This window comes from Prunus avium, chromosome 8 (genome assembly GCF_965620075.1).
Source record: "Prunus avium chromosome 8, drPruAviu1.hap1.1, whole genome shotgun sequence".
NCBI classification, from domain to species: Eukaryota; Viridiplantae; Streptophyta; class Magnoliopsida; order Rosales; family Rosaceae; genus Prunus; species Prunus avium.
Genome location: NC_142291.1, coordinates 37947999 through 38015370, shown reverse-complemented (window position 1 = coordinate 38015370; position 67372 = coordinate 37947999). Strand labels below are relative to the sequence as shown.

At 36.5% G+C, this 67372-nt stretch overlaps 11 protein-coding genes and 2 non-coding genes across 20 annotated transcripts in view; 8 read left to right on the top strand and 5 right to left on the bottom strand.

The window, feature by feature from the left end:
• The window catches only part of LOC110757470 (Galactose oxidase/kelch repeat superfamily protein), a 3249-nt gene extending 2178 nt beyond the window's left edge, over window positions 1-1071 (bottom strand). Inside the window, exon 1 of the mRNA XM_021959082.2 lies at window positions 1-1071. This exon is cut by the window's left edge and continues 35 nt beyond it. Within this exon, the coding sequence (XP_021814774.2) occupies window positions 1-960 (960 nt within the window). The 5' untranslated portion in view covers window positions 961-1071.
• An 821-nt stretch (window positions 1072-1892) lies between these two features.
• On the top strand, window positions 1893-13140 carry XIJ (P-loop containing nucleoside triphosphate hydrolases superfamily protein). 5 transcript variants are annotated; one of them, XM_021959075.2, is made up of 29 exons: window positions 1895-2047; window positions 2159-2202; window positions 2690-2818; window positions 3541-3684; window positions 3798-3943; window positions 4024-4180; window positions 4401-4459; window positions 4663-4822; window positions 4905-5054; window positions 5211-5347; window positions 5442-5588; window positions 5686-5787; window positions 6097-6154; window positions 6237-6338; window positions 6848-6885; window positions 7389-7515; window positions 7611-7781; window positions 7952-8083; window positions 8163-8272; window positions 8405-8465; window positions 8879-9056; window positions 9319-9518; window positions 9649-9717; window positions 9835-9909; window positions 10219-10281; window positions 10568-10660; window positions 10789-10928; window positions 11759-12015; window positions 12420-13140. In XM_021959075.2, exons 2-29 carry the CDS (start codon window positions 2200-2202, stop codon window positions 12467-12469), a joined length of 3258 nt encoding a protein of 1085 aa, XP_021814767.2. In that variant the 5' UTR covers window positions 1895-2047; window positions 2159-2199; the 3' UTR covers window positions 12470-13140. The 5 variants fall into 5 exon arrangements, 4 of the variants coding, with proteins under 4 accessions (XP_021814767.2, XP_021814770.2, XP_088101564.1 ...); XM_021959078.2 differs by lacking the exon at window positions 2159-2202; XM_021959074.2 differs by having other exon boundaries at window positions 1897-2202.
• A 900-nt stretch (window positions 13141-14040) lies between these two features.
• Window positions 14041-15194, top strand: LOC110757471 (uncharacterized). The gene is made up of 2 exons (XM_021959083.2): window positions 14041-14125; window positions 14235-15194. The coding sequence occupies exon 2, from the start codon at window positions 14320-14322 to the stop codon at window positions 14929-14931; it is 612 nt and encodes a 203-aa protein (XP_021814775.2). The 5' UTR covers window positions 14041-14125; window positions 14235-14319; the 3' UTR covers window positions 14932-15194.
• Window positions 15195-21065: 5871 nt separating this feature from the next.
• LOC110757486 (putative transcriptional regulator RABBIT EARS) lies at window positions 21066-23872 on the top strand. Its single transcript, XM_021959109.2, has 2 exons — window positions 21066-22593; window positions 23645-23872. The coding sequence occupies exon 1, from the start codon at window positions 21334-21336 to the stop codon at window positions 21979-21981; it is 648 nt and encodes a 215-aa protein (XP_021814801.1). The 5' UTR covers window positions 21066-21333; the 3' UTR covers window positions 21982-22593; window positions 23645-23872.
• Window positions 23873-24569: 697 nt separating this feature from the next.
• BS14A (BET1P/SFT1P-like protein 14A) lies at window positions 24570-26817 on the bottom strand. Of its 2 annotated transcripts, none has more exons than XM_021959111.2 (6): window positions 26688-26817; window positions 26485-26596; window positions 25696-25843; window positions 25117-25173; window positions 24944-25003; window positions 24570-24806 (listed from the first exon to the last, which is right to left on the bottom strand). In XM_021959111.2, exons 2-6 carry the CDS (start codon window positions 26496-26498, stop codon window positions 24717-24719), a joined length of 369 nt encoding a protein of 122 aa, XP_021814803.1. In that variant the 5' UTR covers window positions 26499-26596; window positions 26688-26817; the 3' UTR covers window positions 24570-24716. The 2 variants fall into 2 exon arrangements, with proteins under 2 accessions (XP_021814803.1, XP_021814802.1); XM_021959110.2 differs by having other exon boundaries at window positions 26485-26562.
• Window positions 26818-28462: 1645 nt separating this feature from the next.
• On the top strand, window positions 28463-31101 carry LOC110757485 (ARM repeat superfamily protein). Its single transcript, XM_021959108.2, has 7 exons — window positions 28463-28752; window positions 29272-29405; window positions 29519-29745; window positions 29831-29969; window positions 30198-30324; window positions 30558-30676; window positions 30764-31101. The coding sequence occupies exons 1-7, from the start codon at window positions 28578-28580 to the stop codon at window positions 30794-30796; spliced, it is 954 nt and encodes a 317-aa protein (XP_021814800.1). The 5' UTR covers window positions 28463-28577; the 3' UTR covers window positions 30797-31101.
• A 324-nt stretch (window positions 31102-31425) lies between these two features.
• On the top strand, window positions 31426-38926 carry PARP1 (poly(ADP-ribose) polymerase 2). Of its 2 annotated transcripts, none has more exons than XM_021959107.2 (20): window positions 31426-31698; window positions 32371-32420; window positions 32510-32705; window positions 33184-33367; window positions 33482-33797; window positions 34192-34387; window positions 34472-34636; window positions 34746-34806; window positions 34926-34989; window positions 35070-35321; window positions 35814-36051; window positions 36180-36292; window positions 36399-36475; window positions 36627-36787; window positions 37163-37354; window positions 37484-37592; window positions 37750-37832; window positions 37978-38115; window positions 38377-38559; window positions 38668-38926. In XM_021959107.2, the coding sequence occupies exons 1-20, from the start codon at window positions 31549-31551 to the stop codon at window positions 38713-38715; spliced, it is 2976 nt and encodes a 991-aa protein (XP_021814799.1). In that variant the 5' UTR covers window positions 31426-31548; the 3' UTR covers window positions 38716-38926. The 2 variants fall into 2 exon arrangements, with proteins under 2 accessions (XP_021814799.1, XP_021814798.1); XM_021959106.2 differs by having other exon boundaries at window positions 33184-33370.
• A 2132-nt stretch (window positions 38927-41058) lies between these two features.
• On the top strand, window positions 41059-42454 carry LBD16 (lateral organ boundaries-domain 16). The gene is made up of 2 exons (XM_021959144.2): window positions 41059-41646; window positions 41874-42454. The coding sequence occupies exons 1-2, from the start codon at window positions 41344-41346 to the stop codon at window positions 42201-42203; spliced, it is 633 nt and encodes a 210-aa protein (XP_021814836.1). The 5' UTR covers window positions 41059-41343; the 3' UTR covers window positions 42204-42454.
• Window positions 42455-47998: 5544 nt separating this feature from the next.
• Window positions 47999-49164, bottom strand: LOC110757515 (LOB domain-containing protein 29-like). The gene is made up of 2 exons (XM_021959145.2): window positions 48844-49164; window positions 47999-48719 (listed from the first exon to the last, which is right to left on the bottom strand). Exons 1-2 carry the CDS (start codon window positions 49120-49122, stop codon window positions 48279-48281), a joined length of 720 nt encoding a protein of 239 aa, XP_021814837.2. The 5' UTR covers window positions 49123-49164; the 3' UTR covers window positions 47999-48278.
• Window positions 49165-57261: 8097 nt separating this feature from the next.
• On the bottom strand, window positions 57262-58321 carry LOC110757436 (LOB domain-containing protein 29-like). Its single transcript, XM_021959032.2, has 2 exons — window positions 57946-58321; window positions 57262-57835 (listed from the first exon to the last, which is right to left on the bottom strand). The coding sequence occupies exons 1-2, from the start codon at window positions 58222-58224 to the stop codon at window positions 57479-57481; spliced, it is 636 nt and encodes a 211-aa protein (XP_021814724.1). The 5' UTR covers window positions 58225-58321; the 3' UTR covers window positions 57262-57478.
• A 3845-nt stretch (window positions 58322-62166) lies between these two features.
• LOC110757533 (alpha/beta-Hydrolases superfamily protein) lies at window positions 62167-66777 on the bottom strand. 2 transcript variants are annotated; one of them, XM_021959172.2, is made up of 8 exons: window positions 66068-66777; window positions 65664-65966; window positions 65346-65560; window positions 64843-65193; window positions 64521-64721; window positions 64316-64386; window positions 63525-63664; window positions 62167-62781 (listed from the first exon to the last, which is right to left on the bottom strand). In XM_021959172.2, exons 1-8 carry the CDS (start codon window positions 66111-66113, stop codon window positions 62426-62428), a joined length of 1683 nt encoding a protein of 560 aa, XP_021814864.1. In that variant the 5' UTR covers window positions 66114-66777; the 3' UTR covers window positions 62167-62425. The 2 variants fall into 2 exon arrangements, with proteins under 2 accessions (XP_021814864.1, XP_021814865.1); XM_021959173.2 differs by having other exon boundaries at window positions 65346-65545; window positions 66068-66775.
• LOC148292689 (small nucleolar RNA Z102/R77) lies at window positions 66504-66591 on the top strand. The gene has a single exon (XR_015827267.1). It is a non-coding gene; the product is annotated as a small nucleolar RNA Z102/R77 (small nucleolar RNA).
• Window positions 66742-66827, top strand: LOC148292688 (small nucleolar RNA Z102/R77). The gene has a single exon (XR_015827266.1). It is a non-coding gene; the product is annotated as a small nucleolar RNA Z102/R77 (small nucleolar RNA).
• The last annotated feature ends 545 nt before the right edge of the window (window positions 66828-67372 follow it).

The following is a 67372-nucleotide window of genomic DNA, read 5'->3' as shown; positions in this document are numbered from 1 at the left end:
AGGGCGTCCACGATCATCACCATCTTCGATTACGACAATTTTCCCGAGCCTCACCCTTTCCCCTTCTTCCCACATATCCCCAAGCTCCCTCCACCTGCCACCACCATCCCCATTCTTCAATTCCATCACCACGGCGTCTCTGTAATACTCGTCTATTGGAAAAACTCCTGATATCGTCCTAGACTCGCCGTACCCACCCATCACCCAGAACTCCCTCTCCTCCCCTTCCCCAACAAAGAACCCCGCGCACCCGGCCCGAAAACCCGGCAACCCGTCCATGGCAACCCATTCATTTCTACCGATGTCATATCGCTCCACCGAGGTCATTCGGCTTCCAGCAGCGCTGAACAGCGTGTGACGAGAGCCACCGCCAGCGACGAGAATCTCGCCGGAGCTCGGAACCGCGGCGCAGGCGAAGCTGCCACGTGGCGTGAGCATCGGGGCGAGGAAGTCCCACGAGGAAGTGTTGAAATCGAATCGGAAGACAGCGGAGGACGGCGAGGGACGGTCGATCGGGAACGAGCGAGTGTCGAAGAGCGAACCGCCGATGACGTAGAGGTGGGGGCCAATGGAGAGGGATGTGAAGTTGCAGAGGCCATAGACGTGGGGGTTACAAGGCATGGGGGGAAGGGGGCACCAGGCTAGGTTTTGGGGGTCGAAGAGATAAGGAGAGGCTACAGAGGGGTCTTGGGGGAAGATACAGAGGAGGTGAGAGAGGTTACGGTGGGTTTGGCGGAGAGCGATTAGGGTTTTGGAGGAGAGGAAGAGCTTCCATGATTTGCAGGTTGGTTTGAGGCGAGCTTGGTGGGAGTAGGGGATGAAGGAGAGAATGAGTGATGCGACGTCGTTTGGGAGACCAGGAATTAGGGTTACGGTTTCGTCGATCTGCATCAATTGTGGTGAAGATGGCGATGAAGAAGATGAAGATGAAGAAGGAGATGAAGGTGTGGGTTGGGTCATTTCTTCTTCTTCTTCTTATTCTTCTTCACGTCTATAAAGTCTCTGCCTCTCTCACTCTCATATTCTTTCATTCTGGATTGGCGTTGAGAAGTTTAATCTATTTTGTTTTTTTATTTCTTTTCTCTTACACACTTTCGTGAATGTCCAGAAGGCTACAGTTTTCTCACACGTGGATTGGCGGTTGATTAATCCGTTTCGTTTTTCGGTAACAATAATCCAGGACACCAAATTTATACACTAAATTTGAGTCCCAAAAAAACAAAATTCATCGGGTAGATTAAAGAACAAAATTTTCACTATCATATTCTTTCATTCTGAATGGGCGTTGACAATTTTAGAGTTCGTTTGGTATCCTATTAAAAATATAAACTAAAAATAATAATTTCTTTTAAAAACATGAATTTCCAAATACTTAATTTACGATATAAAAACTTTTTTGGTATGAAACTTCAAAATAGGAGAAGTAATTTGAGTTGGTATGTTGTGTGAGATTGATACACAAATGTTTAAAAGTAATTGAGTTTGAGGAAAAATGACACGTTTATATATTTTGCCAAATTTTATTTAGAAACACAAATCTAACATGATTAGATCAATTTACTAATCAATTAAAATTAGATATATTTTTATGAGAATGTTGACCCGATTAAGATTGACTTTGTAACCAATTTAATTAATACAAGTTGTATTATACAACTAGAGTTTGACGGTTGGATTAGGGCCCACATTGAGTAGGTAGTGTTGGGCTAAAAGTCACTTTACGGCTTTGTTTGGACCCAAAGAAATAAGAGGCTTTTTTTATATATTAGAAATGAGCCCAAAAAATCAGTTAACGAGACGTTAAAATAACGCGAAAACAAACGCGTTGGAGTTACGTTAATTCAAACAGCGCCTTAACTCCCTTTGTGTAAATAAACGTTTAACAGTCGTCTCTTTCTTCTCAATAGTGTGAGAGTAAGGCGCGAAGAGAGTGAGAGAGAGCCACAAGAATGGCGAAATTGTGGGGCGTGCGAAGACTGCCACTTCCACAAACCAAAGGACACGAAGGCAGTGCTAAACGAACAAAGAAAAAGAAACAAAAGAAAGAGTATGCAACTTCTGCAAGCTTTGGTTTTCCATTCTAAATCTCTCATTTTTTATGAGAAATGGGAACCAAGATCGTTAAAAGCTTAATGAGTTTTTGATTTGTATTCAGCAGAGTAGCTACGTTTCTGGGTTTCTCTCTGAGAATCGATCAGAATGGTAAACTTAGTTTACATTTCTCGTTTATATATGTGAATTTTCCATGAAGATGCAGTCAAGGCAAATGCTGCTCCTGATGTGATTTTTTCACAGAAAAATAGAGAATTAGGTGCCTTAGATTGAGAAAAAGAGACTACAGATGGAGGTTTGCATCTAAGAAATTTGGTAGAAAGTTATGTTTCCAAGTAATTGTTCAAACTTTTAGTACACATTCAGAAATAGGCTACATGGACACACATATATAGTCATTAAGAAGACTGCCTGAGTGGTTTTTATATTGATAACTTTGGGGCTAAATTATGAGATCCCATGAGTTTTTTTTTTCTTGGTACCTACTGAACATGTATAGCTTACTATTTGTGGTACATATTATGAAAGCGAAAGAGATTTAAGCTACTTTTACTAACATTCCAGCTTTTCACTGCTTACTGAAAGGGAAAAGAAGGCATTGAACTGATTATGTAGTAAATTTTTTCAACTGCTGCAGGGCAAGCCAGTGACCATTGTTGTTGGTTCTCAAATTTGGGTTGAAAATCCAGAATTAGTTTGGATTGACGGAGAAGTAATAAATATTAAGGGAGAGGATGCTGAGATTCAAATTAGTAATGGGAATAAGGTACAGAGTTGTTTTATCTTTTTTTATGATTGGAAGAGTTGTTATTATTTAAATCTGAATCTTTTGGTCTTATTCATTTGTCTTTAAATCCAACATTTTTCCAATCTATTTATCTGGTTTCGGTTTGAAGAAGTTTGGGTGCATTATCTTCGTTGGAATTTGTTTGATTAGTACATGTTTGGATCATAGGATAAAAAGTAGCAGTTTTGAGGCCAAATTTTGTGTTTCAAGCTTGTGATTCTTAACAATTACAGAACATGTCGACCAAAAAAAAAAACAATTACAGAAAATGGCCTTAAACTACTCTTTAAACAAGCTTCTGCATGAGTTTTCTGCATGATTCTTGTTTCTGCTTAGAAATTTAAAGATGTTATTTAAGAAGAAAACGTACCTGCTGTTTAGTGTTGAATGTGTCTGCATCAATGTGGCTTTCCCCTTTTTCCATCAGTTTTCCTTCTCCTCCTCCTCTCCTTCTTCTATATGATTTTTTATATTCTCCTGATCCTGAAAGATTACATAAGCATATGATCCTTGTCATATTTTTGTTTTTCTGCACCAATTTATGCAGTTCTGTTACCCCTTTGGGAGTGACAGAAAATCTCTTCTTCTTGTATAAAAAAAAGGACTCCCTTAAGTCAAGTGCCAAAATTCATTTCATATGCGGCTTTATTGAAATACCAGTTTGTCTATTTCTTAAACTGACCTACTTTCATATTGGTCAGGTCGTTGCAAAGGTGTCAAAAATATATCCAAAGGATATGGAAATGCCTGCTGGTGGAGTTGATGACATGACTAAGCTATCATACTTGCATGAACCTGGAGTTCTTTGTAATTTGGCAACTAGATATGAGAGCAATGAAATTTATGTAAGATTTCTCTTATCTTTAGTTTTGATCAATTAATGTACACCCTGGTGAAGAAAATGATTAATCACTGCAGCTTTGGGCATCTCTGTTATAATACTTTGACATCATGGCAGACTTACACTGGAAACATTCTCATCGCCATCAATCCATTCCAAAGTCTCTCACATCTGTATGATACTGTTATGATGGAACGGTATAATGGAGTGCCATTTGGAGAACTGGGTCCTCATGTTTTTGCAATAGCTGATGCTGCATACAGGTGACCTGTGTTTCTTTTGCATCCTACTTTTTCCTCCTTAAAAGATCAGTTACTTTACTGAATTTTCCAAATCTAACCAGGGAAATGATTAATGAGGGTAAAAGCAACTCTATTCTGGTTAGTGGGGAAAGCGGAGCTGGTAAGACTGAAACAACTAAAATGCTTATGCGCTACCTTGCCTATTTGGGCGGAAATGCTGCAGCTGAAGGACGGACTGTTGAACAACAAGTTTTAGAAGTAAGCTGATTAGCTGAAACCATATTACTGTAGCTAACGTTTTTTAATGGTAGAATGAGATCTGAAGCCTTGCATAAATATCCTTTCCCATCACTAAAGAAAATGATGTTAAGTGCCAATCTTTTAATTAATTAATTTTTTCTGAATTGTGTAATATTTCTTTTATTGTTTTAACTTGTACCCTTCTAAAAAATTTGTTGTTGTAACTGACATGGTGCAGTCAAATCCAGTTCTTGAAGCCTTTGGTAACGCTAAAACTGTTAAGAATAACAATTCCAGGTGAGAAATTGTTAAATGGTTTGAGATTTTTTTTTTGGTGCTGTTTTTGCTGTTGGTACTGTTTTGTTTAATATATTTTGAAAAAAATACGCTTGGCATGTCTTTGGATCTACATGATCTATTTCTAAATCTTTATACCAGACAATGAAATTTCCTAAATAGTTTCTGTACCTACTGTTGTTCTCTTAAATATATTGGTGCAGCCGCTTTGGGAAATTTGTCGAGATTCAATTTGATAAACGTGGTAGAATATCGGGGGCAGCCATCAGAACTTATCTCTTAGAGAGATCTCGTGTTTGCCAAATTTCTGATTTAGAGCGTAACTATCACTGTTTTTATCTCCTTTGTGCTGCTCCGGAACAGGTACATAGCTCAGTTTTCTACTTCAGTGAATATTTTTTATATTTCACAAAATTTCTGGTTGACAGATTTCAAGTGTTATCAGGAAAAAGAGAAGTATAAGTTGGGAGATCCTAAGTCATATCACTATCTTAATCAATCAAATTGCTATCAACTGGATGGTATAAGTGATGAACATAATTATCTCTCCACAAGGAGAGCCATGGATGTTGTTGGAATAAGTGTAGCAGAACAGGTATATTATATTGATTTAAATCTGCATTTGTTTAATGCTAAGTTAAGCATCATTATACAGAAAATCTGGGAATAACTCACTCTGTCTCTCTGTCTCTCTCTGTCTCTCTGTCTCTCTGTCTCTCTCTCTGTCTCTCTGTCTCTCTCTCTCTCTCAGGAGGCTATTTTCAGTGTTGTTGCTGCAATTCTTCATCTTGGTAATATTGATTTTGCCAATGGGGAAGATAATGATTCATCTGTTCTGAAAAATGACGAATCCCTTTTTCATCTTCAAATGACAGCAGAACTTCTAATGTGCGACGCAAGCTTTGCTCTAGACAAAATTCATACTCTTTTTTTTTTTCTGTCAATCACTGTGCAGTTTGCATCTGTCTTATTCGTATATCAGGTGTAATCCTCGTGCACTGGAAGATGCACTGTGTAAGCGTGTAATGGTTACTCCAGAAGAAATTATTAAAAGAAGTCTTGATCCCCATGGCGCAACAGTTAGCAGAGATGGTTTGGCCAAGACCATATACTCTCGTTTGTTTGACTGGTAAGATGCTAGCTTCTGAATCATTTTTACTAAACTGCTTACTGTGGAAATGAAGCATTTAACAATATTGGTTTTTCTATTTGTTTTTTATGTCCAGGTTGGTGGACAAAATCAATGTCTCAATTGGACAAGACCCTAGCTCAAAATGTCTGATTGGGGTCCTTGATATATATGGTTTTGAGAGCTTTAAAACTAACAGGTAATGATTGATTGCCGAAAATGTAGAATGCATAGATATGTTTGGGCCAGGTTCTGTGTTTTATGCATTTAGCATAAACAAAAATACATTCTCATCTATATTTGGTATGCATAAGAAGACCTAATACTACCTAGCATCAGGTGGCGTGAACTTCTGACCTGCACTAAGGTACTTGGGGAATCCTCGGGATATTGCTGAATCCGAATTTACTCAGCTACAAATAATTAGAAAGGAGGATCCCATATTAAATTTAGCTTGAATCCCACTACGTTATTCTTAGTCCTAACTTGATATGTTCCATTAATGCAGTTTTGAGCAGTTCTGTATTAATTACACTAATGAAAAGCTGCAACAACATTTCAACAAGGTATGAGGTTAGTCATACTTGAAAACTTGAGTTTTTAGTCATTCTTTTCAATGTACCATCTAAGTGTTATGATGTGATTCAGCATGTATTCAAGTCGGAACAAGAGGAGTACACTAGAGAGGAAATTGATTGGAGCTACATAGAATTTGTTGATAATAAAGATGTCCTGGATCTCATTGAACAGGTCTTCTTACTCTCTCTCTCTCTCTCTCTCTCTCTCTCTCTCTCTCTCTCTCCCCATCTTTCCCCATCCCCCTCCCTCCCTCTAATGTTTTCTCATGTGAACTGGTAAACAGAAAAGCACTTACATAGCTCGTAAACTCTTATAAGTCCTGTCCCCATTGGAGGTGACGCAAGCCAAAACTTTAAAATATTCTAAAAGCAGTGACTTGTCCCTTTTCCTTTGATGCATCATGCCCCACTCATGATGTTAGTCCTTATGAATGATCATATATATGGGACTTCATGTTTGCTGATTTGTATCCCCTATTCTGGAGCCAGAATGTCTTTCAAGCAATGCTAATAATTGGTGAAACTCTGCATGTGTTTCCAAATGTTTCATTTAATCTACTGTCGTGGTTTCATTTTTGTGTATTGCTGATCTGTTCATTCAGCAGTTAAACTACGAGAAAGTAATACTGAATCATCTATATCCACACATCACAATTTAACTAATTGATTCCGCTTCTGCAGAAAAAAGGTGGAATTATTGCTCTGCTTGATGAAGCTTGGTATGAACATCTCTTCATTCTTGGCTGCAATCACACACACACACACACACACACACACACACAAAGAAGCTCCTGCTCAGATGCTTCATTAGGTGAAGTTGGGATGGTAAAATCTCCATGTTCTTGACTGAAATTACACACACACACACACATTCACACAGAGGTTCCTGCTCAGGTACTTCGTATTAAATGAATGGTATATCTCCAGATTTGTATGAAATCCAGAAACTGCTCTATATTTTATCCATTAACTGTTGTTTTCAGTGTAAATTTATAATCCAAGAATGGATTCCACCGTTACATTAAATGTTCTGGCCCTGCTTTTCATGCCCACCACGTTAATCAATTAGATATTTTATGGATGGCCATCTAATCCTTTGAATATCCTTTATGAAACGTTTTTATAAAACTTTAATTCTTTGCACAATTAGATGGAAAAAGGACACATCCAACCATTGTCTAATCAGAATTTTTTTTGGAGGGATAACTTTGTCTCTTTACAGCATGTTTCCAAAATCAACTCATGACACATTTTCACAAAAGCTGTATCAGACATTCAAAGATAACAAACGCTTCATCAAGCCAAAACTGACCCGCTCAGATTTCACCATTGTTCATTATGCAGGAGAAGTGAGCTTGGTTCTTGTATTTTGTTCTGAAATTCATCATCTGTACTGTGGTTTCCACTGAAGTATCCTCACTTATTTTTGCTTTTTATTTTTTAGGTACAATATCAGTCTGATCAATTTCTAGACAAAAATAAAGACTATATTGTTCCAGAGCATCGAGATTTGTTGAGTGCTTCAAAATGCTCTTTTGTAGCAGGCCTTTTCCCTTCACTTACTGAGGAGGCGGCCAAATCTTCCAAGTTCTCATCTATCAGTTCTCGTTTTAAGGTATCTTCTAGTCTGGCTATCTTCTTGTCTACAATTCTGGTATCAGAAAGAAAGAAAATTGCTTACAATTGTTTTGGATTTTGCCCAAGAAATTATTATAAAATTATTCCATGTGTCAAAATGATTTACTGCAGAAAGGTGAAACTTAATTTGTGACCTTATTGATGCAGCTACAACTCCAACACTTGATGGAAACACTAAATGCTACAGAACCCCATTACATTAGATGTATAAAGCCAAATAATGTCCTAAAGCCTGCAATATTTGAGAATATCAATGTCGTGCAACAACTACATTCTGGTGTAAGTACAACGGGAACTGTGTGTACAGTACTATTACTTATTATCAATTAGTGGCATTTATACTTTGTTATTTGTGTAGGGTGTTTTAGAGGCAGTCCGAATAAAATGTGCAGGATACCCTACTTACAGGAGTTTTTTTGAATTTTTAACTCGATTTCGTATCCTGGCCCCTGAGGTTCTAAAAATGGAGTAAGTGCCACCTTATGCTTTCACTTTTAATGTTGTCACATTGTTATCTTCCATATTGTTGTTGGCTTTTCTACTTATTCATGGATGTTTTGGTTATGTTCCCATTTCTGAACTTAATGCCTATATTATCAGCTTTCCTGAAAACGAAGCCTGCGAAAAGATTCTGGAGAAGATGGGGCTTAAAGGTTATCAGGTAATAAGAACCATTACTTCGTATCAATCACTCTTATGTTGACAAACACAAGATTCACAACAGAAATTTCTGGAACTCCTACTTGGCTTTGCCTTGGTGGTAAACCACAATTGCAAAGCAAGCTCCTAACCTATGACTATTGTTGACTGAAATAGCTATGATACGGAACCCAATGAAAATAACAAAAAGAAGAGGGAAAGATAGAAACTCAAGACCGAAAATTCTTTTGTAATTCAATAATGGAGTTTCCTCAAAACAGCTGCTTCATGGCCTATTTATAGGGCCAGTCTGAAAAATCACATCAAAATCAAATATTATGTCTTTAACTTGCAAGATATCTTTTCTTTTTTTTTGGGGTGTTTTTAACAAGACATCATATATATTCAACTAAGTTGTAAATAGTTTTTTTTCAGATAGGGAAAACAAAGGTTTTCCTAAGAGCTGGTCAGATGGCTGAGCTAGATGCAAAGAGAGCACTCATGCTTGGCGACTCAGCTAAGGTGATTCAAAGGCGAGGCCGAACTCATATTACTCGTAGAAAGTATGTTTCTATACAGGAGGCTTCTATTTGTGTACAATCATTTTGCAGAGGTGAGTGCAAAAAAGAAGAGGAAGCCTATTTGCCTCTCTTTTTCAAAGGCAAAATCCTGAAATTTTTCAGCTGATTGAATGTATTTTGAAGGATTTGGTTACAGTGTGATCCCCGTCCCCCTTATTCATTTATGTAATTTTCCATTACCCTATCAGTTAGTGCTCTTGTCAGCTATGTATACTAACTACCTTTATAATTGGCTGCATATACTAGCTAATTTTATATATGCTATTTCACAAGTATTTCGTTGTTATGATTCAGGAGAATTGGTTCGCAAGTTATATAAGCTCAAGAAGCGGGTGAATGCTGTAGTTAAAATTCAGAAGACTGCACGTAAACGCCTGGCGAGAAAAGACTATATCAAAATCTTGTTCTCTTCAGTTGTCTTACAGACTAGTTTACGGGCAATGGTTGCTCGTGATGAACTTAGATATAGGGTTAAGGTTGCAATTATTATTCAGGTGATTACCCAGCTTCTTGTGTTGCTAACTTGATATATACATAGTTTGTTGCTTTTTGGATTTCCCAAGAACTTGTGTTAATGCCTGGCGAGAAAAGACTCAAATTCATGATCTCTTAACTGTCTTGCAGACAGGTTTACGGGCAATGGCTGCTCGTGATGCTTTTAGATATAGAGTTAATGCGGCAGTTATTATTCAGGTGATCCTGCTTCCTTTTCGCTATAATACATAGTTTGTCGCTTTTCACATTCTCAAAGAATTTGCGGATATACCGACAAGAAAATCTCAAAACCGAGTTCTCTTCAATTGTCTACAGACAGGTTTACGAGCAATGGCTGCTCGTGATGCTTTTAGATGTAGAGTGCAATCTAAGCCGAGAGTTATTGTTCAGGTAATTACCTAGCTTCCTCTGTGGTTTTTTTTTTTTTTTTTTTTTTTTTTTTTTCATATCCTCAAAATATGACCAAAAGAAACATGCAGGAAAATTCGCTTCAACATAGTTCTGGGCAAAAATGAATCTTGTATTTCGTTAATTAGTTGAGTGAATGCAACTCAATATATATGTATATATACATACATATATATAGTGTTCTCAAAATGAGAGTACAGACTACTATCATACTATCTACAAGATCAGAAGCATCATGCTAGGTAATCCCTTTCAAGTTCTTTTACTGAAAATTTTAGATAATTTGTGCAGACTGACTTGGAAAAAGCAGAAGGAGAAGAGGCAACAAAGTTGGAGTCCTCTGTGCAAGCTAATGTAAGCAAAGTTAATGAAACAAATGTGTTGTTTGAATGTCTCGTTACAAAGGTAGAAACTGAAGAAGTATGCCCTATTCTCAAAGAATTCCTATGTCATGATCCAAATGCTGAAATCAATGGCCCAACCATAATGTTGCACCAAATATCTCTGCTTTTAAATTCTCGTAAAGAAATCAATGACAAATGACTATTATACTTCATACAAAATCAGAAGAATCATGCTAGGTAATCCCTTTCAAGTCTTTGGTGAAATAGACGTGTCATCTAAAATTCTGGTTTCACAGATAGAAATTGAAGATATTACCAAAGAAATCCCAAGTCCTGAAAAAAATGCTGAAAAGATCAAAATTCTTACTGCAGAAGTTGAAAATCTGAAGGTAATGATTATTGACCCAATAGCTTAGAAATTGCCATTCTTCTAGATTTGTTCCATTATTTTTCTCATCGTAAACTGGTTTAGGAATTATAGCACCTACAAATTAATGATCCATCTCTTTTCACATAGGCCATGCTGCAAGCAGAAAAACAAAGAGCCAATGAGTGTGAAAGGAGATACGTAGAAGCCCGGGTATCAAGTGAGGAAGGACGTAAGAAGTTAGAGGAAACTGAAAGAATAGTACATCAACTTCAGGACTCTTTGAACAGGTAGTACTCGTTGATGCGCTTACGAATTATACTCTTATAATTTTTTCATTTCTCCCTTTCATCTTGTGCATGGATTACATAGAACTGAATATGGTATTTACTCATCAAGTTGACTTTCCATTGGGTCAAAGAGGCTCGATTGTGAACCTGACAAACTTGGAATCTATGATGTAATTTGCAAATGAAATATATGACTAGTTCTAAGTGCTTGTATTAGGATTTAAGTATATAGTTTTTATATGTTAGGAATAGAAAGAAAATATATATTTTGAAGCGTCTTATAGGTTTTTAAAAAAAAATTTCAATTCGCAGTCATTGAAATGAGTTTCCCAGTCTAAATTACTTTCGACTATCAAATAAGATACTTTTTCTCTGGGTACATAGGTCAAATTATTAGCAATATGATTTTGGTTTTGTTATGGGCAACTCAAAGCCTTGTAATTGCATATAGCGAAAAAAATTTGAAGGCCCTCTTCATATGGCAATAATGAGATTATTTTATATGAATTTGGTTATATAGCTTGATTTGGTGCGTCTTACCTGCTGAAAAAAAAAAACACAATTTCCTACTTGCTCGTGTGCCCCATCAGTTTAACCCATTTTGTTTGTTTGAAGTATTTCCTGCAATATATAGTTTATAAGTGAAAATCATTTTGAGAAAACGAATGACATGAGAATACCAGAGAGAGGCAGCATTTCAATGATGCAAACATTACTTCTAACTTATTTAGATTTCTACATATATGAAAAGTTACAATTATTCTGATGATGTTTGTAAAGCTGCTCATAAATCAGTTGACTAATTTTAGATATGATCTAGTGTGTTTCAGGATGATATATTGCATGTCAAACCAAGTTTCGGAACTGAAAACAATCTTATCTACCGCATCCAAATCAAGTTCAACAACTGCAGGACCTTTTGTTAGACACGAAGGGTTCGATAGCATTTCCAGTAACTCTGAATGTTCATCCACTGACTCAGATTTTACTTTTTCAGCTCCAACTCCGACCTCAGCTAACTTTTCTTCCCCCTGCACCAATTCTCTCAAGCTCGTAGTTCAGGACATTTCAGCCGGAGATGTTTCAGGTTAGTTAGCTGTGTGTATTTTGATTTTCTGGCTATATGTACTTTATAATCCAGAACGAGCATCAATTTTCTAAGTGAGTGTGCAACTGATCCCACTATGTAACTGATTGTACCAAAGACAATGATCCTATCATACATAATATGTGTAGTGTTCCTATGGTGAAATTACTTCGCTGCAATTAAGCGCAATCTAGATCAGCTTGTTGCCACCTCTTTTTATGTGAGAAAAGCACTGATTTTGTCAGAATATTTTCAATTTCTAAAAGATACCCTCATTCAGAAATCATTTCCTTGCACATCATGTTATCTCCTTTTAACTTTGATAAAAATGGTTTATGTTTATAACTTATAAGTTATGTTTCTTTGTTTTATGTTTTCCTTTCCCTCGATGATACTTTTTGCAGGATCTGAAAGTGAGAAGGAGGAGGGGGGGGCTTTTGACGACTTCTTCTGACGGAGCCTGTTCTAATTATTTTTCTTCTTTCTTGCTTAGATATGGGTCTCTCATAAAACGTCAGACTTTTGGCACTGTATATAGGACACCAGACTTGAACATATCGTCCCGTATGCTTCATACAGGATCATAGATCGACAAATTTCTCTCAGGAAGCTGTAGATCATTTAGTCAGGTAGTGTTAGCAAAGGGGTCAAATGTAGTAAATTTTAGAGTAGTATGTAGTTTGACCTCATCCACTAACATACTTTGTGATTTCACTTTGCCCTGATAACTGGCCATGGGCTTATCGTGCGTAAATGTTGATCATAAAACTCTCTTGAGTAAGTTCATTTTCTTCTGCGTTGTCTTTGTAGACTTTACTTTTTATCCTGTTCAAATGTAATGGGACCTCCATCTCAACTTGAGAAGACAAAAGACCACTTAACAAGAAGCAGCAAGCTAATGAGGAGTTCGCCATCAATGTATAGCCCAAGGGCAGAAGTATTTGCTGCCTTAGTTTTTTGTTTTTTGTTTTTGTTTTTTTTTGTCTTTCTTACTTTAGCATTTTAGTCATGAATCAGACAACATGGCCTTTAGCTAATTGGCCGTCAGTGTAATTAACTTTAATTATGAGTTAACGTGTTGATTTTAGGGGTTGAGCATATATAGTAGTGCTTGGCGTTTACAAACAGAGTGTGTTGTGTGTGTGTGTAATATTCAGATCAAGCCAAATCTAGTGCCAAAATGTTTTGCTTTTCTAATTTTTTTTTCTTTCTAAATAACCTGCATTGTTGGTTTACATTTGGCCGGAAGAATGTAAGTGATCGAAGCCATTTGCATTCCTAATATATTAACCATTAAAAAAACGACTTTATTTTTTTCTTGTAAAAATTTCGGAGGAGAGGCAAAAAATGAGGGGAAACCACCTAAATTTCAGTAAAACTACCCCGAAACATCGATCTACTAGGCTTTCCTTTGTTCCAAACTGCGGTATATGCATATACATAAGAGGCTTCCTATATGTTATAGCTTGGATATCAAATTGTGAACTTTAAATGCATTTAAAATAAAAAAGAAAATGTTTCAAATGAATCAAATTCTTTTATTATTGAGACATACACCTTTATAAATAAGACATTGTAATATAAAAAGTTAAATTTGACAACAAAAAATTCTAAAAAGTCAAATGTTGTTTCGAAACTAAATTGCAGGAAAACATCTAATTGTGATTTTTTTTTCTTTCACTTTTTCCATTTTAACTCCAAATATATATGTAAATAAATTCTTATGCATACAAACTCCTATCTTTGTACAGTCTTCATACGAATTGGCGCACCCACCCAACCCTCAAGTACGTAGAGAGCTTTTATATATTTCATGCTTTTACATATATTCCCATATTCCTATTTCCCACTGATCACAAGCCCCTAGCTTAGCTAAGCTAGTTTCCCATCTCATCATGTATATATGTCTGCAGGTATAAGGCAAATTTTTGTCGATGTCACCCTAGAATTGGCAAAAAGTTAAAACACTGACTTTTTAAGTTTCTACACTTTCATTGCTAAGTAACATCCAGATATAGTAGCAGCATTTTGCACATCAACCACACTACACATCAAATAGGATCTGAGCATTTTCTGCTTCTTGTTTCAGTCTTAGCCCACTGAAATATCAGTGAGTCTCTCTCTCTCTCTCTCTCTCTCTCTCTCTCAAGCTGTGAAACTAAAAGATGGGTTTTACCATTTTACATGGATAACGTGTTAATTTGTTTTGATGTTTGTAGCTAGGGTGGAGGACTGGACTTAATAGTGTCATATGGAAATGCCCATTTGAGTTCAAGATCGATCAAAGAGGAGGAAGAAAGAAAAATGGACTGTATCAACTTCAGCTTCGAAGGAGAAAATTTATGTGATATTTCGTGGGCTGCAAAAAATTATGCATGCAGCTTTTGCAAGAGAGAGTTCAGGTCTGCTCAAGCTCTTGGGGGTCATATGAATGTCCACAGGAGAGACAGAGCTAGGTTGAGACTCCTCCCTCCAGGCCTTTCTTCAGAAATATGTCCGCATAACCCTAACCCTAGCTCTTATTTTTCTCCCTCTTCATCATCATCATCCTCTCTTTCATCCTCTAAGGGCTTACCACACAATTACTCATCATGTCACTCCTTGCTTTCTCCTTCTTTGAGGGCTTTGATGTCTGCAACTTCATCTACAGATGGAAACAAGAAACCGAAATTCAAGTACAACTTTCCTCAAAATCATGTTCCTAATTTGATTCCCAAGAAAGGCAAGAGAGGTGCTGTGGATCATGAGGCTGGAGAAATATTGAAGGGTTTTGCACAAAAAGATCTGGATGATGAGTTCAACAAGGTTGATGATCTGAAGAAAGAGAGTAATATTATTAGGCTGGACTTGGACATGGGGTTCTTCAAAGATCACAAGGAGGAAGTGGATTTGGAACTTCGACTTGGGCATCTGTAGGTGCAAAACTTCGCCTACTTGTGTGGGAGTTTAGATTTGATTTTATGCTGCACTTTATTTTTAAAATGAAATTTTATTTTCCCCTTTCTTCTTAATTAGCTACCCAACAATGAAATCAGAGATGCTTTGAGAAGGTTAATTTTTGTATGGATCTAATATGACTATGCAAACCCTTCTTTTTTGCTGTTTCCTTTGTCAGTTCGTTTGTTGATTTAAGCAGTTTCTAGTTTAATTAATCTTGAAATTTTCAGTTTTTATTGTTCTAATTCCTCTAGTAGTAAAGTGGGGTTACCGGTCCTTTTTCTGGTGAGCGTGCAATAGAGTTGAATGATCTGCAGCTGTCTCATATGTTTGAAATACCATTATCATTCGTTGTTTCAAAGAAAAAGGATGGTTGCATAGTTGATGTTCTCTTGTGATTGTTCTCTGGGAAATGCAAACCTGCATATCTTGGGAACAATCTCATTTTTTGAGCTTCTCTCTCTCTCTCTCTCTCTCTCTCTCTCTCTTCTTTGTCCCTTTACTTTCTTGGAAACAGCAAACTAGAAAGCAAAGATGTATAGCATATCGAAAGAAGATCCTTTTTTTTTCATAAATTTTATGGGCCAGAAAAGCTTTGATTCAGAAGAATTATTTCAATAGTTTCTGCAAGCTTATAACCTTGGAGCTCTATCCTACGTGAACAAATAGTGGTGAGGAGCACAAGTTTGATGATATAAAAACTGCATACTGTGTCAAAACTTGTGTCAAATTTGTGGTGCCACGGATTCGCCATATATATATATATTTGTTTTATGGGTTTACTTAGTTGGTTATTAATATTCAATTATTCCAAGGTTTAGTTAGCAAAGTTGGATATGCATATCAAAGAAAAAGTCAATATAATTACAATCAGAATTTCAGAAATGGGGCACTATCTATCAAACGAAAGCTTGAACTTGAAGGTGCTGAAGATTTTTTAAGGCTACGCATACAGAAGAAGAAGCTGAACTCATCTGGCTTTAACCTTTTTTTGTAGTTTACAAAGAGAAACTTGAAGTGATCATAAATATGAGAGCTGGACCTGCAGACTTCACTAAATTCAAATGTTTTCATGAAAACATACAAAGAAGAAATTAAAGTTTTCACAGTAAAGATATTATATGTATGGCAGCAAGATGTCATGCATGACTTGTCAGGACTCAGGCAGGAGGGAACATTAACATGTAATATCTGTATCATGATTTGATGCCTAGCTACGTCAAACATATCGATCACAATATTGTCAAAATTAATGTAAAAGGAAAGACATTAATTAATTCATAGATTTTGATTGCAGCGCATATCAAATATATTGACCTCACTCTTGCAATATACTGTCATGTGTTTGCCTCTCTCTCTCTCTCTCTCTCTCTCTCTCTCTCTGCTGCAGAGAAGATGAGGGAGATGTTTGACCCAAAAAAAAAAGGGGAGATAGATATCAAGATCATCATTTCGTCTCAGATATCAGATATTTCATTTTCACAACTTCTGATCTGTTCGCATGTTCCCCAAACCCTGGTCTCAGTAAAGACATGATGGCCTTTCCTTATTTAGAAGCACATAATTTGGTCACTCCAAGCAAAACAAGGTAAAAAATAAAAAAATAAAAAAAAATCAATGGGGTTTTTTTATTTTGGGTGGTGAAAAGGCAATAAATAAATTAAAGACTGACTGTGAATTGTGGTGATGGGGGAAGTTGGAGATTGAAATAAGGCCAGTAAAAAGGTGTGTAGAGAAGAAGAAGGTAAAGAAAATGGACATGTGGGTGTGAAGGACAGAACCTACCAAAGTGTATGTTTTTGTGAAAGATGAGGGCATGGGATAAAGTAATAAGGCTAGTCGGCGCACGTCACCATCCCCACCCATTCAATTTCATGCCCACCCCTTGTTTCTTTCACTCAACTTAAAGCCTCCTCCTGCCTCTTGCCTCTTTCTTTCTCCATTCATTATATTTTTTCAAAAAATAAAAATTACTTTTCTTTTTCATAAAAGGTTTCTTATGGGATAGCTAGATATTGGGTTGGGTTGGGCTGGTCTAGGACCAGATTGCAATATTGAGCAACTTGTCAGCAAGAGAGAGTTGGGCTGGTCTGGCACCATATTGCAATATTGGGAGTGGCAAAGCGAACCTCTTTGTAATTTGGAAAATCTCTACGAAAGGAATCAAATGCGGAATTGTGTGCTCCATTGACACTGAAAATGGACTGCAACAGGATATATGCTATTTTATTTAGAACAGCAGCTAAGGAGCTTCATTAGAATGAACTCACACAGAGAGAGAGAGAGAGAGAGAGAGAGAGAGAGAGAGAGAGAGAGAGAGAACAAAAACAATTGGACCAAAATCCATTTCAACAGTATGGCCGCGCGGCTATATTCCTTAAATTTTTTAAAAATATATTTAAAGCGTATAGCCGTGCGGCTATACTCCTTAAATAAATAAATAAAATATTTAAGGCGTCTAGCCGGTCGGCTATACTCCTGTAATTTCAAAAATATATTTAGAGAGTATAGCCGCGCAGCGATACTTCTTAAATAATATACATATATTTAAACCATATAGCCGGGCGGCTATACTCGTTAGATTAAAAAAAATATATTTACCTAGTATAGCCGATCGGCTATACGCTTTAAATAAATATATAAAAAATTTAAAGAGTATAGCCGCGCGGCTATACCCCTTAAATAAATAAATAAATAATATTTAAATAGTTTAGCAGCACAGCTATATTCTTTAAATAAAAGAAATATGTTTTAAGAGTATTATAGTTAAAGATTATGGACACGTGATTATACTCTTTAAATAAAAATATATATTTAAAAAATATAACAACGCGACTATACGTTTTAAATAAAAATATATATTTAAAACATGTAGCCTTTAAATATGCGAATTGAATAGGCTAGCAAAATGAAATGGAAAAAAGGAGTATTCGAATATCGCTTGTATTAAATAAATATAACAAAAAAACAATTAATACGTCAGAGTGTCCCTATATTTTGGTCTAAGATATTGTGGTCTTAAGAATATTTACTGAGCAAATTAATCTGACTTTCTGTCAGAGTGTCCCTATATTTCGGTCTAATTATCCTTTTTGGTCTAAGATATTGTGGTCTTAAGAGTGTTTTAGACCCACTGAGCAAATTAATCTGACTTTCTGTCAGAGTAAATTAGTGGTTATTTATTCATATTTTCAAAATCTCTTGACCACCTAACACATACCATTTTAAAAGTGGGACATGTTTGCTCTTTTTTTCCCCAAAACAGAAGAAAGTTTCTCTCCTCTCTCTAGATTCAGTTTGAAAGCTTGACTATCTGTGAATGTTCCAAACTGCAAACACCAAAGTCCTTTATATTCGGTCCAACCAGAACCAGCAGCTTGAGCAAGAAACTCAAATAAAATTCCAAAAAACTTATTCTATATGTTTTTGATGCAATGGGTCTGAAAGGTGGTGAGTCAATGCTTGACTGGTTGGCCGTCTGCTGACTTTGGTTTTCTAATTTTTGTGAATGTTTATGTATGGGCTTCTCTCTTCCTTTTTGGGCTTTCAATATTGTTTTTGTGAGCTTACATTTTAGTACAAGTGACTCTAAATTAGAACTTACACGGTTATAAATAAAGAAATATGTGCAGTGGTAATGAAGTTTAAGACTTTGATTCAGTCAAGGCAATAGAGGATTAGCAAAATCTTTTTTTTTTTTCAACAAATAATTAAAGGCAACAAGCAAACAAACAGAAAAGGTTATCCAAATCCAAATTAAAAAGACACAATGATTTGGTCGAGAATTAAAGTCTGTTGCCTCACTACTCACGTTGTTGTTGTTGTCCTTGTTCATCATCATGTTCTTGCTTTGTCCATGTATATATATTCCTATCTTTTCCTCTTAAAGTTTTCCTAGAGACTGGGTCATAATCATATTCTTATAATTCCTCAAACTCATTTTATTCTACTTCAAGACAAAATTAAACGATAAAGATTTGAAATCAAATGGGGCTATGTCTCCTCCACTCATTCTTTTAAACCCACTGTGCACCTTTTTGTCGCCTAAATTATTCCTATTTTCACTTGGGAAAATGTATTTTTGTACATATATATTGAATACATAGTATAACTAAGTAGAAGGTTGTATTGTAGACATGGGTTTAGGTCAGTGAGCCAAGGCTGTATGCCAGTCTCGCTCAAGTTCAATCTTCCTTCTTGTATATTAGGATAGTTTACAATATCGCTCTCTCAAAAAAAATGGAGAGTTGTAACTTGTATCATAAATAGGTTCATAGTAAAAGCGTGGAATGAATAGGTTGTCTTTGTCCACATAGCGGCCAGACAACATGTTCATGTACATAGAACAAATTTCATTTTCTTTCATTTCTGCTGCAGAAGCATCCTTAAGCACTGCAATGATCCAGTTAACGTGGGTGAGAAATCGTGTCCTAGATGGTTAATTGCGGAGTTAATGTAGTTTGGTCTAATATTATATTACAAAATGAGAGACTTAATTAGGCACGACATCTCAGTCCAGTCATTTCTCATGTAACCTGCTACACTAATTTAATATTTCGGCCTGCATACTTATACCTATTTTAATAAATACATATATATATGGTTCACAATAAACCTAAGGGGCTTAATTAAATTGAGGAATCAGTGTGACACAACAAATTTAATGGTTGGATTTGACACAAACATTTGGTATAAATGAAGTGGATCCATCCCCGAATGTATTGTCCGTGACGTATCATTCAATTTATTAAATCCCTTAGATGAGTACAATATTATACAAACACATATAAAGTTTAAATCCCTTACAGGAGTTTGTTGGCTTTCCAACTTTTTCTTAACCTCTCTTAAAACAGTAATCAAACGAAATTAGAACCATAAGCTTCAAGTAGGTTTTATCATCAGCCACGTACTTGATGATCTGAAATTAGCATGATGTTGATCGTGATGACATAGATATAAAGCTGATGTGTTTATATATATAAATATATACGTACATAACATATATGGTGTAAAAAGTTACACTTGCGTACAACTATAAGCTCCAAAAAAGCACTGTTTCTTAATTATTATCTTATCACGCAGAGGAAGGAAGGTTCCTCCATCTTTCCTCACGAATGCGTTAAGCAAGATCAGCATGAAATACTGTTCTTGTTCAGTTTTCTATCAAACCCAACTAGGGGGGGGAAAAAGTGTTCTTTATGTCCATCGAGTACGTATAGTTCATTGCTGAAGCCTGTGCCATGTCATCATCAAACTTGACCATGGTTTAATTAGTCACTAATTCGGTAAAGACGACTCTATTGATATATATTATATACTATTTTCTATTCTAAACAAAAACAAATTGTGTTTACATAATATTATCATCAGGTGCATTAATCAAAACGGTCCGTTTCTGGTTGGAAAATGTGTTTTTACTAACTACCTTATTGTAACTCCCAAAGGTCAAAAGTAAATTTCTAGGAAAGATATTGGGTAAATGATAATTAAGTTGATAACAATGTGGAAATTAACCATACATTACATACATGTATGAGTGGAATGCACCTGTAGAAGAAGGTTTTACAATATGATGATTTATTACTGTCCTTGTGTATCAAGAGATAGAAATAGATAATCTTATTTCATTAGCATTAATCATACGTTAAATTGTCAAGCACATTGGGCTATTGGGGTATAGCTCAGTTGGTTGAGCTGATCTTCCACCTCTACCTATGTGGGCAGAATTCAAAACCCCGATACACCCAATAAATTTTTGTGTAAATCCCCTTTCCCCCAATCGCTTGTACTTAAAAAAAATTGTCAAGCACACTGGTTTATTCAAATGTTTAGTATAAGTCATGTATAATATACATATTGATTAGTATCCATCTAACAACATATTTTAGGTTGGGTACTTCAATATGGTATCTTAAGATGAATATAACACTATAATAAATAGCATGGTATATATTTATATATTGTGTGCTTTCTAAGGTTATAAGGTAGAGAAACTAGAGAGAGATGACAAAGGAAGACCGCTCTCTAATCATGGATAAGGAACTAGATATAAAAAAGAAAAAAAAAGAAAAGAAAAGGGAAACCGTGTTTAATTAGTGTTAAACAAGAAGAATAAATTTGCAGCCGGCTTAACAGAAAGCTTCTCTCAGCAAAGCTCTAAGACTTTTCCCCCACAACACCTTCACTCCAAAGTTCCAAAACTCTCATAGACAATACCTATGTCTTGTGCTTGTCTCCTGTCCCCCACCTCCACCAACACCAACTCTCTATAAACCACTCCCTAATTAATTTCCTATTCCATCCCAATCATATATATCCGAAGAAACCAAAACTTGAAGAAAAAAAAAATTAGCTAGAGGAATTCTTCAAGCTTTCCTAGCTATGGAACATCATGATCATCAAGATTCAAAGAGCTCTAGCACTGATGAAGAAGCTGATCAACGATCCGATGCGAACAATGGTGTGGGCACCGGGCGGTCCTATGAGTGTGTGTTCTGCAAGAGAGGGTTCACAACAGCGCAGGCCTTGGGTGGACACATGAATATCCACCGCAGAGAGAGAGCGCCCAAGACCAGGCCTAGCTCAGCTCCTAATCTGAGTTCATCCATCAGCAAATCAGTAGATGATCATAACCATCCGGGTTTAAGATCCTACCGTGAGATTCAAAGCTACCCTCCTCATTATTCAACGGCTCCTGATCAAGATCAGGTGGTGGTAGATCACCATGTGAACTATAGAACATTTATGCCGGCACCTACGGGATCATGGGTTGTGAGGCCTTCTCCACATGCAAATTATGTTAGCGAAGAGGACTTGTGTGCAAGAAATTATATTCCAAGGCACCGGAATCTGTTGACAGATGATCATCGGGATTGGAGATCGGGGAGCAGTTTGAGCTTGGGAATTGGCAGGCCATCGCATGATTTAGACAACAACAAAGACAGAGTGGCTAATGGTGCAGGCAGTGATGAAGAATTGGATTTGGAGCTTCGACTTGGTCACGATCCCTTGTATAATATCAAAGATTAATTGAGAGAGCACAATTAGATTTTATAACTTCATATATTTTGTACAGTTATGAATTAATCTGTACATTTTTTTTTCATATGTTTCTTTTGTGATGGGAAAGAAAGAGAAGTTATTAGAATATCTCAAATATATCCCAATTAAAGAACAGTTCTGTGTGTTTTCCAAGCCTGTTTTTCATGGCAATCAATTTAGTCTTGTCTGCTGGATTTAAAGGCTGGGAGAAGGAGCTATAGCAAATAAAGAAGGTATATTTTGCTTCTTCCATATCTTCATAGCTAGCCAGCTAGCCCTAATTTTTGTTAGGGTTCTGTGAGATGTTTTCTTATATATATGTAATACATGCCTTCTTCTTCTTCCATCCATTGTATTTCTTAGCTCCAAGTTTTGCTTATAGAAAGGGATTGGAATTTTTCTAGTTATTTCAGAATTTCATAATCAATTAGCTTGAATGCTATTGCTTACTATTCACCTATAAATCAGTTATGTTTTTATTTTCTTTTGAGAAATGGAATGAACGACGACACCGGAACTCCAGCAAGGAAGCTTTAGCCTAATTCATTGTTCAAGTACATGTCAAAGCTCTCAACCCCATTTTCACCATATATTTATCAGGTGAGCCCCGAGTTTTTAGATTAAACTTATATGCTAATTCATTGTGTGTGTATATATACATATATATATTTACATCTTCTTCATTCGTATCGCTTTCTGTTAAGATCCTAGCTAGCCAATTATGTGTGTGAGTGCACGTTTACACATACAGACATCTTGGGGGGTAAAACATCCATAATTAAACAGGAAAATGTTTCCAAGTTAACTGATTTCAAGATGGTAAACCAATCAGCAGTCTTAAATAAAGTAGTTACCCTAAAGGAATGACATCAAAGTCTGAACATATATATAGTTGTCCTATTAGGGTTTTCAACTGGGATTTTAGTGTCACTCTCCTCTACAGTACACTAATCAGTTTTCTATATGAAAGTTGGGGATCAAATCGGAAACTTGGCACTGTTTCAGACTGCAGAATATTTCACCTGATCAATAGCAAGAAGCATGCTTATTATTGTTAATTAAGGCTCCAATAGATCATGGTTCTCTTCATTTATAAAAGCCTATATGTTTGCATGAAATAATATAAAATCTGTACAATAAAAAAGATTGTTAACCAGTAAGAATTTTGTAGCATTTTCGATCGTTACAAGAATGCCCCTTAGCCTAGATGTTATATATATGAAATCTCCAGAGTTTGAAGTTGGCCGGATTGTATATAACACGGCAGAATTAGCTGCTGCTGGTGATCCCTGCAGCAATAGTATTTGCATGCATTTAGTTATATTATATATATGTTCTTTATAGTGCAAATTATTGTCCCCATATTGAAAAGTTGGAGAAACTTTGCAAATGGCTTATAATGAGTTGGGCCGCTCACTCTATTCCGATTGAATTTGAGGTTGGAACCTCTACTTTTTCATGTGTGTATGACATGATTATCATGTTCGTACTTTACAAAGTAATATTTTTCTAGCCCTTTCGATAACTTCAGGTATTGATATTCTTGTGTGATATTGTACCAATTATACTTTCTTTTTTTGGCTGAGAAGAAAGAATGAAGCAATTGTAAATATTGGATGCTGGATATTAATTAAATATTCTACATGATCAGCTAGCCAGCATATATAAAGAGAAACCTGACTTGATCAAATGGAAGTTGAAGATTTTTCTGCATGCAGGCCATGGGGGCAATGGAGAAGAATGGGTTTGACCTAATCTTGAACCGCAACCAAAACAACACATGTTCTACTTTAAAGCAAAGAGTACCAAGCCTGCAGGAAAGGGCTAAATAGTTTGGTCTTGCCTCGTCAAGGCCAGCATGTACAGCTGGACATTGATACTTATATATATATATATATATATATTTCTTTTGTTTGTATTTCTCCGTTTTGAGTTGATTACATGAAGATTTTTTTAAAAAAAATACAAGTGATAGTCTAAACTACAAGGAGAGGGGGTTTCTCACACACTCACTAATTTGCAAATCAAGACCTTTCATTGAGCTAGACCCCATTGACGAAGATCTCTTTAATTAAACCAATATTGTCCTAAACAAATATGTGAAGTTGGCAACAATCAACTGCATATTTGTACTTTGGTTATATCTTAAAAGTTCAAGTATTTTTAGACTTCTAAGATTAATTGACTTGGGTGCTTGCAAGAACTGAAATGAATGGCCATGGCCTAAACCCTTCCATCTGACGACCACTTCTTCACCTTAATCTGATTGGGAATTTCAATTCTGACTCGTACAAAAATAATATTTTCCTTTTGCTTTGCTTTGAAGTGCCTCACGACACGAGGTATAATTTCTGATCACAATGAACAGTAGGCCAACTTGATATAGAAACCCATTTGACAATGCCATACAATTAGGCAACGGCACATAAAGCTAGGTTTCAAAACAATTGTTTCAACCTCACGAATTTTGTGCCTAAATTACAAGCTTCGTTTACCTCTGCAGTTAAATATAACTCAGAAAAACAATAACCTCTGGCTTGGCTTTGGCTTGGGGTGGGGGTTGATGAGGCGGTTCAGGCATTTAACTCCTCTATTTCATACATTTAAATATAAACATACCAGAATATCTTACAAGCACAAGGTAAACATTGATTACAGTCAAGAGCAAGGTCTTCCATATTCAACTTAAAACTAGTGGCTGTATCCAATCCATCATGGATCAGTTACCTAGTGAGATAGTATATAACTAGGAAAATGACCACAAAAGATGCCACTAGTGTAAACATTCTCTGGCTTGACTTCGTCTCGAAAACCTGAACAAAATGAAAACACGCCATGAATCAGATGGGGACCCTTAGAACGATAAACGAAGGAAAGGACCCGATAATTTCAGAAAAGAGAAGGATAAATTTGGAAAGGTAAACAACAGCCTAGCAAATAGCACACATACCATCTTGAACTTGTCCATTGTACCAGACAGCACTCCCCTTGATGAATCCATATCGTTTCCCTGAATTAGACAGCGTACATAATAATAAATCACATATAAACAAGATAAAGCATAGCCTGGCAGGAAAAATGTGAACTATAGAGAAAAGGATGTATTAGCTGCAGCATATGTACCATTCTGTCCAACATGTGATTATGACTCTCCACCTCCTCATGTATATCACCTGACAACTGTTTTGAAAGAAATGAATTAGGAATAGACAACACGATATAAAAGTCTATGGGACTAGAACTACAAAACATCAGTGGGCATCTTTAAGCAAGAGTTTGCCAAATCTAGCTTATAACTTCACAGACAACACTAGAGGATTCTGAGACAATCATTATGTTTAACAGGGGATGTCTTATTAACAGTGAAAAACAAGGAAGCCAAGCACTCATGGAATCCCTCATTCCTATTAGAAATATTTCATGGTTGCAGTATTTGTTTACCATTAAAGCAAAGGTAAACATCAATAAATTATGCAAGAAAACTTTAACCAAGAACCATACTACAAAATTCAAAAGCTACATTTTTCCTTCTCAACCTATTGAAACATTTGGAAGAAGCATACACTAACTAGACAACAACACAAAATGATATAGATATTGTGACCTAAAAAATATAGGTATCAAAGGCAGTTGGGAACTGCCACAATCACAATTGCAGTGTGACTTTCAAGTTTCCAGGCATTACAAGACAAGGGGGCTTACTCTCTTCAGCAAATTGACTCTATCTTGCAATCCGTCCACTGCTCTTTCATTATCATGTTCATCAATTTCATGGGAGTAGGAAGCCGAGGCCCTGATGCCACCCTCCTCAATGCCATCAAAAAGGGCAACTTTGTTGCCACGGTAGTCTCTGCATATAAAGAGGTTTCATTGTATTGTCAGAATGATCAGTAAACATACCATAAACAACATATATTTCCTTCAAATGAAACATGGGGAAAATCCAGATAATCTAACAAAAGCTTCAGTAATTAAAGAGGTAACAGTATCCATCAAACCATTTTCTCATCAAATTATTGTTAACACATCCCAAATAGGCAAAAGCATCCAATGCATACCCAATAGGAAAAAGATCCCAATGATTTGTGACGTCCCGCATAAATCTCATTTTAGTTTTGTACAATAGAAAGCAATTCATTACGTCATCCAAAACAGCCTAAACATGACTTCATAGAAGCACCGACTGACCCAAGTATCAAACACCTAACCCAAACATGATCCGGACCCAAATGGGATTTCAAGTTCAGTAAAAAAAACAACCAAATTAGATACCATCCCTCGCAGCGTCAAGACGAAGAAGAATTCTCCATGTTTATCACTCAGTACACACACCAAACAGCCATAAGCCATAGAGAAAACCATACTTTATACACAGATCTCAATAGGAATGAACCAGGTAAATATGTTTCAGAATCTTCTGCAACCAAAGCAAAAGAAAAATTACAAAGCACCGAATCAATCGGATTCGTATTAGGATCTTAATGAGCTAACCTTCGAGCATTCATGGCTCACAAGGACCAGAACAATTCGACCCTATCGCTGCTTCTTTGATCTTTGAATTTTGAGCTACTGTAAACCAATTTGAACTTTTCAAAGGAATAATCTAAAACCAAAAATAAGATAGATGAAATGAGCCGAGGATTGAGGGGGTGAGAGGAATTCAGATCTGAGAGATTGGGAGCGAAGAAACGTACCGTTTGGAGGGAAGCCGAGGAGTTTTCCCTGCGGAGTAAGAAAGAGGGGAAATGAGAGTGAGTCGCTGGGATTTATATTCTGAAGGACTGATCTCGCGGGGGAAGAAAGTTTTACGTCTGTGGATCCCAATAGGATGGATGAACTTGGATAAGAATTGAAATGTTTTTTTACTGTGTTGTATCTTGTTACTCTTCCTACTGCCAGTAACAGTAAATGAGTAAAAGATTTTTTACATTTGGCATGTTTACTAATACATGGGTGTTGAAATAGTTTCAATTTATTACTTTTCATATGTTTTTTTTTTTTGTCTGAACCATGAGGTGGTCCTGGATGGGCCCCAACTATGGGTGGCACTTTTAAGCCTTAACCACAACCCATACTAATCCCCACTCACACCGGGTCGGCCCGTAAGGGGTAAAGTGTTGGCCAAAGTGGTGACTCCGTACGAAAGCAGGAATCGAACCCCTAACCTCTCTTAAGGAATGAGAGTGCCGAACCACTCACACCAATCACCTTGGTTTACTTTTCATATGTTTACTTACACATTCGGAATATTTTAAAAAAAACTTAGAAATTCCATGGTAAAATTCATAATCAAATACCCTAAAAATTATGAATTATATCCATTATGGGGAATAGTTGATCTGATCCTTATTCATTATTTTCAAATTAAATTCCATGATTCATAAATTCCCTCATTCTTTGTAAGTAAACATGAAGCTTTGTTTGTTAAGTAATTTTGCAATTCAAAGCTCAAAATAAATTGTTTATTGAATTTAAGGTTTCAATAGAGAAATTGTGAGAAAAATTGTGACTTCCCTCATCATATCTATTGTTAGAAAAATTGTGTTGCAGATTGCTTAGCTAATGGGAGCTTCAATAGAGTTCTAGGCTTCTATATTTATGATGTTGCTCCTAGTTAGGTAGCTTTCTTGTCAGCTAATGATGTGTTATGGGTGTCTCAAACTCGTTTGATTTGTTTTGAGTCTAATTAGTTTGCTTTTGGGGTGTTAACTAGGGCTGGGCATTCAAACAGGTAACCCAGTCAAACCGCCCAAACCAAACCAATGGTTTAGGTTGGTTTGGTTTTTTTTTGGTCATCAGTTTGAACCCAAACCAAACCGAAATATATGGGTAGATTAGATGTACGGTTTGCAATATTATAATACATAGTTTCAATCTTTTCTTTTCCTTCTCTCTCCATCTCTCCGTTTATTTTGTCTCCATCAGTCCCTCTCTCTCTATTTTTTTTCTCCTTCTTACATCTATCTTCACTCCCTCTCCCCGTCTCCCTCTTTTTTTTTTCTTTTTTTTCCTTCTTCTTGTTCTTCTCCATCTCTCCCTTTTCTTTTTTTTTTTGTTCTCTCTATCTCTCCCTCTCTCCATCGCTTTTATTTCTACTCTCTCTCTCTCTCTCTCTCTCTCTAAGAAAGTCAAAAAACCCAAACCAAACCAAACCAACCCATCAAGTTCGATTAACTGAAGTGGTCAGTTTTCATCAATTATGGTTTGATTTCGGTTTCCAAAATAGCCAAATCGAGACCTACAATTTGGTGTTCAGGTTGAGTCCAAAACCAAACCAACCCAGACTAAGCCCATCCCGTTAACCCCCTTTTTTCAACAAAAGAAATGTTTATTGAATTTTTTTGTAAATGTTAAATTTATTTTCTTCTTGTTGGGTTGGGCTGGGCCGCCTGTTTTGTTTGGGTTATTGGGCTGGGCTGCCCGCCCTTTTCGACACGTCATCGTCTTCTTCAATTAGGAGCATGAGCATCTGGTTCTGGTCAGACTGAGAGACAAACAAAAACCCTAAGCCTTTAAAAAGGTGGAGCTTGTTGACATACGCATATCAGAAGCGCCATCAAGCTCAAAGCTCACAGCGCGAACTCATGGGTTCACTGAACGAAGATGGCACCACGACCAGCTTTGAGTCATCACCGGAGATGGTGAAGTTTCTCTGCGACCGATTGCTCGACCCGACCCAGCCCATCTCGGAGCGCTTCAGAGCCTTGTTCTCTCTCCGCAACCTCAAAGGCCCTGGCCCTCGCAACGCTCTCATTACCGGTTCGTTTGTTTAGTTGTATGCAAGTGTTTCTATTATAGTGGCAGAGCCAATTTGCTTTCAATTTCAGCACTTGTTCATTCACTCTTATTGGGTAGGGTTGTTGTTTACTGTTTCATTAGTAGTTTCTAAGTACTTCTTTTGATTTTCAAAGCAAAATTTCAGTATCTTTCTCCTTGAGCTAAACGAATAGTTTGAATGGATATCATCGACTGATCAGCCTCTGCATGCGTTATAATATTGTTTATGTGATAGAATGAACATGGTCGTTCTGAGGACATTGATATTTAGATGTTTAATTCGTAGAGGGCATTATGCTGCACTTCTAGCTTTACAATTATGAATGCTAGGAAATGGGTTGGAAGTGAACATGATATATGTGGCTGTTTTTGTTTTTTTTTCCTTTCCCTGGAAACTATTATCGGAATAATTCTCTTCTGGTTTTCCTTTCATCTATCATTATATGTGTTGATGATTGGTCGTATTGTAATTGCTATATGGATGTGTGCTTTCCTCTGCAGCAACAAGAGATTCTTCTAATTTGTTGGCGCATGAGGCTGCATTTGCATTGGGTCAAATGCAAGATGCCGATGCAATCCCTGCTTTGGTAGCGGTTCTCAATGATCTCTCTTTGCATCCCATAGTTCGTCATGAGGTGAGTAGTTTATGTCACCTTAATCGACTTATATATATATAAATTTTGGCGAATCTGCTTATGTTCTTCATCTTCTTATAATATGTCTAAGTCTTCTGATTGCATTGGTGTAGGCAGCAGAAGCTCTTGGTGCAATTGGTTTAGAGAGCAATGTTCCTCTTTTAGAGAATAGTCTGGCTTTAGATCCAGCTCAGGAGGTAAAAGAAACTTGTGCGTTGGCCCTTAATCGAATTGAGCAGTTGAAGGATTCTGGTAATCAATCCTTGGATGAAAAGTCACCTTTTATGTCAGTTGATCCTGCTGCACCAGCTACTTCTTCTTCTTCTGTAAATCAGCTAAGGTGAGCCTGGTTATCATCCCTGGCTTATATTTTCTTCCACTCATGCTAGTTTGTTAGATATCTGACTCGTGTTATTCATTTTAAGGGAAGTTCTTCTGGATGAAAAGAAAAACATGTATGAGCGCTATGCGGCTCTATTTGCTCTGCGGAATAATAGTGGAGATGAAGCTGTTTCCGCTATAGTTGATTCTTTGGGTTCAAAAAGTGCTCTCTTGCGTCATGAGGTTTGTTTATCATCTAATCTAATCATATACTGATAAGTTATAGACTTAGACCACTCCACCCTCATGGGATTTTGACAAGGATTCTTTAAAGGTTGATGTTTCTAATTGCTTTTGGAGCAATGGACACCAATGCATAACTAGCATGTTTTACACTGCTTAACTGTCTTAGATTTGTTTTCACCAGTGGGTGCCATTTAACCTTCATATCTTCTTTGCTGTGGTTTTCAGGTTGCTTATGTGTTAGGACAATTGCAAAACAAAGATGCTTCAGCTGCTCTTTCCAACATACTTATGGATAGAAATGAGCACCCAATGGTTAGACATGAAGCTGCTGAAGCTCTGGGTTCCATTGCAGGTAATGACTGCTTGGTATTTGTCTAATTGTGTTCTCCAAGCATACCTATCTGTATATAGAGCAATAGCTGATAGGTGGATTTTCTGCTACCTTCTTGTGTGCCTGTCATATGAGGTGGCAGGCGGTGAAGCCCCTTTTTCTAAGAATGTACTTGATGTGAGATTGTTATATAGCATCTGAACCTCAAATATTGAGTTTTGGGTTATTTGATTGAGTTGCTATTTTGTGTGTAGACGACCAAAGTGTATCACTTCTTGAGGAATTCGCAAAGGACCCTGAGCCTATCGTGTCACAGAGTTGTGAAGTTGCTCTAAGCATGCTGGAATTTGAAAGATCAGGAAAATCCTTTGAGGTATGCATATATCAAAATATGGTTTCAAACCAATCAAACTCTAACATATCATCAGGAAAATGACTGAAGTCTCTATGTTATGTGCAGTACCTCTTCATGCAAGCTCCTCAGGTGCAATAGAAATGAACAGTTAGTTTCCGTCTCCGGTGCATTTCATGCATACACCAAACTTTGAAGCCCCAATGCAGACTCAGACAGTTCATCAAAGTTGTGCAAGCATGAAGTTTGGGAGAAAGGAAGGGATACAGTTTTTTCTTGCTCGAATTAGCCTGTATTTTTTGTCATATGGCTACCCAAATACATGGCTACAGAGTTGGTAACTTATGATTGGATGATTATCAAAGTATTATTCTGTGGAGTTTGTATAATGTATACCAAAATAGTCTTATGTTCCCTTTTATTTATGGATAAATATTTTCCTGCAACTTCATATGCCACCAATTTTGGATTAAACAAATTTCCCAAGAGACATGCCGACCTGAATTTACTTTTCATTTTTTATAATTTTTGGTAAATTGACTTGTTTCCAAAAGCTTCTTTACACGTTCAAAAAGAAAAAAAGGAAAAGGAAAAGGAAAGCTTCTGCCTTTTTTTGGTCGGATTAAAAGGAAAGCTTCTTAAGCAAGGACGTTCAAAATAACCTAGTACATATATGGGCCGGGTCGGATCCGTCAAAATATGTGGATGTTAAGCAAGCAACTTCTTAAGAGAGCTTTTACCAAAAAAAAAAAAAAACTTCTTAAGAAAGCTTCTTAAAGCTTGACAGACAGCAGCGACAAGCAGCGCGTGGAGCTCCGAGTGTCAGTGGTAAAAGAAAGTTCAATACCAGTCAGAGTCTCACTTCCCAGAGAGAGAGAAGAGAGATAGAGAGAATGGCGAACCCTCAGCCCCCGAAGCCATGGAAGGTGGAGTATGCCAAGTCGTCGAGATCATCATGCAAGACCTGTAAATCCCCCATTGAGAAAGAGAAGCTTCGCCTCGGCAAGATGGTCACGGCCACCCAATTCGACGGCTTCATGCCTGTACTGTCCTCTCTCTCTATCTCTCTCTCTCTCTCACCACCCCCATTTCACTTCCACTGTATTGTCATTTGTCACTATTATCACCCAAACGATAATACAAGAAAGTCATGAAAGATTGCAAGAAACCCTGTTATTTTTGCTATACTTTCACACCTCTTAGCTTGGAAACATCGATTATGTGTTGATTTTAATTTCTAACACATGGGTTTGGTTTCTTTGTATATTCTGCTACATTTTCATTTAGCTTGCCTTTTTGTTAGTACAAAGTTAGGACCTTTATTCGTCCAAAAAAAATAAAAATTTAGGACCTTTTTGTTGGTCTTTTCACGTTGTTTAGCATTGTTGGGTTATAAGAAACGCTTTCTGATGTTTGCTTGAACGGAAAAGTTTTCTTTGGGACAAGTTTTGCAGCTCTAGTGTAAAGTCGAAGTCTTGTTCAAAACATAATCAAGAAGAATATTCTCCAGAAAGAAGTTTCCTAAAATCTGCAAAACAGCAGAAATTTTCTTCTGCTTAAAAACTTCTCCTTTTTCCCCTTGAATAAAATGGTGCTTTATAGATTTACATTGCTGTACTTGTGTTTTCTTCATCAGCCTTCTTATTTTCTCAACACCTTTCCCCAAAAAGTACTACATGTATAAATGTTTGGCTTGTTCTTGTTTTCTGAATCAGATGTGGAACCATGCTGATTGCATAATGAAGAAAGCAAAGCAGATAAAATCGTATGTATTATTCCCATATTTATCATTTTTCCGTTGAGTGAAGTGGATGAACGCAGTGATTAACTGATACGCCTGTGTCTTGCATCTAGAACCGATGATGTTGAAGGCCTAGAGCTCCTTCGTTGGGAAGATCAGAAGGAAATTAGAAATTATGTACAAAGTGGTGGACCCCCAGATACAATAACAACAGCAACAACAACAAGCAAGGTCAGTAGTGGTATTGAAGTTTCACCAACTTCTCGTGCTACTTGCAAGAGCTGCAGCCAAAAGATTTTAAAAGCAGAGGTTGGTAATTGTTTATCTCTATCTTTTATATGCTCAGTAAGTACATTTTTGTATTAGTTGGGTTTCGTAGATTTCTTTGGATCTATGGTGTGAGAAATGAAATCTGTAAATCAAAAGTAAGTTTTCAATGTTGATAACCATGAATTGAAACCATTTTTCTTTTGGGTGGCACACTAGTGTATGATTGAACACGTTCAAGACAAGAAAGCTGAAACTTGTTGAGTTACCAGCCAAAGTGTCTTCCCAGCATCCTCTCTCTCTCTCTCTCACGCACTCATGTCTGCCCAGACACACCACAACAATATTCTATGGTTCTGTGGCAAGCTTTAGTCCCAATTTATAAAGAAAATGTTAGCTTATTTTAATAGAAATGTATATCATCATTGTATATAAGATACAACATCTTTCTCCAATTCTAGTTCATAAAGCATAATTGAAGTTGACTACTCTGCATGATTGCTTTTTATTCCATTTTAAGGTCCGTATATCAACCAAGCCTGAAGGTCAAGGACCTAGGGGCCTGGCATGGCACCATGCCAACTGTTTCATGGAATTATCACCATCCACCGAAGTGGAGAAGTTGTCTGGATGGGAGACCCTCCCAGTTGCTGATCAGGCAGCTGTACGTGCCTTGGTTAAGAAGGTTCCTTCTAATGCAAGAGGTGGTATGAAGTTCATTTTGTTTTTATTGTAGGTTGTTTCTATGCAGTAATAAGCAGTTATCTTTTGTTTGTCAGTCGCTATTGTTTTTCCTCTTATAGTAGTCATCCTTTCAGGCAAGAAAACTGAGGAACAAGAGGATAAAGAATTTCTGCAACAGGCAACTTCTAACACTAGCACAAAACGAAGAAAAGATAGTGGTGGTGATCAGAAGTCAAAAGTTGCTAGGTCGGAAGGAGATGTGTCAACGAGCGGGGATGTGTCCGTGAGGGATGCTACTGATCTGGAGAGTAAACTGGAGGCCCAATCTAAAGAGCTGTGGGCACTGAAAGATGATCTTAAAAAGCATGTGACGACTGCTGAGTTGCGTGAAATGCTTGAAGCGAATGTTCAAGATTCAACAGGTTCAGAGCTTGATTTGCGTGAGCGCTGGTAATATTATCTATGTTCTAGCTGTGGAAATTGAGTAGCTTTTGTCTTCTTTTTTTCCTCCCTTTAGGTTCATTTTTTCAATTTTATTTTTGTAAATTTCACTTTTTTAAACTGGCTTTTTATTTTTATTTTTAAATTTTGTTTCTCCATAAATGCTTTTATACATTTGTCTTGTTTTGTAGTGGATTACATAGAATAATCTTGTTGAATGTTGCTGCTTGATTTGTTGTCACAATCGAAACCTTTTATTTGGTTTCTTCTTCCCCCCCTCCCAAAGTATGCTTGAATTCGATCTACTAATTGTCCTTAGCTGATTATCATCTCTAAGTGGATCACTAGTTTTTCATCTAATTAACTTGAGGTTGATTAACTCTTTATTGTTGTACTTGTTTAGCGCTGATGGAATGATGTTTGGAGCACTTAGTAGATGCCCAATCTGTTCTGGTTTTCTTCGTTATTCTGGGGGCATGTACCGGTGCCATGGCTACATATCAGAGTGGAGTAAGTGTTCTTACTCTACTGAGGAACCTGAACGCCTTAAATGGAAGTGGAAAGTCCCAGAAGATACTGACAATCTATATCTTAATAAGGTATTTAATTACAACATATGTCCTGTATGTAGGGATCCTAGTTATGGCTTAAGTTATTATTGTTTTTTGTTTTTAATTTTGCAGTGGTTTAAATCACAAAGGGTTGAGAAACCAATGCGGATACTGCCTCCATCAACACCTAATAAACCTTCTGGAAGTCAAGCTTTCAATGGCCAATCTCAGTCATCTAACAGTGCAAGCTTGGCAGATTTGAAAGTTGCTTTTCGTGGATTACCAAAAGAATCCGTGGCATGATCATTTGTTCCTTTTATGTGTATTTAATTCGTAGTATCTGTGGAAATTTTTTTTTCTGCACTTTCACTTCGGTCTATCAATTTCATTAAGGGTGATTGTGCAGGAAGAATGGAGTCGAAAAATTGAGGGTGTAGCTGGACTGGTTCATTCGAAGATCAAGAAAGGCATGTGCTTTTCATGCACATAATTTGATTTAGTGCCTTGCCTTCTTTGGATTATAGCTGTATCTGTTGACTTAAAGATGCATAACATTAGTTATTTTGTTAAATAAATTAAAGTGCAGATACTAATTGCTTAGTTGTGAGTGGAGCTCTTGATGATAAAGATGCTGAGATGAGAAAAGCAAGGTTAAGATGCTATCAAATTGCTGGTCTTGACTCTTGAGTGTATAACCTTGGTTTTTGACTGGGATAAGTTACATTTTCAGGAGAATGAAATTACCAATTGTCAGGGAGGATTATCTGGTTGATTGCTTTAAAAAACAGAAGAAGCTTCCATTTGATCTGTACAAAGTTGAAGAAGTTGGTCAAACCTCTAGCATGGTCACTGTCAAAGTGAAAGGCCGAAGTGCTGTTCATGAATCTTCTGGTCTGCAAGATACATGTCATATACTTGAGGATGGGAAAAGCATCTACAATACGACCTTAAGCATGTCTGATTTATCAACTGGTGTTAACAGGTGCATTTGGTTTATTCTATCTTTCTTGTTAATCAATTTTTCCGGAATTGATCTTGTTGTTTTCCACATCAATTGGCAGTACTCATTTCTTGAACTTAAGTTGCTAGTATCGTTTCTTGCCTCGGATCCTCATGCATTGCCCATCATGTTTTAAGATAAACTATTAGAGCAAATCCTTGTGGAAGTACTAGTAGTCCCTTGAATTTGCAGTTTACTTCTGAACTTAAGTTAGGATGAAAGCATTATTGTACTATCAATTTTTTTCTTCTCTAAAGGGATAAAATCATTATTCTACAGTATTGGAAGTTAAACTTTTCTGTATTAGTTTACCCATCACTTGCAGTTAGTTTTGCTTTTAAAATAAGTATTCGGAACTCCTATTAGGGCCTATTACTTCTCAATATACTTGTAGTTAATTGGGCCTTTTCTTTTGATAATGTATGTTATAAATTCTGATTTCTAACTCTTTCTTGCTCTCTCTTTTCTATTTAGTTACTACATTCTCCAAATTATACAAGATGATAAGAGTTCAGACTGCTATGTGTTTCGTAAATGGGGACGAGTGGGGAATGATAAAATTGGAGGTAACAAACTGGAAGAGATGTCGAAATCAGATGCGATCTGTGAATTTAAACGTTTGTTCCTTGAGAAGACTGGGAATTCGTGGGAAGCATGGGAGCAAAAACAAAATTTTCAGAAGCAACCTGGCAGATTCTTTCCATTGGATATTGTACTGCTTATTCTTTTATTTCTTTTATAATTATCCTCAAATGTGAAGGACCCATCCTTGGTGGTGAATCCTTGTTTCTGTATTTTCTTTTTCTTAAAGTTTATTTGATTAAAAATTGGAATTTGTAGGATTATGGGGTTAACAAACAGGTTTCCAAGAAAAATCAGAACAATGCAGCCAGCAAACTAGCTCCTCCTTTAGCAGAATTGATGAAGATGCTTTTCAATGTTGAAACATACAGGTTAAATTTTTTTAGTTTCAACCTTTGTTTCTCTCTCTCTCTCTTCCATCTCTTTTTATCTATCTATGAGTTGTATGTCTATGAGACTAAGTCTTAAGTTTTGCAGAGCTGCCATGATGGAATTTGAGATAAATATGTCAGAAATGCCACTTGGGAAATTGAGTAAAAGAAATATCCAAAAGGGTAAATATTGAAAAGAGAATCTCTTCAATTTTCTGTAGAGTTCAGATATCAAAATGTTATATTTTCAAGTTTAATGTTTAGTAGTTTGCATAATAAAGTCTTGCGCCCTTTCCTCCAGTCCTTATTTTCTTTTTCTGATCTCTATGTTCAGGGTTTGAAGCATTAACGGAAATACAGAATCTGTTGAATAGTAATGGCCATGCTCCTTCCATGAAAGAGAGCTTGATTGTAGATGCAAGCAATCGATTTTTCACTGTGATACCTTCCATACATCCACGTGTTATTAGAGATGAGGATGATTTTAAGTCAAAGGTACATAAGGATCTGTGTGGTTACATCTTTCATGTTTTTGCACATTCTCAAGCTCACAGTTTCCTTTACGCCTTTCCATTATTTTAAGATGGTTTTTCTGAACCTATATGTAATATGCATGAATTTAAATGATTTATTTTTGGGTTTTTTTTTTTTTGGTTGATGATGCCAATCTCTCCTTAACGGATTGCTTATATTACTATTTATGTTAGGATTCATTAATTTTTTTACCAGAGGGATTGAAATATTAAATTTTTCATGATGCTGAAGTTACTGCTGTAATGAGAGATTGCAACTGATTTTGGCAAGTCTGCATAGTTACAACTTACAAGCAAGGCATAAGATGTTTATACAGCTTTTTTGTATCCTTGGCAGGTGAAAATGCTAGAAGCTCTCCAGGACATTGAAATTGCTTCCAGATTAGTTGGTTTTGATGCTGATACCGATGACTCCCTTGATGAGAAGTATAGGAAGCTCCGGTGTGATATTGATCCAATTCCTCATGATAGTGAAGATTTTCAGTTGATTAAAAAATATCTTCTTACTACTCATGCCCCTACACATACGGTGGGTTTGCATCTTGATAACTTGAGTTCCGAGCGTACTATGTTGGTGACCTATTCTATATACTCAACACTTAATGTCAATTGATATATTTTTCTAAATCGTGTGTCTGGCTTCTTATGATAATATCAGGATTGGAGCCTTGAGCTTGAAGAAGTTTTTGCTCTTGAAAGGGAAGGGGAATTTGATAAATTTGCTCCCTATCGGAAAAAGCTTAACAACAGAATGCTTCTTTGGCATGGTTAGTTTCGCTGCCTTTGAACTTCATGTAATGATTTTTGTGTGCTGTGAGATGGGAATGACTATTGTTCCTTGAAATCTTTCGTAAAATCTACTACTAAATTTATTAGGACCTATGATCAAGAGTAGAAATAGAACTAATAATTTTATACTCCCAGGTTCTCGGTTTACAAATTTTGTGGGCATACTTAGCCAAGGACTGAGAATAGCTCCTCCTGAAGCTCCTGCTACTGGTTATATGGTTCTCTCTCTCTCTCTCTCTCTCTCTCTCTCTCTACACATTTATGTCTATCCATGTATTATGTTTTGTGTGCCTCTGCGTGTACACAGTTGCAGTGTCTATGCTTTTTCTGCAAGACTAAAAGCATAAACATTTCGCATTACAGTTTGGGAAGGGGATTTACTTTGCTGACCTTGTCAGTAAGAGTGCTCAGTATTGCTATACAGACAAGAAGAATCCTGTGGGCCTCATGCTTCTAAGTGAAGTTGCCTTGGGGGAGGTCCATGAGCTCAAGAAGGCTACGGTGAGGACATTTTCCATTATCTTTTTATGTGCTTTGATTGTGTGTTTTGAATATTCTAATTGTAGTTTGACAGTGTTCTACTAGTGGTATATACTTGTCATGTATAACTTCAGTGAAGTATGTGGAGGCTCTTATGCACCCTAAAAGTTTGTAGTTTTGTTGTGTGTAGACAAAAAAATAATCCCATACAGATACATCAAACCTGCCATTTCTTCTGTGACTTTTGCCCATCTAACTTATTTGTATGCTACTATACTCTAGTATATGGACAAACCTCCTAAAGGAAAGCACTCTACAAAGGGGCTTGGCAAGAAAATACCTCAGGAGTCGGAGTATGTAAAATGGAAGGACGATGTCATCGTGCCTTGTGGAAAACCAGTGCCATCAAATATCAAGGCCTCTGAGCTAATGTATAACGAGTACATTGTTTATGATAAAGCTCAAGTAAGTTCTGAGCTTTGTTCTTGTTGGTCATTACCACTTGTGACTCTATTTTTTCACTTGTTTTGGAGACATATGGTAACTTAACTGGGTGTTGACATCTATGGACAGGTTAAGATGCAATTCCTGTTGAAGGTGAGGTTTCATCACAAGAGGTGAGGGAGACATTGGTGTCCAGTATTTTGGCCATGGTGTACAGTGTGGTGGTGTGCTCAGAAACTCGCACGATGTTTCTCTGTTCTAGGGTTTTGAATGTTCGTATCAATAAAGATCTGTTTTGGGGATTGTGTGAGATCTTTTAACTTTTGCTTCTGGCATTGTAGAGAATGTTTTTCAAGTAATGGAATCAAACCCTTTGGGCATTTTGCTCGCTCCTGTGGCTATATAATGCACTTTTTTTTTTCTTTTTCGTCAATCAACCCTTTTGTGTATATATATATATGTTACCATGAGGATATCATCATTCTACGATATATGGGCTTCTTCCCTCCCAAAATCATTATGGGAAATTAGACTGAAAAACTGAACTGGACTGTTTCTATGGAAACATAAATAGGGATGTTTTTAAATCATCCCCAACTGGGCCAAAAGTTTTCTGTAAGTTGGTTTTGTTCTGAACCCTCTAATAAAGAAGATGAAGAAATGGATAAAGGTGGTGTTTCTCTTTTGTCCTTTTTTAAGGTCATCCAAAGCTACGAGTGAGAGAAAATTATGTAACCGATTGTGCCTGCGTTAAACCAGGGATGAACTGAAAGGTGTTTGTTGGTTCTAAAGTCTTCTCGATATGGGATCTTGGAGGCAGCTCTGCATGTGTGCCATGTGCTTGATGATGATCCAAATTTGACTCCAAATAAATGTAGCTAAGCTGCAAACGTCATGTGTGAACGGATAGGAATTTTTTTTTCTTCTTTTTTTCATGTTCAATTACTGCCGATCGTTCGTGTGATCTGGTGGTAAGAGCTTGGCAAATAAGGTATGCATGCAGCAGCAGAGCTGAGCTGAGCTAAGAATTGTGAATCTGTGACATGGGAATGTAGCTTTTGGTACATACAGCCAATTTCCTCAGTTAGAATGACGAGCCCTACTCATGCAGTTGAGCCTTCTTCTGGCCCTTTCTGATGTAACCCAGCATTTTTATATATGCACCCAACGGAGGTGGCAGGTCTTCTTGCTCTGTTCTCTACAGCTGGTCAACAATAACTCTGACTCTCTGAGGCACCTGTCCTATGATTTCATCCGTTCATTGCACTTTCCCCTTGCACAAATCTGGTCATATACTTGGATTGACCAAGTTCCATTTTGGGTTGGTCATGTCATTTATGTCACTTAGACTAGTTGCTAATTGAATTAGTTTTTCTTTCCTAATTAACAAAGGCTGCAGCAACTGGGATTAATTAACAAACAATAATACTAGAAAACCGCAAAGGATAGTGGTTTGGAGCAATTGCTCTATCTAGGAAAGTCTTAGGTTTTAGAATTCGAGTTCTAACATTGGTGTAGTATGTGTGAATAATATATTTTCGCTCCTATAAATAGGAAAGATCCTTAAAAAAAATACTAGAAAACCAACTTCTTTTTTTATAAGGACATTAGATGAGGAGGGATTCGAACACTTAAGCTACAAGTCCATTGAATACTAGAAAACCAACTTATTACACGGAGTTTTGGTTAGCAACTGACACAGAAGTTTCTTGTTTGGTATAAGTAAATAAGGTCCAGAAAATGAAATACTGCTTTGCAGTACCTGTGGTTGTGGTTGAGGCCAGTAAATTGAGTGAAGCAAGCAAACAAATGTGCATTTAATTTGTGATAGATGTATGGAGAAAACGATAGCGTTATATTAAACCACTTTAAGACTTTTGAGTTGGCTTCTCTTTTGTCTGATGTGATAAATGGTGGCATGCATAACGCACGAGAAAAACACAAACTGCACAAACTCCATAATCATCTTCTACACTTGAAAAAGCTCAATGAAACCTTCAGCTCCAAGAGAGCACCAGTCCCTTCATCATTTTTCTGATCTCATCTCATCTGACAAAACCCAATTTCCAAAACCTCAAGCAAACTGCAACAAAAAACGAAACCAAAGCAGGACCAGTTTTTCTCCACCAGGCTTCCCAAAAGTTTGAAGTATTCAACTTGTTTAATGGAATTAAGCATGATTATTGTGTAGCAAATTAATAATTTATAGTTTAATAAATTATACCTCCTCCTCATACCATATTATAAGCATTTTTCTCATCTATATTGCTCAGGGTAACTGAATCATTAGTAATTGTCGGTAGAAAAATACCAGCAGGTATGCCACAAGGCGACAAATTGCAGCAGTTCCCAGGTGCGGCGTTCGGCGGAAAATGTAAACATATTCAAACCAACAAAATCAAACTTCACATAAAAAAAATGTTAATCAAACTCTTAACCATTGAAAGATAAAAGAAAGGAAAAAAATTGTATGAGAGTAAGTTGAAAGCCTTAAAGAAAGTAGCCCCATCAGATTACAAAAACCATTAAGAAATGTCCCCTTAGAACCCAACACACAGACCTTCCTTGTCCCCCGTTCACATTTTTTATAAGACCCCCCCTTTTATGTTTCTCAATGCCCCACTTTCCTCCTTCAACCCAACCCCATTAACCCCAAAGTCATATATCTCTCTCTATGTGCACCATTTCCTAGTGTGCTCGTGTGCCTAAAAATATTTTAACCCCTCTCTCTCTCTCTCTCTCTCTCTCTCTCTCTCCCAATTTTCACTCAATCACTCACTCTCTTATTCTCTACCAAACCCAAAAATGGCTTCTGGGGCTGGCAGTAATGGCTCTGGCACTGGCTCTCCTTGTGGGGCATGCAAATTTCTGAGGAGAAAGTGTGCCTCTGACTGTATCTTTGCACCTTATTTTTGCTCTGAGCAAGGGCCTGCTCGATTTGCTGCCATTCACAAAGTGTTTGGTGCTAGCAATGTGTCCAAGTTGTTGTTGCATGTCCCTGTTCATGATCGTTGTGAAGCTGTTGTCACAATTGCCTATGAAGCTCAAGCAAGAATCAGAGATCCTGTTTATGGATGTGTGGCTCACATTTTTGCCCTGCAACAACAGGTACTTACCAAAAAAGTCTCAATTTTTCTGCCAATTAAGCTTAACCCTTTTCTTTTTTGGTTGAATTTGTGTTTTTGATGAATTAAGCAAACCCTTTTGTTTTTTTGGTTGCATTAAGCAAACCCTTTTGTATTTTGGATGAATTAAGCAAACCCTTTCGTTTTTTGGTTGCATTAAGCCAACCCTTTTCATATCATGGTCTAACAATTAGTATTTATCACTCATAGGTGGCATGTTTGCAAGCACAATTGATGCAAGTAAAGGCTCAACTGGCTCACCAGAGCCTTGCTGATTCAAGGAACATAGAGAGCACTCAGTGGCCAGGGAATGTGAATGGAGTCACAAACTTTCCAAATTATCCAAGTTACATGAATCCTATTTCACCTCAGAGCTCGCTTGAATCCATTGACCACAACTGCAGTGATATTGCTATGAATATGCAGGAGATACAAAGCAGCAGAGATGACTTCTCATACCAAGCCTGTTCTAAGAAGAGACCATACAATGGTGACTTGGGGGAGCTTCAGGCACTGGCCCTCAGAATGATGAGAAACTGAATCAATCTGTCATCATGTTTCTTTTTCAAGATTATGAGTCATATGACTGGTCTTTCAGATGTGCTATGCCCAAAGATGTATATACTGAGCTTGTCTTTTTGTTTGAAGAACAAGAAATTAGCACCTTAAGTCATAAAATCTACAATAGACCTCTCTCTCTCTCTCTCTCTCTCTCTCTCTCTCTGCTGTATACTAAAATTATTAGTACTTCAGGTGCATAAATTACTTGGCTAATTGAAATATTCAACTTTAATCTTACTCAGATAATGTAGTCTTTATTGAGTGACTTATTAGAATACACAACATTGACCTTATTGAAGAAAAATCTTGAAATCCGAGTCATCCTGAATTGTTAATTGCATCTTTCCTTATCAAATTCAACAATGGTACGTTTGGCCTGGCTTATAACTTCAGTGATAGGGCATTTGATGCTACCTTCAACACAAAAGTTCAACTATATTAATTGTCTTCCCCTCCTCCGTTAAATACAAATGATGATACGTTTGAGCACTCTACAATTTAAATATCTTAATCTATTTTCCATGGGTTTAGCTAAGGTTCAAGTACACTTGCAGAAATAAAAATTAAACATGTGTTTAAATTTGAACCTAATGGTGCCCCTAGTTACAAATGGTGTCTAATATCTATTCTATTCTATATGATATTTGCAATGGCATGCAAAGGCATATGAGACATCTACACCTTCAATATTCCCGGAAATCCCAAGATTAGTTTAATCGTTTCCTTCTCAATCAAGATAATTGGTCCATCTCCTTGATAGTATTATTCATTTCTAATTAGGAAAATTAAATAAATAACTACACTCATGTAGCTTATCTATCATGTTGCTAAATAGATGCACCCGAGGTCCTGTATTCGAATTCCTTCTTCCCTAATATTGCTTATATTTGAAAAAACACTAAATCTATCAAATACAAATTTAGGAGCTTTCTCTCAATGTAGATGATAATGGACTCTTTGAGCATCTCCATTAACCTCTTCAACCACTTTTGGATGCTCAAATAGGTGAGTTACATCATATAAAAAATCTCTCTAACAGCCTTGTCAAACTCAGTCATCAAAGATGCAACCTCTCTCTCTCTCTCTCTCTCTCTCTCTCTCTCTTCAGGACTGGTAAGTTAACTTCGGCTCTTCAAATCATTTAATTTTACTTTGGAAAAACAAAACCTACCTCAAAAATGTTAAAAACATGCATTTTTTCTTTTCAGATAATAAATGCAAGACATTTTTCACATGTTTTCATATTTTTCATTCTTTTACATGATATTGCATTAATTGAATTGAAGAGTCTGTTGGAGCAAAAATTATTCAAGTAGCAAATAAACCTTTTCAAATTGCCACATAAGTCAACAAATTTTAATTTAAAAAGTTTAATGTTACTCTTGGAGATGCTATTAGTATACATCCCCTAGGAGCTAGGGTTTGACATTGTGATTGATTAGGGGAAGATCAAGTGAATGGTATGATTGTAGTTAAAGGCTAAACACACGCTTTAGCCTTGATGTGAGTAGTTAATGGTCCCACTTGCTAGCTTGAGGTTTTTGTTCTAATAAGTTCACCTAACATTAGTACCCTAATCTAATTTAAATATTATCATACCTATGATTTTGTATTCTTATATATAGACAAAGTGTCCCCTTGATTGAATGCACAGAACTGCATCATTAGTTAGCACCTCGGCAACTTTAATTTGTCAAACCAATTAGGCAAAGTGTTTGGTTCTCCAAACCTTATAATTATTTGTAAGCAAATTAAGACATATTAATCTTTAATCGAAACTAGCCTAACCTTTCCCATCTATGAAAAAGATAGATGGCCATCTTATCATCAGGCTAAAAATGATCCTACCAACATTAATTTATAGTCGAGTGATATTTTTCTTTTTAATGTTAAAAGAGATCGCAAATTCGAATCCCTCCATCCGTTAATGTCCAACAAAGTAGATACTATACAGTGATCCGATCCGCAACGCTATTTGACATTTGACCAAGAATCTATACATCCAATTAGCCTTTCAGATGTTTTCAACCAAAAAAGAAATAAGGTCACAAGATATTTTTAAAAAATTAGGGTTCATGGAAATTAAATAAATAATGGCTGTGAGGCCACAGTTAACTGGATAAAATAATGGATTATAATTTCTTCGGGCCCATAACTGTGGCGTAGAAACTAAATTCGCAGCCAGTCCAGTCAAGCGGCCTGTAACCACTTTCATACTTTGTCTCTGCCTCTTTGGCATTAAACAAATGCTTTGTGTCCACCAAAACAAACAATTGCATGCACTGTTGAAAATAAATATATATATAAATTATAGAAAATGCACCTGTAGAACATATGCACACATCGACCCTCTCCACTCCATAAGTTCAACTTTTTTAAAAAAAGTAATTATTCCAGAAACAATTATTAATAAAATATTTGGGTGATGAACGATCATTGAATTTGAGTACTTCAAATCGACAAAGCTTTTGCAAAAAGGTGAACTGAGAACCAAAAAAGAAGACAAGAAGAATTTGAACTTTGGTAGAAAATAGAGGAGAAGAAAACTAAGAGCTTCAAAAAGTAGTGTGGTCTCTCTCTTCCTTGCCATAGTTTTCTTCTTAAAAGGAGAAGAAATGAAGAGGACATGCTAGCTATAATATGAGTTTGAATCTTGACAAATGCCTTCCCACATACTAAGGTTTGATTTAAATTTGGAAAACTTTATCACGACCCCTTATAATTCCTAAAATACATTTTATAAAGAAACAAAAATATATATTATGATGGCTCAACAACCATCATTAGCATCGACATAACTACCATTAACATTGTTGTTGTTAGCCGAAAAAAGATCAATATTGTGGCACAAGCGTCGCCCAGAACAAAGCGCTTACTAGTCATAATCAAATCTAGACATAATGACATGACATGAGTTTCTATTTTTTAAAAATTTGTAACCAATAGTTCTTAAAGGTAGTTTTGTTGAAGCCTAAAATATAGAGATGGGAAATGAGAGAGCATATAATTTTGGGTGCAATAAAAAATGAAATCGAGTAAGGGAAAAAATGATAAAGAAAGTTGGAAGGTTGAAACTTGAACTTGTGAACTAAGCTAAAGAAAAGCATGCCTCTGGGGTTTAAAAAACATACCAAAAGTTTGACTGTTGACTACAGTTGCACACACACACACACACACGTGGAATGTAAGCCATCCGATGTAAGGTGGGGCCCTGTGTAATTGTCTCTTTGCAACAAGTTCGTGCCGTTTCTACTTTAAAAAAACAAAAAAATTTGCATTATTGACACTAGTGCAGTTTTACGACAAGGAAAAAGATGGAAAAGAAGAAGATGATGAAGAAGAAAAGAAAGTTTGGCCGCTGCATGATTTAAATTAGATCATTGAGCTTTGTGCTGCTGCGTCTTGTGCGTAAATGGCCAATCTTCTTCTTGTTGTGTGCTTTGTGTTTTTTTTTTTTCCTTTGGAGGGGTTTTTAACTTTTCAAGTGTACTTTTGTATACTTCACTCTAAAGTTGCAATGTGGATGATTTTGTCTTCTCATTGTAAAGAAATGAATCAATCAATGTGTTCATTTTTTTTCAAATTAGTTATTATTATTTTTGTTTTGTGGGTAGTTTGGCAATAATTTTGTTGTAACATGAATGATGTATTATTGGACATTCTCTTTTTTAGCCTTAAAAAACCAGCTACAATTCGATTGGTCCTTCTCCAACAACCATAAGATTTTGTCTATTTTAGCCACTAATTTGCCTCGTTTTAATTTTAATTTAATTTTATTTTTTCTTAATGGGTGAGATGCCTTGAATGGGCTTTCATTGCTACTTTGCTTATGGACCATATGGTGCAACCTTCCTGGGTTGGGTCTACTAAGGATTTTGATCCAATTGAATAGGGAGTTTTAACTGAGGAAGCAAGACCCAATTTTACCCCCCTTTTTTAAAATATTATTTTTTTCCTTCTTGAAGGGCAAAAAAGTTGTCATTGTTAGGGAATTCTATGTGAGAAACACTTGTGTGAAATGAGGATAGCCTGTTTTGCTATCCCTGAATAATTACGGCATGCCATGCATCACGTGCCAGTCTGTGATTGGATGGGAATAGCAAAATAATCTTATTCCCGTTTCACACAAGTTAATCTAATTGTATGAACAATGTACACAACACAACACTCATAGCCATGCATATTAATGCGTTCTGGCTTTTGATCCAAGTAGTTTTCAGCCAAACTAAAAATTAGTAAATCGTAATATGCATCGCTAATCTTCGTTAATTAGTTAATAACTGAGCAACACTATATTTTCAGCTAGCTAGCCAAAACCCCAAGCTAGCCTACAAGTACATGAGGTTCATATATAATACAAGTCAAAATTAAGAAATTGGGTACCCTTAATATAATACCTAGTCTGGCTGAAAAATATTGGCTATTAATACCTAAAGCAATTGTCTGAAATTATGAATAATGCATGCCTTGAAAGTATATACGTATAGTAATTAATCTATCTTGTAAAAAATCCTTCTGGGGGTTTCATTGAGGAAGAAATTCATAGTAGAAAACCACTTCCCCTTTCCATGGAAGGATTATACATCAAACAGAGTTTTGTAACCCCTGAAACTTGGGGGTAGTGGACTTCTCACCACTACGTTTGATATGATAAAAGATATACCTCAAAGTACGGGTAACATAAAATATATACACTTCACAATTCATATCTCATAATTAGCAATCACATTTCTTACTTTGTTAATTTGATCAACATTTCTATAGGTATTAATATAACAAAATTGATATATACAACGGGCGTATTAGAAGATAGCTAGGGTTTCAACAGTGCAACATATTGCTGCTAACAAGTAGAGAGAGAGAGAGCCATATATTCTAGTTGAAATTTGAGCTAAAAGTAAGATGAAGATTCATTTTTCAGACTAATTAATCTTGATTTGGAGAAAACTAGAAAGAGCATATCAAGAATCAGATAAATAAGATGTTGAAAGCATTCTACTACACTGGAAAGATTCAAGTTCTAGCTTCTCCCTTACAGATAGAGAATAATATATATGTGGTATTCAGATATATATATTTGCATGTTTTTCAAGAAATCATGGAACAAAATTTGGGAAAGACAAGATTTTGAAAAAGGAGATAGTCAAGACCAGAGTTGGGTTTCCTAGCTTTCATCAAGTTCCAATGACATATATACACAAGAAAAGAAAGACTTTTGATTCCATTGGGATCAGGGGCATTTCTAAATTTGAGGTACCTCCCTCATTCTAATTATAATACTCCAAAATATGAGACGATATTGCAGTCATTATTAACTTCTTCCACATCCATTTTGCTTAGATAGTTTTCAGAAGGAAAAGGAAAATACAGATAAAAAACAAGGAGTTTATCAGCTGGAGATGGAGCCTCACATTCAGTGTGAGTAGAGAATTGAGCTAGCTAGGTGCAGCTACGTGCAGCTAGTTGCACCTAGTAAATCTTCGACCGTTACATTCCTATTTGATCTCATTGTTTAAGCAATTCTATTGGGGAGAGAGAGAGAGAGAGAGAGAGAATTTTCTCTAGTTTAGTTAGCTCTGGCCATTAGATTTGTCCAGTAGGTGATCAGATCAAATTAAACAATAGAATATAAAATTGCACCTCACAAGATAGTTAATTTTTGAAATGCAACAAACTAGGTTTATATATGAAGGGGTATTGACAAAGCAAACTGCTAGGTCAAAAATCTAGGTCTACATTAGGTCCAATAAACAAAGAAAGATAGCTCAATCAGGATATCATGAGATCTATCCAGTCCTGTCAGAGACTCAGAGAAATGAAACTATTATTCTTCTACTAACATAAAAAATTACACTAGCTTAAACATATATAATAGGTAGGGTTTCCACTTGTATTAACATATTTCTAGGGTTCAATATAATCCCCAGCTTAACTATCAGCAACAAATTTTAAAGCGCATGTTTCTAATTATGCAGAGCTGAAATTCCAAACTGAATAACTGATGATATATAGAATGCTTGCACCAATATACTCATCAACGGGCCGTACGTCACCTCATGAATGCTGGTGAATGTAGCTGAAAGCCACTGATTGAAGCTCATCAGCATCCTGAAAACCCCATTGCCTGTTGTAATTTGTTTGCATGCCAAAAGAAGACATGGAATGAGAAGTGCCCTCTTCGAAGCTGCCATATGAGACATTTTCTTCTGGGATATTCACTGAATTTTCATAACTCCCATTAACAGAGTTATTTGAATTCATAATTCCATTCTCATAGTATGATGTAGTTCCAGAATTATTGATGTGGGTTGAATTGAATTGTGGCATGGAGTTGGATGAATTTTCTAACTCATGAAACCAACTTTGAGCTTCCTCTGTGTGAGAAGGAAGTTTCCCATAAAATTTCTCATTAGGGTTTGCTACAGCAGAGCCATTGACAAAGCTTTGGGCTGCTTGATCCTTGAGGAAAGCTAACTGTGCTTGTAAGTTGACCACCTGAAAAGTTCAAACCAAAAGCATATACTCATCAGTTACTTCAACATACAATCTGAACAGAAACTCAATTAGGTTTTATATAGTTTTCCACAAGTTCAAGGTCAAAGGGTACTAAATGATTAACCTGTTGATGGAGAGCAAAAATATGTGAAACACAGCCATATATGGGATCTTGAAGCCTGGCTTGAGCTTCATATGATATCGTCACTGCGGCTTCGCATCGATCGCTCAACGGAAGGTGAGCTAAAAGCTTCGACACATTGCTTGCGCCAAAAACCTTGTGGATGGCAGAAAAATGGGTAGCTCCCTGTTCATGGCAGAAATAAGGCGCAAAAATACACCCTCTCACACATTTTCTTCTCAAGAACTTGCAGGCTCCACAAGGAGAACCAGAACCAGCCATGGTTTTGATGATCTTTTTTAATTGGGAGGGTTTTTTGTTTTTTGTTGGTGATTTTTGCTCTGTTAGCTTAATTTGTGCTCAGCATTATCACCACCGTGTTTATAAACACAAGAGGAAGAGTGGAGTTGATTATAAAATAATCATTAATGAATTGCATTAGGTCCCCTTAATGGGGAACATACTTCATTATTTTTTTCCCTTTACCTTCCATCTCAAATTTCTATACTCCCATTCTCATATTAGATTCCATTCTACATCCTTATACGACAAAAAGAGCTATGCCCCAAACCAACCCCATTTCTATCAATTTTAGCTTCATTCTTTGTATATGTAGTTGGTTAGTAATACATGTAGAGCCACATTAATTATCAAATAAAACCAATATTTAATTTTAAACCTCTCTGCAAAGCATCTAGTGTTCATATACTTGCAACAAATGTAGCATAATTAGCCCTAAATAATTACACAAAAAAGATGGAATTGAATGGTAAAATTTGGATTGTGCTAGGGTTCCCGACAAAATTGCGGTCATTAGACAAGCTCACATCACTAACTATTTAATTAGGTGGATAAGAGAATTGATTAAGTAATCAAAACCCAGGTTGGGGAACTGCTGGACCCTTCAAATTATAGAAATGGGAGACAAAAGTATTTCAATAGTTAATTGGTATGGAGTTCCACAAATCGAAGGAAGAACATTTTTAATCAGATCCAATAAGCGCGTGATCAATTTAATTGAATGTTAAAACATATTTGGTGGAATGTGCCAATGTGATTATTTGGATTCATTGGGCATATACAATACCAAATTGGTTCGTGGAAGATAAAGAAAACTAAAAATTAAAAAGCATATTCGAAATATGAATGAAACAAGAGATAATGACACTGGAATGCAACGCTTGGTGCCCAGGGAAGCAGAAACATTACGAAGAGAGAGTGAGAGAGAGGATTTTTCTGCTCCTTTCCCTTTCTCTTCTTTGCTTTGTTTAAGTTATGGAGTCAGGGTTTGTCTGAGCAACACAGTGTATTAATAATTCAGTAATCTTATATAATCTTAATCACTTTTGGTTTGTCACCCACAGCTACAAACATGTAGACGTGCGCTTAGCCCCACACCCCAAAACTTAATAATGACACCCTAACTTAATTAAATAAATACCCCCACCTAGCATGCGGGTCTTGTTCGTGTCAACTCGTTAACTTAATGGGGGAATAACTAGACACTACCCGTTTGACCCATTAAGAATAAAAAACGACAAAAAAATTGAAAAAAGATGAAGAAAAAAAAAAAAAAAAAAAACAAACCCAGACAAAACCACCCCAAACTCTCCCTTTTTTTTTGGTCGAGAAAGATGAAACTTCATTACTGGAAAGCTCCAACACAGGAAAAGGAAGCAAACACAACAAGCATTCATGCGACACAAGAAAACAACATGAAAATAACACCACAAATAAAACAAACACCATCCGAATTATACATTATATTTAGTAATTGAAATAAAAGTGATTCATTCAGTGGGCTGAGCGGAGGCCGCATCACCATCCAAACCAGCATACCTTGAAGTGCCCAAGGTGTGACTCTGTCAACACAAAGTTCTGCAAATCTTGACGCGATACTAGACCAAAAGGCGGTGTCCCCTTCAGATCTGGCTGCTGCAAAACCAGACATCCAACCCCAAATCTTCGTCATCGTCGGAGGTGGCTACTGATCTCACAAAGGCATCTCTTATTATTATTATTATTATTATTATTATTATTATTATACGAGAACAAAGCCAGCTCCCATTCGACTCGGATTTTTGTGAAACAAGGGATATTTGTGCGTGAGTGAAGCAGCGATAGAGACGAAGACCATGCACTAGGATTTTAGGGATTTAGAATGTAAATAACAAAATTGCCCTTTCTCTTAACAGATTAACTGACACGACCCGTTAAGCTAACGGGTGACTAACGAGTCCACCTGTTTTCAACCCGACTCATTAGGCTTGACTCAAATACTGATTTTTTCGTGTGAATTCATGTCGTGTTAACGGGTCGTGTAAGATATTGCGAGATCTATTCTTCTTTCCAGCTCCTATTTTTTCTGCTTGCTTCTATCATTTATATGAGCAGAAATGCAAATAAAAACAGCCGCTAAATAGCTAATTAATCCCAATTTTCTGTTTGCTTCTATGGCTAAGAGTTTGTGCATATGTGGTCCTTCACACTAGTACTAACCCACAATCTTTGTGATCTACTATACGTTAAAGTTTTTCAACTTTCTTAAGTGATGAGATGAGATTCATGATATTGTGAAACTCATCCGTGTAAAGTAGTGTGAGATTTGAAAAAGAACGTTAAAGCAAAACTCTGAATTATAATCCCAAATCCAAATGGAGTATGAATTGCAAATGGCACCTGTCATCAGGAGGGGTTTGAGCAGGTGCCATGGACCTCATTGGCAGCCATTACCGCAAAGGAGGAATGACTTTGAGTAATGTGTATTTGTTGGCCACTTGGGCAGGGAAATGAAAAGGCAGAGGAATGTTGGGGACAAGAAGGCATACAAATTAAGAGGGGATAATATTAATCAAAATAATTGCTTTTCGACTTTGATGTATATAGAAGGAATTCAACTAATCTATAAAGGAGGACACCAATTGTGTACACATCTGTCTAAACTTTGTCCACAAACTTTTAGGGATAATTAAAGAAATAGAGAGAACCCTAATTGCATATATGTTTCATGTGATGCTAAAGCCATACATTATGTGGGTTCGGGCATTGCTCACAGTTTCTTGTGTCTTTTCCCTTTTCCTTTTTCTACCCCTTAATAATAATTGTGAAAATCTAAATGCATGCAAGTACTTTATTTATTGGAACCATTTTTTAAAATAAATATTGCACCCATTATTAGGTTATGAGATGATCTTCTATTTAGAAAACCAATCGTATAAAAAATGGGTAAACTGAGAGAGAGAGAGAGAGAGAGAGAGAGAGAGAGAGAGAGAGAGAGAGAGAGAGAGAGAGAGGGCGTTGGGTCACAACAAGTAAGGCTCGGGGAGTGGCGTGGGTGCGGCTGGGGTTGGGGGTGGGAGAGAAACAGAACATTCATAAAGGTGCGTTTGAAACGACTTGTTTTATCATTAATTTTAACCTAGATGGAAGGAGGAGGAGACGATTAGGTGCAAGTTGACATCCCCGCGTGACTGCGGAGACTAAATCCATCGAGATACGATCAGGCGCAAAGCGGGGACCTCTCCCAACAGAGTCTGCTCTATTCGCAAGTGCTTGGGATTGAACCCAGGACCTCTTGTTTAAAGAATCCAAACCCCTTCCACTTGGATCAACTCATGTTGGTGTTGTTAGGGTAATTTCAAATAGTAAAAGAACAAACAAATTGTTAAGGTAGAAAATTAGAATTATTTTGTTTCTTTATTTTAAAATGAAAAAGTTGAATAAAAGAGAGCAAGATGACAAAGGCTGAGAGGAGACAGCCGTTAATATTCCTCGGGATTGCGGTGCACGTGGTGAATAAGAAATTGCGAAATCGAATCTACCCCTTTGCTTCCTTCAATTATGATGTTGACACGCCGCACGAGTGGCACTATTTCTTTCAGACCTGAGGGTCCCCACGCTAGTAATCGCCACATCACCACCAGCTAGAGCATTAGCAAAACGATAAAATAAGAGTCATCACCCAGCTCTGTTCCAAAGTTCTGAAACTGTCAGTAGGAAACTTGCAAATTATTACTACGCCAAATCTCATATTTTATTAACCTTGGGATCCTACCATACGTGCTTAAATCATAATAAACATCATAACTATCAAGATTAATAAATTAATTGTGGATTTTACAAGCGACAATCATCGACACGCAAGTGTGTTAGCATTGCTTTTATAAGCAAGAGTCGTATATATCTAATTTCACCTTATATTTCCGCAACTTTATTAAATTATTTTTAAATGGTTTTTTATTTTATTTTATGGATAACTTTTCTTCATTCAATTTTTTAACATAACTTCATAATTAAATTTTTTTAACAATTTGACCTATAAAAATTAAAATTCCACAAATATAATTTTATTCCAAAAGAAAACACACAATTCACACCTCTTTGAGATTTTGTGGATATCTTCAACAAGAATAAAAGGAGATTGATGAGATTGAAAAAGGAAAAATAAATTGAGAAATAGATAAAATGTTTTTAGTAGATTATTTGAGAAATGGATGGGTATTTATAGAGTTTGGAGTGAGTTTTGGGGTTGGATCTGATCTAGATTAATTTAAAATATTATTTTGACCGTTGGATTTAAATTTCAGCCATTGGATTTTTTTTTTTTTACAGTTAAAATAGCTTAGATTTAATGTAGATCGTTGATTTAAGTTATATGTATATACCCAAAAAAAAGCATCAGCTTATTCAAATGTTGTCGTTGGATTCCAACAGCAACTTCTTAGGAGAGTGACACGTGACCGAGTAGAAGAAGACAAAAAGCAGCATCAAGTTTGGCGCTGGGGCTCATGTTAGAATCTTTTCACATGTGGTCTGTTTCAGATGTAGGTGGGCTCCACGAATAGTTTTGGATCCAGGCAATACTTGGACTGGTATTTGGGTCCAAGTTCGGGTTTTTCCAAATTTTGGCCCCTTCATTTTCTTGGGTTGGGAGATGTTTTGAGTAATAATTTGGGATATTTTGGATTTAGCCCCTTAGGTTGGAGATGGCCTAAGTACAATTATAAGAAGTTCAAGGCATTTTCCTTTGTTGCCATAGTTAGACGACTCATCCAAGACAACAACTAGGTTTGGTCCGACCACTTAAGGCAAGACGATGATGAGAGAAAAACTGTTCGAGGCAATATAAGGATAAGAGGTTGGTGAGATCATGGTGTGGAGGAAGAGATAGATGACCTACAAAGTGGGATAGGGAGGAATGTAGAGATGAAAAAGATGTGTAGTTCGTTAGGGTTTTCAGTCTAAAATGAAATACAAATTGTACTTTTGAGATTTTTGTTTATTTAACCGCCTCAATTTAGCCTAATTGATAAATTATATAACCAATTGGTTATTATTTCGATGTCATGCCCAATTATTTGTGTCAGAAGTGCATTGGTAACAACATATTTTTGCCAATAATGAGAGTATACTATATACTCTTTGGAACTTGTAGTCTTGCATTGCTTCCAATTGAGTTCATCGATAAAATCCCCCTTCGTCTCAATTAAAATAGTATTTCATCTTTTTTCGAGTTGTCTCTATGAATACGTCAACAAATTGTCCAAACTTTATATTCCAACAAATAGAGCAAAATTCAAAAAGAAAAATACCAAAATAATAAAGCTGATTTAAATCCTTCATCACATTATCATATAGAAGGTTTATTTAAATTATGTTAAGCAAAAGATTATATTTGAAAATGGTGCTAAGTTTTGTCCCTCTTTGACCAGTCAAAGCCCGACACCCAGGTTGCATATGGGCCATGGCAAGTGTGGATGATTACCCCATATCTAGGGTATACTTTGGTTTCAATCTAGAAGAAAATATATTAACTACTTCTTCATGTTTGTTTTAAGTAAGCTAATAAGTTTACATGAAACCCAACTGTAATATACTTTAGCAACGGGGTGTGTGTTGGATTGATTCGGACTTTTGATGTATTCCCAAGTGGTCCCGAGTTCAAGTCTTTTTGGTACCCGTGTATGAGTTTTACCCCTCTTCTTTTTAATTTTGGCAAAACAAACAAAAAACACTGTAATATACCTTGATGTAACTCGTTTTCAAAAAGAAAATTCAATGATAAAGTTGAAACGATTGAGAAAGTTTAATTAAGCTCTTAATTATTAATTGAGGCTTTGTTTATAGTATAATTGATTAAGAGGCCATATTCCTCTAGATGTTCAAACTTCAAACACATGAAACATCGACTTCGGTTCTGAGAACAAACAAAAGGCATTGAAAGCCCTCTTGCTTGATGATGGAGGAACAAAAGTAGGCAGAAAAGCTTCACTTTAAAATTTGAATTAAGAATATATATATATACAACTGCTTGTGGGGTAATTAATTAGGGTTTTTATTAAAATTAATTGTAGTTGGAACAGGGGGCAATTGTTCAAAGTCCAACGTGTTATGGGGGATGAGCCAGAAATATATAATGAGTTAAGAGAAAACAGTAAGCTACGTTGTCGTTTCATCTCAATGGTCATTAGCAGAGAAGATTATGAGAAGGATGGCTTTGTTTTTGTCTGTAAATTTGATCACGACGTACGGAGAGCCTTTGATTAATGACTTAGGCTGCGTTTATACTATTAATTTAACTTTAATATTTGCTAATCACAGGTGGAGACAACCTGGGAGAACCCAACAGATGAGTCTAAGATATATATGGAAAGTTAACTTGTTGATCGAGTTATTTTGAAGATCTTTTGACCAGGGGCTTAGCCTATATTAGTAATGATAAGGAGATAATAAGGTCCTTCAAATTGTTGTTGAAGAATGAGTTCCACATCGAAAACTTGATTAAATAAAATAAAATATATAATAAATAGTTCCACTACTAATATCACCAATGCCTTTTGTAATAAAACCCCACACCTACTGGACTTTGTAGGTGGTTAAGTTTGGAACAATATCGGTGTTTTTAGTAGTGGGCCACTGGCCCGTCTCTCTGAATTTAACATGGTATCAAAGTGGGTTGATTGACTGGGCCTGAATTGGGTCTTTACCCTTACTCAATACGTGGTGCTCACGTGTTGGACTCGAATGTTTGACTCCGATGTGGACTTGGCTCCACATGTGGCATGCTAAGTGGTGGTCCCACGTGAGGGGGTGTGTTGAAGAATCAGTCCCACATTGGAAACTTGATTAAATAAAATAAAATAAAATATATAATGAATAGTTCCACTACTAATATCACCGAGGCCTTTTGTAATAAAATCTCATACCTACTGAACTTTATAGGTGGTTAAGTTGGGAACAATATCGATGTTACTAATAGTGGGCCGTTGGCCCGTCTCTCTGAATTTAACAATTGTATTTAACTTTTAAGTTTTGCAAGGGATCAAGGGGTCAAGCTTAGTTTGACTAATGTTCACATGATTTCTTCTCTCAATTATTCCCTCAAGTCTTGACTCTATCAAACCTTGAAAGCCCTAAGAATATCCTTCTATAATTTAAATTCATTTCTCTCTTCCATACTGACTAGATTTGTTGTATTTACAGTTGTAATAAGTTTCCATCGACTAAGACTAGGTCAAGTCTCTTCACGTGCATATTTATAGTATCTACTAAAATTGACTTTTTATGAGGAGAGATTTTTGGATGTCACGCACTCATGAGTTCATCGCACTCGTTACGTAACTTAGTCACACATGATAAGGAGATAAAACTCGTGGATATATATACAACCAGTGATTCCACCGATGCTCTCCTTTATGACGCTTTAAGTAGTATTACTTATTTGAAGGTAAGGTGGGAGCATATATATGGCTAACACATGAATTGCATGCCAAGATACCATAACCTATAAGGATGTCCAAATCTAAATTGTGCAAGACTTGGACTTTCCTCAAAACAAACACACTACCCAGTATTGTAAGTGTGCTTGTGTATATATGTGTATTGGTGGTCGCTTTCTTCTAAAACTTTTATAACAAAAATAGCTACAATATCATGCTTGTGATTATCGGATGTGTGGTGTTGTGAATCTTGTGATTAACCTTGGATGCTACTAAACGCCTAGGGCTGCCTAGGTGTTGCATTGCACTCAATTCAGCCTAATTTTGCTTAGACAGACCTTTTGAAGGTGATTAAGATTATGGTGGGGGAGCTCGATCATTGATTATTAGTACTAAATTAAAACGAAAGGCTCACGTTTCGTTGTTATCTCCTTCATTGACAAACTTGAGTTAAGACAAGGCAAGACCTTAATTATGGACTTGACTGAGTACTAACTTGTTGAATTTCACTTCCAAAGTCTGGTTTTATTATCTGGCATGATCTCATTACCTGAATAGTTACTACACAAAAGCAGATGGAGATGGGCTGGCATAAGAAAGCAACAAGAGAGAAACTAAAGTATACTTCTTCCATTAATTATTAATTTCTGAAGTTAAAGAAAACTAGAGAAAATGGTTTTGGCTATTTGTCATTTGAAAAATGCCTTCTTCTTCATTAGCGCCCCGAAAACATCTGAAGACATCTCTTGAGGCTTACATATATATTACTGGCTATCACATTTCTGGTGTGAAAAAATAAGAAGAAATAAAAACCCTACTGCATGTTGCCTTTGACATTATTTGTGAGTGTAGTGTATAAACACTCCTAGGGTTCCTAGTTAGCATGGGCAATTAAATTCAAAACTGGCCAAATCCCTCTTTCAATCCTGATCTTGATCGAAACCCCATTGCATATTGCTCATCTGCATGTCTAGTGAGGAGATTGAATTAGAAGCCTCTCCATCTCCATAGCTGCCGTACATGTCATTTAGTACTTCCGGAATCATGAAATTTCGGTCACCCTCAAAAGAATTCGAATTCTTGTTTTCGGAGTAAAATGGCAGCATTGAATCATTAATGTTGTTGAGGTTCATACTTTGTGGCATAAATATGTTTGAACTTTCCGACTGAGGCCAACTCTGCACATTAATATTGTACTTCTCAATTGGGTTCGCACTGGAAAAGCCTTTAGCTGCTTGTTCCTTGACAGAAGCTAGTTGTGCTTGTAAACTAATAACCTGCAAAGCAGTTAAATTTATGAGTTAATCATCATCTGTTGAGATTAACGAAATAAAAGTTAATTAGGGAATGTTAAGTATTTCAATGATTAACTAGGATTAATTATAACCTGCTGTTGGAGAGCAAAAATATGGGAAACACAGCCATAAATAGGGTCTTGAACCCTGGCTTGAGCTTCATATGAAATTGTGAGTGCAGCTCTGCATCGATCGCTCACCGGAAGTTGAGAAAGCAACTTCGACACGTTGCTTGCCCCAAAAACCTTGTGGATCGCGGCGAAATGAGTGGCACCCTGTTCATGGCAGAAATAAGGTGCAAAAATGCAACCCCTAATACATTTTCTTCTCAAGAACTTGCAAGCTCCACAAGGAGAACCAGAACCTGTCATATTGATGTTTAAGAGTTTAATTTGGAGTGGTTTATGGCTTTGAAATTAATATATGGTTTTATCTGTGCTATGTGCATAGCATCACTCCAGGCTTATAAATATTGCCAGGCCTAGAGTTAGAGTGTGGGGGCAGAGTTAATCATATTACAATGAATACTTAATTAGAATAGGTTCCCTTTATGGGCTACAGGGTTTCACTACTATTCTTTCTTTTCCAATAGTCTACTAAATTTTCATGCTCTCAAATGAGATTCCTTAAAAGACAAAATAGCCTATCAGATATCACAAACCAAACCCATATCTCCATTATTTCCTTTGATATTTGGATCCATTGTAATTTTTCTTTGTTGCTTCTTTTCTGGATGTATTAATTCCAATATATATGTGCTCTTACTATAGCTAATTTGCTGCTAAAATAAGCGGTAACTGGTGATTATACTTTACTGAGAGGAGGTAATGTTGAAACCAGAGCAACTCTGTCTAGATGCATATTCCTCCAGGGTTTTCTTAATTCCACAAAACATATACAGATTTTCTCCTATGCGGACGTATTACCATACAGACATTATGTATTTTCTACTATTCCTCTCTACTTTCCTCCCTATTGAGACATCCACATTTATTACAGGCCAAATAAGATGTATGTATATGAAGTCATTATTTATTTTTTTATGAAACAAAATTGAGACATATAACGTGCAAGATTGAGTCAGTGACAGGCTAAATTGCATAAAATATTATTACATACATGAAATAGAAAAGCTGGCAATGGGTGTGTGGGATGCCATTGAACAATTGATGAAGCATCACACTATTTCATCTTTCTCTGTGTACAGATTGTACATGAACCTGATCATCCAGGTATGTTACTCCAGAACATTGATAAGCACTTAACTAAAACAGTCAATCTCAAAATATGGTGTAAACTAAGTTACTTTTTATATAGTTATCGCTATTGGATAATGTTAGTCTAACATGTTACATTTAGTAAATTGTTAATTAAAACCGGTATGTAATTTATAAATGTATGGTCCTTCCTAATTGACAGTTTGACTACATATAACATCGACAAGTTCTTGGGTCATCCTAACAGTTTCACGTGGTGCTACTAATCCACATGTTATAATACAGTAGAAGATATAACATTTGAGAATGAGAACATTGGTATCTCCATTAATGATTCAGGTATGTGTGACAACTCAATCTGCCAACTACACATGGATACTAAAGCTGACAAAGATCAATACCAATAAAAAGAGGTGAACATTTGTAACCCTTGATCTGTTCTTAAGGCTATCGAACTCCACTCAGTGTAAATTATGGAAGCAGGCAAGATATGTTTGAGTTTTTAAATAGGAAAGCAACGGACAGATCATTCAATAAACAATGCACAGTTGCATAGACCAGACCCACAATGGTCCATTAATGGAGGATCACTGTGAATCCGGATTATAAAAATGAAGATTGTACGTATGGGGTTAATTACAGATAATCAAAGTTTAAAGGAGCCAATAAAGCTACAGAAAAGAAGCATATATTCTTGAAATGAATGAAACAAAAGATAGTGACACTGGAATACAACACTTCAGGAGGTGAGAGGAAGAGGGACAATTTTGCCTTTCTAGTTTTTCAGGTCACGGCTTGTCGAGGAAATTAGTACTGTGCTAATGTCTCATTAGCTCATCTTAATTAAGACTTTGCACAATGGGGAGGCCCCACACCCCAACTCATCTAATATACTAATTATAAATTAATTAAGCTAATCCTTTCATCTAATGGAAAAGATGGGTTTAAACTAAAGTAACCATTTTGTGCAGCACTCTAGGGTTGATGAAACTGAAAGGGTTTTGGACTAAGTTCCAAAAAAGATCGAAAATAAGAAATTATTTGGTATAAACAATTATGTAAAAGGGGTTATTTATAAATTGCAAGTTGGAATCTACACAGTTGAACGTATCAACTGGGGTTTGAGCCTAAACCAGATTGGCTCCAGAGCCATGTGTAATTGTTGGCCACTTAAAAAATATATGCTACTTAATAATGGAGCTGTCCCACTAATAACATCTAAAAGAATATGCATCATTCATAAACTCTTCTGTCTATGTTAATTTATTTGGGCTTTGAAAGGATGCTCTTAGATCAAACCCCTTTTGCACTTCAAAGGTATTTTTAATTCATTAGAGTTTTTCTTTACAATTAGGAGGAAGCAACAAACTTTGAGCAATATGCAAGTCTTCTAATAAAGCCACAAAACTTTGTAGTTCTGTGTACCACTATCTCATTTTCTCTAAGGAGGCCTTGAGGAGGACTTTGTGGTTTTGTTTTCCCTAATCCCTATTTCTTCTCAATATACTTTGATTTCAAGGATTAATCAGTTGGTAATTATGCACATTTCTTCTTCTTTTTTCCTTTTTTTATTTGTTGGGTCACTTGCCTATACCGGGGATACTACAGTGGCGCTATCCCAAGCTAGTCATTCATTGACATGTATTTTAACTTTTTGATATGACAATACGTGATTGGCTTGGGATACCGCCGCAATGACATCCCCATTACATGTTAGTTCTTCTATTTTTCGGTCGTGTAGGATGTGAAAAAAATGATGCTGACAAGTGTCCTATTGACCAGTCAATCCGACACCAAGGTAGCAGAGATGGGGCCAGTGCACGTGTGTGTGGATGATTGCTTAAGTTCTTTGTTTCCAATTTCTTCCTCATCAATGTAGAAGACAATAACAGAACTTGAGCTCATGTCTTTTTTTTTTTTTTTGGGTCAACAACTTCAGCTCATGTCAGTATGTCACGTACGTTCCCCAAATATCTGTAACATGATTGTGCTCCATTCCAAACATAAGAAGATAATGAAATTATAATATATAAAAAAATCAAATGTTTAATTAAAAGTAAATTAAGCATGCAATCAGAAATTTCTTTTCCTGTACTGCAGAAGTTCAAACATCAACTTCTGATTAACCTGACGACATGAAAGGCATAAGTAGAATGCTTCATTTTCAAGAGGTTGCAGGCAAACAGCAAATTACATTACATCATCTTTGTCTTTTTGGCCATCTTACATGCCTTAGTTTGCTTACAGCTCTATGTTTATATAAAAAAATAAAAATAAAAATATCTTGTAGTTTGAATAGAGGGCAATTGTTCAAAGTCCAAACCATAATATAAGGGGTGATGTGGATTGGATTCATATGGTCTTCTAGTAAGAGCAAAGAGGACAAATTGGGATGTAACTTCATTGAGGGTTAATCAATGATAGCTTGGTGATGGAGAAGGTTTTGTTTTTATTTGGTAAAGTATATGGTGAAGTGGAAATAGACCATGACTTTCTTTTCAAATACAGCTAAGAAAACCATTCTCAGGCAAAGACAACCTAGGAGAAAGCTGATAGATTCTATGAACCTCATCTTAATTCATAGATTAACATGGCTTCATAATTTTTAATGTAATCTGCTCTGCTGTAGAATTCTTTTCTATCGCGACCTTTCAATCCTTTGTTAAACGTTGATGCAAGTGGATTTCACAATAGCGTCTGACTAGCCTTCGGATGATTGCAGAAGTTACAATGAGACAACAATTTTGGCCAAACGTCCACAATTTCATCTTATTTTATTCTTTTTGGGTTTTCTATCTCCCTTTTGGGTTTCTTCAGGAGGGTAGATGTGCTTTTCAGCTTGACATTGGATACGATCCTATAAATGCCTAGAAGCCTAGGTGTGGTTATTAATAATACAAACCAAGTCTTGCTTAGGTTCTAGGCATACCTTTCATGGCAGGTAATGGTGGGGGAACTCGATCATTACTTACCCAAAAGCTTTTAAGAATTTATAGAACTTCGAAATAGGAATTCATTATCTGGGCTTCAATTATGTCACTAATATCAAAACAAAAAGTGAAGACAATGAAGATAAGGAAATGCAAAACCCACCAGTAAAAAGAGATATAGGGTATGCCAGCTAGTCTGCAAATTGCAATGCTATAACTTTAGAAAAGTGTTCATCAGGAAATGAAAGCAGCCAATGGCATTGTCTATTCTTTGTACAGCACATTTTGTAGCATGACACTGGATGGAATATTGATCAATGAAAATTGATAAATTCCTTAAACATTGCAAAATTTATGATGGTTACAGTAAATCTAAAACATCAGTTACATTTTTACAGAGGAAAAATAAGAGCACTTTGTTTTGATCAATTATGAAATTTGCCTTCATCATCGGAGGTGGGCAAACCTTTGAGCACATCTCTTAATGCATAGTAATGGCTAACACACCTGTGGTCTGTTATTATGTTGCTTGAGAGCACAATCCTCTGAAAATGTTCACCTGGATGCCTCTTCCAAAGTGTAAAATACTCCCTGCTGCTGCTGCTGCCTGTTTGAGCATCCACATTCCTCTTTAGGTAGTAAACAGTGCCGGGTACAAATAACTCCTCAGGCACTTTACAGGCAGCTCCTCCATTCTCAATAGCAACAGCATTATCTCTTACTTCTCCGTCATTTACAGGGACCCTGGAAGCCATAGGCATTTTCTTTATGACAGGACCATCTGTTCAGACAGCAAAAGATAATTTGGTGAAGGGAAGATCATCGGGTGTCAAGCTTAAATTTATGACAAATACAGGTATAATTCAAAATTTTCCTTTCATATGACGACCCATCTGTTGAGGTTTGACAAAACCACAAGCGTGGCTGCATTGATGGTACAACAAAAATCCAGACAGTTCCATGATCCCAACAAAAAGAAACAACCTTCCCACCAACTACCATCAAGTTGATAACAATGAGAAATTTCCAGTGCATCCACACCCTTACTCCTCCAACGCATTGTAAAGCATGCACATACATTCACAAATGCACCAATGCATCATGCATACATACAGAAACACAGATAAGCCAACAATTACAAAATTGAAGACAAAAAAAATGCAACCTGAGATTATTTTTAAGTATCAAATCCACACATCAACTTTTACAGGATTAAATCTGGTCAACGACAGTAAAAATAAGGTAGTGATTTTCCCACTCCCCTTTTGTCTACTTCAACTCCCTTTTGTTTTTTAATACTTTTTACTAAAACAAAAAAGAGAGTGTAAGTGGACAAAAGAGGAGTGAGAACATACAATTTCTAACAAAGGGAGTGTAAGTAGACAAAAGAGAAGTGGGAAAATCAGCTCCCTAAAAATATATATATCACGTTTGTCACAAAATAAATGTCAGTAGGCAGCAAGGTCTAGACAATTGATAAGACAATAGCATTGGCGCATTCGGTAAAGAGCAAAGTGGGATTACCTGAAGCATTTTTGCTGCTCCCAAATTTTGCATAATCAGAGAGTTTCCGAGCAACATCTTGCACCGAAGACACAACCTGCTTTGCATTTGTAACCAAATCTATGACACTTCTCCAGTCTTCCTTCTCAACCACACTCATCCTGCAAAACATAACATAGAAACAAATAAGGGTGAAGTTTGATATTTTGATAAGCCTTTGCAGTTGACATCAAATTGCCATTGGTGCACAAAAATTGATGCTCACAACCGAAGTGACTCTTTCATACTAAGAGTAAGAGGTGATGAATGATGCTTCAAATTAACATAAATAATTTAAACTTTTTGTTCAATTTGGGCCCACATTTATTCATGCCCAAATCCTTTGTTTTTCCACAACAATCCAAGAAAGAGGAAAGCCTTAGACATGAACTAAAATAAGCACATAAAATTTTTAATTCCAAGTGGAAAAGGCTTACCATAGACCTGACCAAAGAGAAGTGTTCAGGCAAAGTCTTTTCCAGCAAAAGAATTGAAAGTCTTATGCTTACAGAATCACAAAAGATTCCATAGATTTCCAAATTTCCACACAGCATGAATCACAATATGCAAGTTCAAGATCCTGAGTATTTGAACTCTGGAAACTTAGAAATTAAATGCTACACAATAACTAGTGCAACATTTGCTTTCTTAATCAGTTGGCACATGAAGAAATTTGGTCCTCCAACGAAACGACTAGTGTGCTTATTTTTCTCAACCTTTCTTGAAAGAGTGGTGACAGTGACACGGGCCTCTGAAGAGGCAAATTTACTTACCAATCGGTTTGAAGAATTTCACTCCTCAACCTCGTTAGAGATGCCACACTTAGCCTAGGTATAATATCATCCTGCATAAAAAGATGATGTAACAATTTGAGAAGGGAAAAATACAAATAAACCAAAGAAATTTAACAGCCAACGGGTATATATAATTAGAGAAGTGCTTCTTCTAACTAGTAAATAATCAAATGCATCTTCCCACCTGCATCACAACAGTTGTGACATAACTGGAGCAGCTTTCAGCAAGTTCTTTGGAGACACAAGGTGGCGTTGCATACCCCACCGCAGAGACAATCTCCGGGTTGAACCCCAGCTCCTTAGCTGACTTTTTACGGAGCATTATTGCTAGTAGAGCAGCTGTAGCACCTCCAAGCGAATGACCCACCAGCCTAAACTTAAATCCCTGTTAATGAATTGGGCTCAACTACAACCAACAATGACAACAAACTCTGGTTGGGGAAAAAAAGCATAAAATCCTTTGAACAAGAAGAACAAAGAAACGAAAGAGAGAAAAGATTCGCCACCTCATATTTCTCCAAGCACTTCCTTATATTTCCCATCTCGTGACTAAGAAACCAGCGAGCAGCTTCTGCAGTGCCAAAGTGGGTTGAATAACCCTCAAATGTGACTTCACCATCGCTCGAAGAAACAACATCAGTTATAAGGTCATATACAGTATGAGTACCACGGATTCCTAGAATCACAAGTTTTTTACGAGGGTCAATCCCTATATAATATCCAGGCCTCATCACACTGGAATTTTTGACAAATTTCAAGACGTTGCTTTCTCGAAGCATGGTGTTCCTTGCAAGAGCTGCAGTAGTATCCTTATAAGAACCCTTTGCTAACTCAGAGTGGTAGATGAGATCTCGTACCTAAAACACAAAACCAATGCCAAATAATACCTAATAAGAACCGCCGGTTTAGCAGACTAAAACTTGACACACAACATAATGTGTTTATACAGAGTAATAGTAAAGTATGAGAACATTATCATAATTAAAAAAAGGTTTGGTATTGGCATTACCATTGAATTTGAGGAGATCTGAACACCATTAACATCCTCAAATGGATTTACAGAAGCTTGTCGAAGATAAATAAGAAACAAACCAATGGTGAGATCACTCAAACTCCAATCCTGAATTCCTGTCTTACTGCGTTGGATGCTTGCAATGATCTCCGAGACTGATCGAGTGCTGGGTGGGGGTTTCTCTCCCACTCCATTTCCTGCAATTTTCAGAACTGAATAATCTTCATGCAAAACTCAAACTGCAACTTCCAAATTACCAAATTCATTCAAAATCCATGACCACCCCAAACATGATAATCAAAACAGGAAACACACCTGTTGAGCTTGGCAGAGCCCACCTGCACAGTTGAAGAGCTGATTCGAGAGCTCTGGGGAGCCAAGCAAGCTCCAACCCTTTCCACTTACTATCGATTAAATCATCGTCGTCACTAGAGTAGTTACCAATGGCATCAGGTTTGGGCCTTAGAGGAGCTTGAGGAGGAGCAGCAGCTTTCGTTTCTTTGAGTGCCTCTGGCTCTACCTTGTCTACTTTCGAGCGTAGCGATTGAAACCGATTCACATAGCTATATATAAACCTCTGATACAATTCCTCTTTCTTTAGAAATCTTTGCGTAAAATCTACACAGAAATCAACCAAAAACAGAAAAACAAAAATTCAATCTCTGCATTTCGAGAAGAGTAAAGGAACAAAGAAAAGTGCTTTAGTGCCTGGTGCTTACACAAATGGTTGAACAGATTCTTGGAGAAATTCTTAGCCATTTCCATAACAGAGAGAAAGAGATGGAGAGGAGGAGGCTATGAGATCTTAAGGCGGTTGACGTAGGCGGTGGCCGTGGAGGCGCATTGTACGGAAACACAAGACGAAAGTGGTTGAATCAGTTGGTTTTGGTCTTTTCCGGTTAAGACAAATGTGGGTTGGGCCGGTTCAAGAAAATTGTCAGCCCATATGAGATCAGAGGCTCTTCTTCAAATGTTGCCCTAAAGGCCTGAGCTTTCACTATAAATATCCAATCTTTAGGGTTTCTATGGCATTACGATTTCAAAATATGAAGGTTGAAACAAGTAGCCGCTCTGGTTCTGTAAAGCCCTTTTCTTTTTCTCTGCTTAAAGCTTAAAAAGCTTTTTGTGTGTGTGATTTTTTATGTGAAAGTGGGAGATTGAGATGAGGATTAGATTTCGTATCCCTATTGGTTTGAACGCCGTGATGACGGCGAAACTATGTATTAGCTCTATCTGATCCTTCTTCCCACACCAGAAAATTATACTATTTGCTTCGTCAAATTGGTTTTTTTGTTTGTTTTGGATTTTTTCGTTTTCAAATTGAACATAGCTTAGATCTTTTAATATCTTCAATCTGTTTGAGAATTTGGGAATTGAGAATTGAGAGGATTGAGAATGAGATGATGATTGAACTTTGTTTCCCTATTGGTTTGATTGCCGTCATGATGGCATCTATGTATTAGCTCTATCTGATCATTCTCAGTCACTCTTTCTTCTCTCAAATAAATTTTCTGTTCTTCATTTACATCAATGGTAAAGCTCTGTTAAATTTACCTCTAATGGCTAAGCCTAAGAGCATGTCTAGCCTGGCACTTCGGCCAGGCCATGTCTGGTTTTAGCCCCAAATGGTCAAATTGGGATTTTATGGGTGTGATTCGGCTTAGCCCAATTGGATCAACGGTCACCTGGTTGAGTCATTCTATAGGGAGGGCGTGTAAGTAAGAAATAATCTTAGCCTCATAAAAATACGAAAAAAATATTTACATGTTTTATTCGGCAAAATTTTAATAAATTACAATTTAAAAGTTTGACCATTATATTATATTTTAATATAATTTATTTACATTTTTAAATATATACTATTTTTATTCAATAATATATAAGAATCATGTGTATAATACGTGAATTTTATGTGTTTTATTGAAAATTTGCTAAAAATATGTGTATTAAACTTTAAAAATATGTATGTACATATATGATACGAGTATTGTATGTTTGCTTTTTTTTTAAAAGTGAATTTTATC

Excerpts from the sequence above, each read along its gene's own strand:
- XIJ (XM_021959075.2), top strand. Across the intron at positions 8,084-8,162 it reads TGCAACAACTACATTCTGGT|GGTGTTTTAGAGGCAGTCCG; the intron begins GTAAGTACAACG and ends TTATTTGTGTAG. Across the intron at positions 10,282-10,567 it reads AGTCCTCTGTGCAAGCTAAT|ATAGAAATTGAAGATATTAC; the intron begins GTAAGCAAAGTT and ends CTGGTTTCACAG.
- LOC110757471 (XM_021959083.2), top strand. The coding sequence starts at position 14,320 with ATGGACTGTATCAACTTCAGCTTCGAAGGAGAAAATTTATGTGATATT.
- LOC110757486 (XM_021959109.2), top strand. The coding sequence starts at position 21,334 with ATGGAACATCATGATCATCAAGATTCAAAGAGCTCTAGCACTGATGAA.
- BS14A (XM_021959111.2), bottom strand. Across the intron at positions 25,004-25,116 it reads ATCACATGTTGGACAGAATG|GGAAACGATATGGATTCATC; the intron begins GTACATATGCTG and ends TGTCTAATTCAG. Across the intron at positions 24,807-24,943 it reads CAATGGACAAGTTCAAGATG|GTTTTCGAGACGAAGTCAAG; the intron begins GTATGTGTGCTA and ends CATTTTGTTCAG.
- LOC110757485 (XM_021959108.2), top strand. The coding sequence starts at position 28,578 with ATGGGTTCACTGAACGAAGATGGCACCACGACCAGCTTTGAGTCATCA. Across the intron at positions 29,406-29,518 it reads ATCCCATAGTTCGTCATGAG|GCAGCAGAAGCTCTTGGTGC; the intron begins GTGAGTAGTTTA and ends GCATTGGTGTAG. Across the intron at positions 30,325-30,557 it reads AGCTCTGGGTTCCATTGCAG|ACGACCAAAGTGTATCACTT; the intron begins GTAATGACTGCT and ends TTTTGTGTGTAG.
- PARP1 (XM_021959106.2), top strand. The coding sequence starts at position 31,549 with ATGGCGAACCCTCAGCCCCCGAAGCCATGGAAGGTGGAGTATGCCAAG. Across the intron at positions 33,371-33,481 it reads TCCTTCTAATGCAAGAGGTG|GCAAGAAAACTGAGGAACAA; the intron begins GTATGAAGTTCA and ends TCATCCTTTCAG. Across the intron at positions 38,560-38,667 it reads TTGTTTATGATAAAGCTCAA|GTTAAGATGCAATTCCTGTT; the intron begins GTAAGTTCTGAG and ends ATCTATGGACAG.
- LBD16 (XM_021959144.2), top strand. The coding sequence starts at position 41,344 with ATGGCTTCTGGGGCTGGCAGTAATGGCTCTGGCACTGGCTCTCCTTGT. Across the intron at positions 41,647-41,873 it reads TTTTTGCCCTGCAACAACAG|GTGGCATGTTTGCAAGCACA; the intron begins GTACTTACCAAA and ends TATCACTCATAG.
- LOC110757515 (XM_021959145.2), bottom strand. The coding sequence starts at position 49,122 with ATGGCTGGTTCTGGTTCTCCTTGTGGAGCCTGCAAGTTCTTGAGAAGA. Across the intron at positions 48,720-48,843 it reads TTTTTGCTCTCCATCAACAG|GTGGTCAACTTACAAGCACA; the intron begins GTTAATCATTTA and ends TGAACTTTTCAG.
- LOC110757436 (XM_021959032.2), bottom strand. The coding sequence starts at position 58,224 with ATGACAGGTTCTGGTTCTCCTTGTGGAGCTTGCAAGTTCTTGAGAAGA. Across the intron at positions 57,836-57,945 it reads TTTTTGCTCTCCAACAGCAG|GTTATTAGTTTACAAGCACA; the intron begins GTTATAATTAAT and ends ACTGCTTTGCAG.
- LOC110757533 (XM_021959172.2), bottom strand. The coding sequence starts at position 66,113 with ATGGAAATGGCTAAGAATTTCTCCAAGAATCTGTTCAACCATTTGT. Across the intron at positions 65,194-65,345 it reads AGATCTCCTCAAATTCAATG|GTACGAGATCTCATCTACCA; the intron begins GTAATGCCAATA and ends TTTGTGTTTTAG. Across the intron at positions 64,722-64,842 it reads AGTGCTTGGAGAAATATGAG|GGATTTAAGTTTAGGCTGGT; the intron begins GTGGCGAATCTT and ends ATTCATTAACAG.